Here is a 52,957-nt window from a genome sequence, read left to right as displayed (position 1 = left end):
TTTTTTAAGGACAGCTGTGCCAGAGCTTGTGACTGACCCAAGGTCACATCAGCAGGTGCAAGTGGAGGAGTGAGGAATCAAACCCGGTTCTCCCAGATTAGAGTCTGCGCACTTAACCACTACACCAAACTGGCTCTTAAGGAAACAATAAGAAAAGGCAGAGGATGAGGAACAGGATATCAGCAGGAGACTATCCTACTCATTTCATCCTCTTCCAGTCTATGTCATAAGGCCACACTATGCACAGTCAGGTGCTCATGCAAGTCTCACAACTGCTCCAAAATACTTCATCTTTTTCTCTTGGCACAAGTCTTGTTATTTCTTGGCTCTGAAACAGGGCGATGCAGAAGACCAACACAAACTCTTTGAACAGGAAACAAGAACTTTCTGCAAGCTGGTTGCCACAGTCCTCAACAGCAGGAACTGTATAGCTTCCCAGGCAGCAGAAAAATGAGAGCATGACCTGCAAATATGTCCTGTTGTGATACCCCCCTTATGCAATAACTTTATTACTCCAGTATGGCCACCTGAGACCTTTTCTAATAATCAGTAAAGCAGCAAGGAGAGAGTCCAAACAATAAATGTAAGATTACAGAGGGAAATTATGTTTCCAGAGCTTTCAAAAAGGCCAGAAGTAATTTACACTGGAGAGAAAACTTCCTAATTAGTTTCAGCTACTTGCCAGGGTATTTTGTTTATCACTCGTATAATCCAGAGACATTAGCAACTAGGATAATTTGTAACTTGGCTCCCTGATGATAGAACTTAATTTGAAGTAGGAGTCTAAATGTTTTCCAAGTTTACAATGGGCATCTTAACATCTCATGGGACTTGCAACAGCAGAGTGCCTTTGAGGACAACAGCCTAAATTAAAAGCATCCTTTTCCACAATAATGTTAGCCACTATGATGATACTGTTATACAGCACCTCACAAGTCTGGAGGGAAATCCTACACAATCACAGCGTTATAAATATCAACACTAACACAGCTTTTAAAAAGATAAAACATGGATTTATTTTCCTGTATCATCTGCAGACGTGGATACTGCATTTGTTTATACTGTAATACCCATATTGGGCCATACAATTTTTCCATTCTTCTTCCCTGATATGATCCTTGCAGAACAAACTATACAGAGTCATTCACAGCAAAATCCAGATAAGAAACAGAAAGTCAGCTATCATCAACTAGGATTTCAGGATACTGGTCCCAGAATTGATCTCCAATGATGTCACAATGCAAAGGTACTGGTGTATTCTTTACCCGGGTCACTTCAATTTCCTTCTCTTCTGTTTCTTTGGGAATTTTAATTTTTTTCCTAATAACTTGATTTACCTATAAATTCAAATGACAAAGAATCACTGAATTGAAGTACTTCAAGACTAGAAAGCTATTCAAGATTATCTTATACGGCAATATTTAACCAATCAACTGGTTAGCTCAATCAATTTAAAATAATTCTTCCAAAAAAACCCCACCTGCCCAATGTATTATGAGCATTCTATTTTACAAAGAGAGTTTTTATGCAAGTACTTACAAGAACTACAGATGGCAGATGCTATCTGCAAGTGGGTCTTCGGAGACCCAAGACAGCCTCTGCCAGTAACAATTCTTAGCTACATGGACCAGTGGTGTGACTGGATACAAGTCAGTTTCATGTTTGTACATGAGGTCCTCCCCCGCTTTTAAGACAGTGTCTGCTGCAGCATGTGTGGGTTAAGCTTTGTTGTTTAGAATTATTGTCTAGTTGCCTATTTGTACAGATTTAAAAGACTGTCTTAACTCCTCATGCATCCCCTCCCAAGCATCCCAGAACGGTATTTTCCAAGGGCAATCCTAAATAGGCTCAGAACAGTGTACTCTGTTTAAGACTGCACCATCAGTATCATAAACATTCATGAGACAGAATAAGCTGTGAGAAGTCATTCAGTGAACTTCATTCATGGATCTGGATTTCTCATTCCAAACAAAGGGTGTAAATTGCCTAAAGAATTATTTTAAAATATATAACCAATGTTTCCACTTTATGTATTCAAGGCAGCTTAGATAAAAAAAAAATCTTAATCTTCTGTCTCATAAATTTGCATACTATTAAATTGTAACAGCAGTACCTTTTTGAGATAATGAAGGAGTAATCAAAATTTGAGTAAACAAAAGTTATTCATTGCTACAGACTTAAAAAATAAACCAGCTTGCAGTCTCACTGGTTAAAAAGAGATCTCACTGATTAATCAACTAACGTTCCATTAAAGTTTAATGGAATTACAGCTTGTGGCCCCACTCCAACCTCAATACTTCATCTTTTTCAGCACAGCCCATGCTTCCAAAACACTGGAAGAAGCATCCACTTTCAGGAAACTGGAGAAGCCTTCATTAATCATTTGAGTTGCTTAATGCCCCAAAGTTATTGCCCCTGTAACCCTAAAATACAAGATGATCTAATTTCTGTTGCACCACAGGCAAATATGTATGTGCCTCAGCCCAGTTTATCAAACGTGTTCAGAGCCTTTCTGCACACTGAATACAATGATGCTCATATGGAGAATATTTGCAAAAATATAAGTAGGCCACTAAAATTAAGTTACAATATAAGTGAAAACATTACACTACAATTGATACTATGGAATGGATACAAACGCCACCCACAGAACAGCTATTTCTGACCTTCCCCTTAGCCACCACAAACTACTGGATTCCTCAAAATACTGTTCTCAGTTGCTGGGGACTCTCACAATGGCATGGGGTACACTGTAGAAGTTTGTAGTGCAAGAGAAAAATCAGTGGCAATTTCTCTCCCTCCTTTGTGTAAGTAAAGGTCTTCTGCTCACAGAAAAAGTACTGGATCCAACACAGTAGTGTTTTTCCGGGGGGGGGGGGGGCATTTGTTTTGGTTGCTTCCTTGCCAGAATTACCACTTTCTTTTTTTACCTAAGAGCAGACATTGTTTTAAACCTGTTTTAATATAGACACATAAGGTTAAAAGTCAAACAATTTCAGGTTGCTGTTACAGCACACCCTCTCCTTTTGCACAGGATCCATTCCCAGGATCATCACAAATGGTAAAATCCATGAATGTTGACGGGGTGGACTGGGAGACAAAACTCTGGGAAAGGACACTCCTCCTCTTCCACAATCTTCCCTACCAAGCAGCCAACAGGCACCTTATCTGGGCCCAATGGCCATGGTGGTCCTGCAAGTCATCCAAGCTGGACTCATTGACAGGACTGGGCCACACAAGCCAATTTGCCATGGCTGCTTGAGTCAAAGTGATCATGAGGAGACAGGGGGGTGGAGGCAGAATGCTCATGCCTGCATTCCCTCAATGCATTAACTGATGGGGGGGGGGGGGGGCTTCATGTGTTCAGAACTAGCTGAATCACATGGTTGATACCCAGCCCATGCATAAGTGAAAATACAAGTGGCAAATCATGAAAGATGAGGCTCTATTACATAGCACAAAAAACACTTAAGACAGGGCTATGCCCAACAATATTAGCATGATGTCACAAAATGTGATGCACTAACATCACAGATTAATTAAACCAATACAAATGTTTGCAACTATTACATTATAAATACAAATTGAATTTTTGTGACTTAACCGAATAATCTTTTTACTTAAAGAACAAAACATTCCATGATATTTAGTGCATAATGCAGACAGCCTAGATTAAAAGAAAAAAATAAGTGCAATGTCCAGGGACAGGGAAAGATTCTTGAAGATATAAAAAGGTATAGCCATCCAAGCTCAACACAGACAACTCTGTACAGCTGTCCTTTTCCAACTTCGTGAGGAGGAGTAATAATTACTGGGTTTCTAGAATTAGCTATACTTGAAACTAGAAGTAGCCACCGCTAAAGAAGTTCCAGCATTTCAATGACAGGCACAGTTCTAGTGGTAAACACCACTTAAAATGGTAGTTAAGTCCATGTTCTGAACCAGTGCCTGAAGTCAGTAATGGGCTGAGGGTGAACAAGCTGAAACTTAATCCTGACAAGATAGAGATTCTCTGGGTTAGTAGAAAGGCAGACCAGGGACTCAAGATTTCTCCTGTCTTGGATGGGGTTATACTTCCATTGAAAAGCCAGGTTTGTAGCCTGGGAGTGCTGCTTGACACAGCAGTCACCTGTGTCAAGCAGTACTCACTCTGGTTTTGCCCAGTTTTGGCTGGTGAGCCAGCTGCTCCAGTTCCTAGGTCGATCAGATCTAGACACAGTGATCAATGCCTCTGTTACATCTAGACTGGAATACTGCCATGAACTCTACCAGGGGCTACCCTTGAAAAGTGTTCGGAAGCTGCACCTAGTGCAGAACTGGACTGCTGGTTGGAGCCAGCTACTGGGAGCATATGACCCTAATCCTACAGTGGTTACACCAGCTATGACCTGCTCATGAGCATAATTCAAGGTGTTGGTTTTGTTCTTTAAATCCCTACATGTCTTGGGATTGGGGTACCTGAAGGACCATCTTCTCCCATACATTTCTACCTGGGAATTAAGATCACATGGAAAGGCCCTCCTGACTATCCCACCAATCAAAGAAGCTCATCTGATGGGCACATGAGACAGGGTCTTTTCAGTGGCAGCGTCACAATTATGGAACAATCTCCCCATGGAGGTGTGCCTGGCCCCCTCACTTTTGATCTTCTGGAGGCAGAAGACAATTTTATTTAGCACTGCACTGTAATTAATTTAGCTTTTTTATTGGCAGTCCTAACTGGAAGTTTTAAATTGCAACCTTCTATGTGTTTTTATAGTTGCCATTTTATTTATTTTGTTTTTACTGTGGCTTTTTAAATAATTGTTTTATTTATATTGTAAGCCACCCTGAGTTCTGCAAGGGAGAAAACATAGCTAATAAATGTTTCTAAATTGATAAATAAAAATACAGCCGTGAGCTCAGTACATGGGAAATTGGAGAAAGCCTATTCACTTTTCACAAAGTCCCAAAATATGTTGGATAATATTTTTAATAAACCCCATGCTACCGTTTTATATCCACATATGTGCACATATAAATGATTTTACCTTTTGCCACACTAGAACCGTTCCCTTTCTGTACATCAGTGGTTCATTGTTGTAGTTAATGCTGAATTCAGAAAATAAAATTTCATTCTTATCACCTGCAAGTGTTCCCTGAAGAAGGAAAGGAAAATCATACCACACTCATGATGAAAAGCCACACTATCACATAGGAACATGAGAACATTACATTATCCAGTAATTTTCCACTCAAGAGTCTATATGAACCCTGCATTTTGTAAAATATTTCCCCAAGTCCTGCTAGTCAAATGAAGATTATACTTCTACAAATGCATGTTTACAGACCTCAGTGGTACTTAGTTCTGCGTAATCATATTTACAACTGGACAACAAAGGATTTTTCTCCTTTCTTAAGTAGCTCACTTGTTGAACTGCATTCTACAGGCATACTGAAACCCAGTATCTGATTTCCTAATCAGACTTGCATATATATCCCCCTCACACCAATTTCAGCCAATATTACTGCTTCCCCTATGTATAGAAAAAGGCTTTTCTAAAATCCTCCCTGCTTGGGCCAAATGGCCCTAGCTGGTAACACTGCCGCGTTATTCCTGTCACCTGTGCAAATGGCTTGCCAGATGGCCAGGCCACATCTCCATATACAAGACACTTTGACACCTCTGCCAAGAGAGAGTGACTTGCCGGCGCCTTCCCAAGCATGGGACGAGCTATGTCCAGTACATTAGCACATCAAAAGCATTCCCTGACATGACACATGGTCAATGGAAGAGGCTGGAGTGGGATGCCCAACTCCTAGCCAATCAAAACATACCTTGCCTGACAACGCATGGTAACCAGAGATTGGAACGCCTTCCCACTCTCTCACTATTGGGTAAATGGCCATGCCTGGTGGTGACGGGTGTGTGTGTATGTATATCTGCAATGATCCATATGGGAAACAGGGGAGTAAGGAGAGTTAAGTGAGTTTCTCTCTGGAAAACAGAGTTATTTTGGACTGCCTGCGTGCTTGTCAACTGTTTGCTGTTGACATGGAGTGAGACTACTAGGCAGCCCAGCTGGACTTAGCTGCCCACAGCACCATGGGGTTCCTTTTCAAGATCCCCTGGTGAGACCTTGGACTATTTCACCTGATACCTCTAAACGCCTGGTTACTATGACATACCTCTATTGTATAGCTAGAGCTGAACAAGCTATAGATACCTTTTGTTTCTTATCTTTTGCTAGTCTCATGTTATATGCATGCTTGTGCACTGAATAAAGATAATATATAATCAATATTATCTGGACTTGTTTTCTTTGTTGCAACCTGATCTCTAAGACTGAATCTTGTGTCTAAAGCCATTTGCCTAAGGAGGCTACCACTGTGGTACTTAATTGTTTGCAGCCCTGGTGCAGAGCTGGTAAAGTGGGTCAGTCCAATAAAGCAAGAAGGAGTTTGGGATCTCTGCTCCGGAGCTGTGGCGTGCGTGGGACTGGTTAACGAGAGATCCTGGTGGCAGACTTCCGATAAAGCCTGGAGAGTGTACAGACATTCTCCTGGAGTTTGTTTAATTGTTCCTGAACGCTTGGTTTCTCTCCCCATCCCTGGACTGGGGTGAGGGGGAGAAACCTTGACACCCTATTTGCACCCAAGTAAATCCAGGTGCATACAAAGAGCATTGCCACATGTTCCATTCTCAAGGTTGGTTTTGCTCTCAAACCTTTTTCCATCATTAAGTAAAAGGTAAAGGTTCCCTTGCTCGAAAGCCAGTCAAATCCGACTCTAGGGTTGTGGTGCTCATCTCCGTTTCAAAGCCGAAGAGCCAGCGCTGTCCGAAGACGTTTCCGTGGTCATGTGGCGCACCAAGAAACACGGAACGCTGTTACCTTCCCACTGAAGTGGTACCTATTTATCTACTTGCAATTTCTTCCTTTCGAACTGCTAGGTTCCATCATTGCTAACACTGAAATCCCCAGGCCTCCTTGTCAAAACAGGCACAGTATGCTTTTTATCTTTCTAGTTATGCTTCTCTTCCCGAAAAGACCCTCAGCATTTAACTATTTACTTTCCCTTCTTTTAGCTTCTCCCTTTCCCAATCTCCATCAGCAAGTCTTCCAGCCAACCAGTCCTCCCCATCCTCATCTGTCTATAGACTCCTTCGCACCTATTTATCCCACTGTACTTTTTAGTCTTCTTTTAGGCAACCCTTCAACCTTACATTTGACACAAAAGTATAGCATATATTTAAATTGTTCTTCAACATTTTTTCCAGGAAGTCCCCCACAATAGCTTCAAGGCTTCTGGAAATTTTACATCTTTAATCTGTTGAAAAGCATCTTTGTTCCAAAAAAATTTCAAAGGATCACTCACCCATAACAGCTGAACAAAGTTTGAGTTCAGTGGCACCTTTAAGTGAGATACTGAGATCGTGTTGTTATACTCCATTCATCTCCTCCCAAGCATGGAGGTAACTAACAGTATGGATGGTTTACTCTTAGCACTCCACAATTAAGGAGGATACATTTACACATTAGTCTCCTATTTTGACATCTTTATTTGCTTCACTGTGTTTCTCCCCATAAATAAATCCAAACAAATGGTGACCATATCAACTTAGCTTGTTATTCCCGTTTGGTCTTTGCATCTGTTAAAACAGCTTCATTATGGTGTATGCTAATTTGCTGTTCACCCTCTGCCTATATGTATGGACTGCTAACTTCCATTTCAATGTATCTGAGAAAGTGTGCATGCACACAAAAGTTCATACCTTGAATAACGCTTTGTTGGTCTTAAAGGTGCCACTGGACTCAAACTTTGTTCTGCTGCTTAAGACCAACACAGCTGCCCACCTGGATCCATTACAGTTGAAACACCCTCACCAATTGCTGTTTCTAGAACGTTTCATACCTTTGTCACAGAATTAGCTAACCCACTTCACCACAGTACCAATAAATTGCAGAACAATACATCATATACATTGTGGCAGCGGTGGGATGAAAATTGCAGAACAATACATCATATACATTGTAACAATGTTCTCCCTGACACCTGAATTAACTGAAAAAAGTTGACCCTTTTGATAGTATATATTTCCAAATATTAAGATCCACAACATATCTTAAAGCTTTTCTCCATTTCACAACGAAGCTTTTCTCTTGATTACTAACAATTTCAAAAGCCAATATATAGATTAGAAAAAATTCTGATTCCTAGAAATTAGTATTTTTACAAATTCTGTTACATTTTTCAGTACATATACTCTTCTTATTTGTTTTGTTTAGAAACATTTTATTTGGTTTAAATACAACCTGTGATCTAGTTATTCTAGTTGTTTCATGATATGACTACACCATTACTAGTGAGAGCATACAATCTAGCCTTAATGTCCAATCTAAATGTTTTGCTTCTGAAATTTCCTAATGGAGAAACATTTTAAATTTTAATAATTCTAAGAATTAAAGTTTAGCTTACAAACTTATTTATAACTCTTATTGACCATGATTTGTTCACTAGCTGATTACCCTCACTACCTGAAATCAAGGACAAAACTAAAGAAATAAGTACTCGAACAAGAGCAGCAGATCTTAGGAGAGATGGCATACTACATCACCACATTAAAAAACTCAGTTTACTTGAACCCTTTTGTGTGAAATAGTTTGAACTGCAGACACTGCTGGTGTTAAACACAAGCCACTAACAACTTTGTACCAAATAAAGACTCTTACAGCTACATACCTGTAATCTCTTTTGTGCCTGCACAGGTGTCAAGCCACTCGTCTGTACAAGACTCCAAAATACTGTATTGTATAGATTATTAATGTGGCCTGCAAGAATACCAAATAGAACAATGATGATTAGAGTATTTCAGAGTCTGGGTTGGGAAATATATTGAACAAGTAAAAATATTACAAATAGCACTATGAGCCTTTTAAAGAAACACATTAATTTTATTTCTGCAACATATTGTCCAGCATGGGATCCAACTATAAATTCACAGGACATATTTTTAAACCAGGTACATTTTAAACTGTCAATTTACTTTTCTTGCCTTGGTTAATAAATGCATGTTTAATATGCTTAAATTATATATTAAGTTTACAGCCAAAGTTAACTGGTGGGATAACGGTTGTACTTGACAAAAGATGTACAGAAATCATGCCTCCTTCTCCTTCATATTGTTCTTGTACTCACTGCAGAAACACTAAGGGTGATTTCCCACTAGCGCTGCTCCGGGCTCAGCGGCCGCATTTTGCCTCGCAGCTTCGTGCGATTTTCCCAGCCTCTACTCAATCCTGTTTTTTGAGGATTGACTAGAGGCGGGGAAAATCTCAAGAAGCTGCAAGGCAAAATGCGGCCACGCAGCAGCTTGTGTGAGATTGACACCTACCATCGAGGCAAAAGTGAAGAGTGAGCCCGGAGCAGCGCTAGTGGGAAATCACCCTAAGACAGAACAGGTTCACATCCTCCTGTACAATTGAATACAATACTATTTGCATATGCTTTATTATATCTCTGTAACTGTGTAAGCTGAAGACATTTTAAAATAAACATTGTTTTAATATAGGGACAGGACCTACACGAAGTTGTAGGGTTGCAGCCCCCCACCCTTTGTGGTTGTGGCCATGATGAACCAATAACCCAACAAAAAAGAGACTTTGGGGATTTCCCTAGTTTGCAAAAAAAAAAAAAGCTTACAATCAGCCTGTCTCCAACTGAGATAGTCCTTTAGATTCTGGTCACTAGGATAGAGTACGACACGTCCATCAAATCCTGGTGGATACAAAAGAGGCTGGTCCTCAAAGTAATTTTTCCAATAGAAAACATAGCTGGCAGCAAACTGAGAAACCACATGAGTCATGAACTTGCTTGCAAACAAAATAAAAGGAGAAAGGATACATTAAAAAGGATACATTAGTATCACCAACACTACAGATTATCTGCCATATAATGTAATACACTTCTAGTTTAAAAATAGTTTCTTCCTCAGAGGAAGCGTACAGTATTTTAAAAGTTAATCCCCCATTTTTCAATTAGCCAACTGACTTCCAAGGCAGCTTTATACCAATGCAAGAAATATGACTTCTGACAGAACTCAGCAGTTGTTATGTAGGGAGCTAGTGATTTTAAAGCCTCTGCTGAGCTCTCTGGTGCTCCTACTGCCATTGTCCTTACTGGAGGCACAGTAAGCCTTGGGAGAACAGCCAATCCAAAAACTGTTCCTGTCAAGTAACATCAGTTGGAACTGTCTCCAGCGAACAGAGTTTCTCATCTAAGCCCAAACAAATGTGACTCCCAAGTCATTTCCTGGCGGTGCAGAAAGCTGCTAGGACACAGAATGTCACAAGCCTCTCCTAGCCCTGGAATAATAGCTTCTGCAGGAAATGCACAGCACCAGTTGTAAATACGTCTGGCTGCAGTCAGTACCTTACCCAAGGATACTGCCTGCATGCGACTAAAATGGATGCAAATATAAGTGCTAAGATTTACCTTCTGCTCTCCCCTTTACATGAATACATTTACTAGCTTCCCTAAACTACCGCTACTCTAATGTGATAGCACCTGACCCACCCCAAGATTAGAAAACAGTGTAAGACTTATAGGAGCAAATTTGCTAATATCTATACAACAAGGTATATATTGTGGAAAGCCAGTTACCTAGATCGCCTCTTAAACCAATTACTTCTTTTTTTGAAAACGAAGCTGTATTCATCACTTTGTCCATAAGAAATAACAATATCTTCTAGCTCCTGCATTACTGTTTGTGCACATTTGTTCATTAAGTGAAGGGCACGGTCATCATTGGGCTTCCTGAAACCATGCTGCTCAGCAAAACTTCAGAGAGGGGGAAAAATACATGTATTAGGGAAACTTAATGTCAAAACTATTCAAAATGACACAGCTGGACTCATCTTCATCACATTTGTACCTGCTGAAGCCTGTAAGACAACCCATGGGTACTTTAAAAATAGTTAAAAAATAGTCTGAGACAATTTTAAGACCTTCAGTAGTAAACTCACAAATCATCCAGTATCTTCCACAACAAGGGGAAACAACTGTCTTGCTATTGCAGACATCCTTTCATTTTTTTCATTAATATGGAAGCAGAAATGGAAATACTTTTCAGAATTAGCTAACCCATACAAATGTACAGATTTGTAGATTCTGGTCAACCTGTCTCAACAGGGGCCACTTCTGCACTGTCATTTTGGTCACTCATTTGTCCCTATTCCTTTGGGTCCCGTCCCCCCCCCCTTTCCACATGTGTTTTCCTCCCTCTGGGACTACTAGAGAGAGCAAAACACATGGGGAGGGGGGAGAACCCTGAAGCAATAGGGACAAGCGAGTGACAAAAATGACAGTGTGGAAGTGGACAGGGTCAAGGTGGTAGTAGACACATTGGTACAAGACGTTGTGTTCACAAGCATAGACGTATGAAGGGAAATAGGTATCTTAATGCAATGTATGGGAACAACTACACGTTCTGGACACTTAATTCAAACACTCCCAGCTTTTTCAAAAATCAGCACTACCTTATGTACTTCGGGCAAACGCGCACTGCATAGTTTCACAGCTAATCAGAAAGCAAAGACCGTAATCTTTAGAATACAATAATGTATCGGGTTGTACTGGTGATCTCATACAACTTTTCCTTTTAGAAAACTAAACGAATACAATAATGTATCGGGTTGTACTGGTTAGAAAACTAAAAGTGGGAAAGGATCAAAGTTCAACCCCAAGGTACTGCCATCCAATCTAACTGCACCCTACATCGGTCACTGGTCTGGCACGGAAGGGGGCTTACTAGCTTCGGCGTCTTAAAATCATAACCACCTGCCCCCGCCCTGGAATACTGAGCGCAGATGTCCCCCGCCTCACGCCGCCTCACTCCCACAGGAGTCGTCGTTGCCTATGGCAACCGTTAAGAAGCGCGGAAGCCGCCAATGGCAGAAGCGGGCCCTACCGGTGGAAGCTGCGGCCGTCCAACCGGACCACGACCCAGCAGTTGGGCAAACAGGTATCGTCCGTTTCGAAGTCCCGCACGTATTCGAACTTGCTCTTTGCCATGGCGACGCGGCCGCAAACGAACCCCGCGCGGCTCCCGAGAGCAACGGCGGAGGCGGCTGCAGTAAGCGCACCAACAAGCCTAGGCCGCGCGAACATCAGCGGAAATAGCCTTAAGCGGCAACCGGAAGGGAGCGAGTCTAGCGCCCGTCTCTATGGTGATGCAGAGTCTTCGACGCTAACCGTTTAGCTGCCAATAAGGGTGGGCGGGATTTTTATGTAATAGATTAACTCGGCTACCCCAGTGGAATTATCCGGGGGGAGGGAAGCCGGCCCGGCTGTAGCGTCCCAAAACTGAAGGGACAGAGGCTGAGAGCCTCTCCTCCGCGCATGTATGTTGGTTGTGACTCCCAGGCTTCGAATGTCGGCGCCTTGGCTCACATTAAAGCTCTCTCCGTCCGCAAGGGGCTATACAAGAGCATCCTCCCCTTATACCGCTGGGAGGCGACCTCTTCAAACTGCTTGAACATCCTTGCGCCGAAAATAAGTCAAAGTAGCTCTTCTGCGGGGCGGGGCACGTACCGGTGCAAATAGTCGCGCAGGGCTAGAAATCCTCCTGCCACTTACGTTTCTTGTTTGTTTTTACCTGCTTCGTTAAAGTTGAGAGCCCGCCCAGTTCACATGGGATGGAAACCCGCCCAGCGCCAAATAACATGATGGGGGAAAGGAGGGCCACTTGGGGGGGGGGAGCATACTTTCAATGGGTCTCCCTGGCGACCTTATTGTGACGCGACTCTCGAGGTAACCATGGCGACCTCCAGGAAACAGGCCGAAGGAGGGAAAACTAGGAGACACGTGGAGCCCCACGGGTGTCATTTCTTGCCGCGGCTCGAGCGGCGCGAGGCTCCCGCGAGCCTGAAGGCGGAGTCTAAGCGCTGGGCGTGCCTCTTAGAGTGGGGGAGGGCGAGCTGAGAACGTTTGCAAACCAACCGCAGGAAACAAACGGGCGGTAACAGAGGGAGGCGGCTGAGCTCATAATCCCACAACAATCCCACTCCCGGGGGCGGGCTCCAGCATGGAAAAAGGGGTGCAGGAAGAAAGCCTCCGAGAGCAGCATCGCCTCCTGCATCCCACAGCTTTGCAGGGCACTCCCTGCATGGACCACCTGATCTTGCACCCTCTATCCGGTCAGGGGACCAAGGACTCTCCCCTGTTGCTCTTCCCCCCTAAGCAAGGCATCCAGCATCACCTTTTGCAACCCCTGTCCCCCAAGCCCAGTGCCTTCCACAGGGAGGGGAAACCTCCACAGCCAGGAGAAGACTCCTGCAAAGAGCAGCAGCAGCAGCACCTTTGGGGGGAACAGGCTTGCCTCAGCAGGCAGCTTTTCCAGCCCATCGTTGGTCTGGAGCCTGTGGATTTTGAGGAGCAGGGTGAGGTCCAGGAGAAGGAGGGGCAAGCAAGAGGTGAGGAGCAAGAGCAAGACAGCCAGGCGCTCTTGACCAGCAACAGCAACAACAAGAGGAGAGGGGACCACAAAGCTGCTGCAGCCTGTCGTGGAGGGAAGGATGAGGGCCAGACCCTGGATAGTGGCAAAACAAAGAGGGCCGCGGAAATCAAAGTGGGGGATGCAGAAGAGACAGAGGAGAACAAAGAAGAGGCAAACAGTACAGAAAATTGTGATGCTGAAACCTTGACGTCTGGAAAAGAAGAGCCCATCAAAGCTGAACTGGTGGAGCCTCCTGATGAGGACTATCAGGGGAGAGAAGAGGTGGCATCCAAGCCTCAAGCATCCTCCAATGGCCCAGCTCATGTGAGCAAAGATGCTGCCTCATCTCAGCCTTTTGGAGTGCAGCATCCTCAAGAACTGAAAATTCCAATGACGCTCCATCCAGTCCCTCCTGGGGCCAGGATCCAGTTCCAAGGCCCATCTCCATCAGAGCTCATAAGAGTGACTAAAGTGCCTGTGACACAAGTGCCCCTTAAAATGCAGTCTTTGCTGGAGCCTTCAGTGAAAATTGAAACGAAAGACGTGCCTCTCACAGTGCTGCCTTCAGATGCAGGTATTAGATAGGAGCAGAGTTAGAATGGGTGACAATTTGTGTGTAAGTGTATACTGGAATAGAGGTATTCTTACAGAGAGAGCCAGATATGCAGTTTAAACAGTTAACTTTACATATGACTTTAGCAGATGTAGCAGGCATCAGGCAAAGGCAGGTGAGCTTGGCACTATACCACATCTATCACTTTTTTCACCTTTTCTGGAGTATAGATATGTAGAGAAGGTACAGTTTTCTATCAATTTAAAATTAAGATACAGTGATAAAGTGCTACACAGAAACAAAATAATGTTTGTGTCATAGCATCAGAAACAACAGAACTGTGGCATCTTAAAAGATTTATAAGTGGGGATCCACAAGAAACTTGCAGGAGTGGCTATCCTATCCCCCCCACCTCTGCTTCTCCCCCTCTCCCCCTACTTCTCTCACATTCTTTCTCCTTCCTGTTACCCATTTTCTCTCTCTCCTCCATGCCTGTCACTTCCTTTCTGCCCTCACCCCATCACTCTTTCTGCCCCTGCCTCCCACCTACTCCCCCCCCACAGCAGCAGTGGCAGCAGCCGCTCTCCAGGAATCACAACGGATTGCTCAAATACAGAGATCAGTTTCTCTTAGGGTTACCAGCTCAATTTTGGGAAATTCCTGGAAACTTGGGGCTGGAGCCTTGAGCAGATGAGGTTTGAGCTTGGAAGTGACCTCAGCAGGATATAATACCATAAACAGTACCCTTCAAAGCAGCCATTTTCTCCAAGGGAACTGATCTCTGTCATCTGGACATCAGTTGTAATTCCAGGGGAACTCCAGCCCTCACCTGGAGGTTGGCAACATTAGTTCATCTGGAGGAAATGACTGCTTTGGAGGGTGGAGTCTGACATTGTATCTGTATGAAGTCCCTCCCTGCCACAATCCCCACCATCCCCAGGCTCCATCCCTCGAATATCTAGGAATTTCCGAACATGGAGTTGACATCCCTTTCTCCACAGTGGGGATTAAAGTAGTTTACATTATTCTCTCCTTTTTATCCACGCAACAACCCTATGAGGTAGTTTAGGCTGAAAGTATGTGGCTGGTCCAAAATCACCCAGTGAGTTTCCACAGCAAGATGGGGATTCAAACCTCAGTTTCACAAAACGTACTCTGAAGCTCTAACCATTATACTACACTGACTTTCATAGGGTAGCTGCTGTTGAACAGTAGCAAGCAGCCAGGTGTAACTGAATCATGCAAATCAGGTGGTATCAACTCACCCAGAGGGTGCTGCTAGGCCTAGGTTTGCCAGCTTCCAGGTAGGGCCTGGAGATCCCCCAGAATTACAACTGTACTCCAGATAACAGAGATCTGCCCCCCTGGAGAATATGGGTGGACTCTTTGGCATTCTGTCCAGCTGAGGCCGCTCCCCTCCCCAAACTCTGCACTCCTTAGACTTCACCACAGAATCTCCAGGAATTTCAAAACCTGGAGTGGGCAATCCTAGTCCCAGGACTGGCTCCAAATCCCCTGCTATGTAGCCATTCATACTACAGGAGGAATCCTTCCCAATACAAGTGCTCCAGTCCTGCCTTTGCTTACCCTCCCCCCCTCTCTGGTGGGAGATTCAGCCCTCCCTGAGGTTTTTAGAACAGTTTTTGGATTTTTATGCAGACCAAGGGAGTCTCTTGAGTCTGTAGAAAAACCTGTTGGGGGAGAGTATGCCCCCTATCTGCAGAAATGTATCTACATGCAGAGGGGACTTGGCTATTAGTATATAGATTGTGACATACGTTTTTGTGGGCTAGACCCACTTTATCAGAAAATGAATGCTTGTTGCCACAATATATATTTTTACATACAAAAATATATTTCACTGTGTAGAGTGTATGCTTATGGTAAAACAATTTTATGCTTTATTCTTTTTCTTTTTATATTTTTCAATACTATTGCCTAAATATTGGTATCAAATATTATCAAAATGTATTTCACCCAAACAATACATAGAGAAAAATGTTTCACCCAAACAATACATGGAGTGCAGGTTTACATTCACACAGCACCTTGTCAGTAACACTGTCACTAGTCCCATGGGACTCTAGTAATTTACCTGTTTCGAATGAATCTTTTTCAAGGACCGTGATGTTTATATAAAGGACATAAGGCGCAATATTTTTTCTTTGTGAGCACAAAAGTTCTTAAGATACCAGCATTGTCTGGGGTCCGGTCAGAACTGAAATGAACAAAAATATTAATACAGCAATACAGTTTCATTCCACCTTATTTATAATTATTAAAATTGTGAAAAGAGCTCACTTACCCCTTGTGGCAAACATAATAACCTATCTAAGACAGCATATCTTTCAAGTTCTATCAGGTAGCCACAAATTTGGGGGTTTGCTCTGTCTATTTCTTTCATTTCAAGCCTCATAATCAGGAGCAGCTGTGTCAAGAACACCTTTCCTTAAAGTGCCCATGTGTTTTATCATCCTTGTTCCAAAACACCATTCATAAAATAAACATTCTCTTGGGGCTGTATTCGTATTGAAATCCTACAGTTTAGAGCAGCCATAACCCTTAAGTGCCCATGCTTATTTATCAACACTACAGATAGTCATAAGACTGGTGTGGTTTAACCAAAAAACCAAACAAACATTCCTTTGGGGCTTCTGCTCATCAAAATCCTGCAATTAGGAGCAATCATAACCAGCACTCTCTGGATGATTTACACTTTTTTGTTATTTATAAATATCAAGCTGTTAAATACCAATGTGTGGATATTGACAGACTATTGGCACAGAGAGAATGCTACTGGATACATAGATTAGATATGATGGTCCCAAATGGATTGAATTAAGAAATGGACCTCTCATGTTTCATTGGATAGTTCTATACCAGTATTATGACGGTCTGCATTAGGATATTATCGTGAGATGTACATGAAGTCTTTTAAAACAAATGCTATGGCTGCTCCAAATCATAGGATCTTAATGAGGATGAGGCCCCAAGGAAAAAACAAATTATTTAACCATATTGGTACTTTGTATTGGGATATTGTTGTAAAATAAGTATGGATACTTTAAAACTTTGTTAGAACGGTTATGATTGCTGTCTTAGATAGGTTATTATGTTTGCCACAAGGGGTAAGTGAGCTCTTTTCACAATTTTAATAATTATAAATAAGGTGGAATGAAACTGTATTGCTGTATTAATATTTTTGTTCATTTCAGTTCTGACCGGACCCCAGACAATGCTTAAGAGCTTTTGTGCTCACAAAGAAAAAATATTGCACCTTATGTCCTTTATATAAACATCACAGTCCTTGAAAAAGATTCATTCGAAACAAGTAAATTACTAGAATCCTGTGGGACTAGTGACAGTGTTACTGACAAGGTGCTGTCTGAATGTAAACCTGCACTCGATGTATTGTTTGGGTGAAACATTTTTCTCTATGTATTGTTTGGGTGAAATACATTTTTGATAATATTTGATACCAATATTTAGACAATAGTATTGAAAAATATAAAAAGAATAAAGAATAAAATTGTTTTACCATAAGCATATATTTATTGTACACAGTGATATATATTTTTGTATGTCTTCCTAACACTGTGACCCTCAGTTTTTGTATTTGACAATATTTTTTTTTGCCTGATTTCTTGATTTGCATCCTATTCTCCCGTCAAAGAACTCAGGAGCAATAAGATTATTTGTTCCCCCATAGCACTTTTACTGTGACCAAGGGAGTATTTTTATTCAGGAAACTGCACTAGAAGGACAGTTAAGAACATAAGAGCCTTGCTGGATCAGACAAGTGGTCCATGTAGTCCAGCATTCTAGCCCACACAGTGGCCAGCCAGTTGTTCAGAGGGCTGACAACAGGATACAAAGGTTGAAGCCTTAAACCCAGTACTGCCTCCCAGCACTCGCATTCAGAGGTTTACTGTTTCAGATCATGGAGGCTTTCCTTAGCTATAATAGCTAGTAGCCACCAATGGATCAATTCTCCATGAATTTAACTAGTCTCCTTCAACCTTTTACCTGTGTTTTGGCTTCAATCCAAATCTCCCCTTCTCTAATCGACTGTTTAATGTTCAAGAAAATGTTGGACCTTACAATATACAGTTACAAATCTCCAACTCTAAGTTCTAAGAATAAAGTGCCCGTGCATGACATACTATGTAGTTTAACACCTAAATCTCACCATTTGTAACCTGTGTAACAGACTCATTCTTTAAGGTGGACATGGAATTATTTTCATATAAATTAGTAGGAGCTGTTGCTTTTAAGAGCAGTAATAAACATAGTAGAGGTCAATTAAGAGCAGTAATAAACATAGTAGAGGTCCAACATTGGGTCAGTGAGGTGTGTTAGCTGCCAAGGTCCTTGGCTCACTGCAGGGCACCCTTAAGAATATAAGAAGAGCTCTACTGGATCAGACCAGTGGTCCATCTAGTCCAGGGATGTCGAGGGCCATATCTGACATAAATGAGACTGTGTTGGGCCGGGCCATGTGTGTCATAAAATGTAATGCCAGGTAGCGGAGATATAACCTTTATAAAGGACACAAACACAAAGATTTTTTAAAACTTTAAATAAAACATGCTTAAAACACTAGCATTCTTGCAATATTTTGTTTAACAGTCTCTGATAACTGACACCTCTTGCCCTAAATTATTACATCAAAATCTGTGCTGTAGCAATATTGAGTATGCTGTTCAGGTGTGGATCTGTAAGCTGCAAACCTACTTTTGATTTATTGACATTCTGAGCTTAGGACCCAGGGTAAAACATTAAAAGGCTGGGCGTTGCAAGCTTTTTGTACATAAATTGCTTTGTGTGCTGGTCAAGAACATGAGAAAGCATCCTGACACACACTGAGGACTATGTGTTTGACTACAAAACTAGAGTTTTCCCCAGAGAAATAACTACAACTCCTATAAGGCAGTGCAAGAATAGAGAGAGAGCAATGTATAGTGGTCAGTAACAGCCTATTATCTGGGAGTCTAAGTTCAGAATCCCCAGTCTACAAAGGCAATGTGTTGGGTGAACTTCTTCTGGACACATACTCTAAGCCTAATCCACCTTACTGGCTTGTTTTTTATTCCTCATCTAAATAGTTCCCATTGCCTTTCTACTGAGAAAGACTGGATCATGAGGGCATGAATCCAGTGAAAAGGGGGAGGTAACCCACTTGCACCTAGGAGAGCCCTGGCATAATGAGCCCAACAAAACAGACACTGTAGCAAGGCACACAGAAGCTTGCCTACCTATCTTTCCTGTGTGATTGAGAGAGTCTGGTAACGCAAGCTGCAACACAGCAGCAGCAGAACTGGAGAAAGAAGCACTAAACAGCCAGTTCCTTGCAGGCCAGATAGGAGCCCTCCAAGGGCCTAATCCAGCCCACGGGCTGCCTGTTTGACACCCGAGATCTAGTCCAACATCCTTTCTCACAGTGGCCAACGGGTTCCTCTTGGAGGGCCAACAACAGGGCATAGAGGCCAAGGCCTTCCCCAGCTATTGCCTCCTAGCTCTGGGATTCAGAGGTTGAGTGCCTCTGAATATGGACATCCCCCTTAGTCACCATGGCTAGTAGCCATTTATAGACTTATCCTCCATGAATCTATCCAGTCTCCTTTTAAAGCTGTTTATTCCTGTGACCATTACTACATCCTCTGGCAGCAAATTTCACATTTTAATCACTCTGTGTAAAGTAGTATTTCCTCTTGTCCATCCTGAACCTAGTGCCCATCAGCTTCATCAGATGCCCTCAAATTCTAGTATTTGGGGGAGGGGTGAAATTTCTTTTTATAAACTCTCTCCTCCCCATGCATAATTTATGCCCCCCCCCAGTCATCTCTTTTCTAAACTGAAAAGTTCCAGATTCTTCAGCCTTTCCTTATAGGGAAGGTGCCCCAACCCCCTAATCATTTTGGTTGTCCTCCTCTGTACTTTTTCCAGCTCTGCAATGGCCTTTCGGAGATATGGTAACAAGAATTGTACACAGTATTCCAAATGAGGCTGCACCATAGATCTATACAGGAGCATTACAATATCAGTCATTTTATTCTTAATCCCTTTCCTAATAATCCCTAACACAGAGTTTGCCTTTTTCACCACTGCAGCATACAGTCAGCCTTGGTTTTCACCATCCTGAATAATTCTGTGTCATTTGCAAACTTGACCACAACAGTACTCACCCCTTGTTCCAGATCATTTATGAATAAATTAAATATTACTGCCCCCAAAACCAATTCTTGTGGGACCCCACTGCTTACTTCTCTCCATTGTGAGAATTGTCCATTGATTCCTACTCGTTGCTTCCTGTCATTTAACCAGTTTTTAATCCATGAGAGAACTTGTCCTCTTATTCCATGATTGCTAAGTGTACTCAGGATTCTTTGGTGAGGTACCCTGTCAAAAGCTTTTTGAAAGTCAAGGTATCTAATATCTACTGGGTCACTGTTGTCTACATGCTTGTTCACTTTCTCAAAGAACTTCAAAAGGTTGGTAAGGCAGGACTTCCCTTTGCAGAAGTCATGCTGATTTTCCCTCAGCAGGCACTGTCCCTCTATATGCCTAACAATTCTGTCTTTGATTACAGTTTCTACTAATTTGCCTGAGACAGACATTAGGCTGACCTGGTTCCCCTATGGATCACTTTTTAAAAATGGGTATAACACTTACTCCTCTCCAGTCTTCTGGTACAGCAGCTGAATTTAGTGATAGTATATTTATGGGTTAGTAGATCAACTATCTCACATCTGAATTCTTTAAGAACTCTCAGGTGTATGCCATCAAGACCTGGAGATTATAGTTTTTAATTTCCCCATTAGGTCTAGAACTTCATCTCTGATAATCTCAATTTTGCTCAGTTCTTCAGACTCCCTTCCTGAAAATAGGGGTTCTTTACTTTTTATAGCTTCCTTGACTTGTGTTGTTAACCACACAGGCCTTTTTTTTAGACTTGGCAGTGTTTTTCCTAACCTGTGGAATGCATTTTATTTGGAGGATGCTAATATCCTGGACCCCCTCCAGTCCAGTTTTCACCCTGCACATGGGATCGAGACAGTGCTTGGTCACCTTAGTGTGTGACCTCTGGATACATCTGGATTGAGGTGGTTCAGCACTGCTGATTCTTCTTGATCTGTCAGCAGCGTTCGATATGGTTGACCATAAACTGTTGACCTACCGCCTCACCAATGTGGGGATACAGGGATTAGCCTTACAGTGGCTGACCACCTTTCTCCAAGATTGCGGACAGAGGGTTGTGTTTGGGGAGGAGTTGTCTCAGCAGCACCCACTTGAATGTGGTGTGCCACAGGGAGCGATTCTCTCCCCCAATGTTATTCAGCATCTATATGCACCCCCTGGCTCAAATTATTTGGAGGCATGGGCTGGAGTGTCACCAATATGCAGATGACACCCAGTTCTATCTGTTTATTGATGACCACCTAGACTCTGCCCCTGAACATCTTAACAGGGCATTACAAGCCGTGGCTGGATAGTTACAACAGAGCAGACTGAAATTGAATTCATCAAAGATGGAGGGCCTGCATCTGGGTCGTGGGGGACTGGGTTTGGGTATTAGGCTCTCAGCCTGTTGGTGCCAACGACGAAGTTAAAGAGCATAGGTATGTTCCTGGATGCTTCATTGACTATGGAGGCCTAGGTCCCCGCCACCGCCAGGTCTGCCTTTTTTCATCTGAGGCAGATCAGGCAGTGGGCCCCATACCTCAGCCCCCCCCCCAATCTGGCTGCAGTGACTCATGCAATAGTCACTTCCAGACTGGATTACTGTAATTCTGTGTGGGGCTTCCCTTGGCTCTGCTATGGAAGTTACAGCTAGTGCAGAATGCAGCAGCGTGGGTGTTGATGTCAAACACATGTTTACCCAGTCAGTGTGAGGCTCTTCCAGTATAATAACATCTGCTTTAGTCACTTCCCTTATTTCCTTCTCCATCTCAAGATCAGCCTCAGGTGGGCAATAGTACACCCCACTTTTAAGTAACCCTTAGGGCCCAGTATTTCCACCCATATCACTTGTTTTGGGGAGTTAATTATTTTATGCCCTCTTTGATGTACAATGCATCACCTCTCCCAACCTGACCCTCCCAATCCTACCTATAGAGTTTATACCCAGGAATTACTGTATCCCATAGATTTTCCCATTCCATCATGTTTCTGAGATACCAACTATATTTAAATTGTCACTGGACACCAGACACTCCAGCTCCCCCATCTTGGCTCTTGCATCTTGACTTCAAGCATCGGCATACAGACACCCATAATGTGTTTTCTTCTCCAGCAACCCTCACTTCCCTTGGCCCCTTAGTCACCACACATGGCCCTCAGTCGCCATCACGCCCTCACTTCCTATTTCTATTATGCTCCTGTCAATATTACCCTGTTTATGCAGTCATCCCTTTGGACTGACTTGTCCTGAACTGGCGGCTCCCCAGCTCCTGTCTGCACCCCCCGCCCCCCATTTCCCGATTAGTTAAAAAGCTGCTTTGCCACCTTTTTGATATTAATCCCCAGCAGCCTGGTTCCCTTTTGGTTCAAGTGAAGCCTGTCTCTTTTGTACAGGTTTGGCTTGTCCCAGAAAGTTCCCCAGTGCCTAACAAATCTAAACCCTTCCTCCTGGCACCACTTTCTCATCCATTTCTCCAAGCTTAGTCCAGATTTCCCTGTGAACTACCAGACCTAAATGTTTAATACAACGGGAAACATTGCCAGTTTCAGAGAGTAGCTATGTTGGCCTTCAGTAGAACAGCTAGATGCAAATCCAGTAGCACACAGGTTTCAAACATGTGGACCGTGGGCCAGATCAGGCCCTCGGAGGGCTCCAATCTGACTCACAAGGACCTGGCTGTTTTCTGCTTCATTTTCCAGTTCTTCTGCTGCTGCCATGTTGCAGCTTGCTTTACCAAACTCTCTCAATCGCACAAGAGAGATAGATAGGCAAGCCTCTACTGTGCAGTTGAGAGAGTCTGGTATAGCACTGGCTGAGGCTCCTTCCCCTCCTCCTCCCAGGGGGAGGGAACTGGCCAGGCTGCCTCAATCCTACAGGAGACAAAGGGAAGCCTTTCTTTCCTTCCACTGGCTGAGGTTCCTCCCTGAACCTGAGGGAGGGAGGGAACGAGGGAGAGCTTGCTTTGCTGGGTTGCCTCAAACACATGGGAGAAATACTAAGCACCTTTAAGACCAGCAAAGTTTTCTTCAAGGTATGAGCTTTTGTGTGCCTTGCTACAGTGTGTGTGTGTGTTTTGTTGGGTTCCTTATGCCAGGGCTCTCCTGGGTGCAACTGGGTTCCCTCTCCCTTTTCACTGCATTCATGCCCTCATGACCCAGTCTTTCTCAGTAAGAAAGCAATGTGAACTATTTTAGAGGAGGAATAACAACAAGCCAGTGAGATGGATTAGGCTGAGAGGGCATGTCCAGACCAAGTTCACTCAGCACATTTCCTTTGTATGAAATCGTAGTTATTTCTCTGGGGAAGACTATAGTTTTGTAGACAAACACATGGCCTTCAGTCTGTGTCTGGATGCCTTCTCATGTTCTTCACCAGCACATGAAGCAACTTATGTACAAAAGGGTTGCAATGCCCAGTCGCTTCATGTTTTCCCTTGGGTCCTAGGCTCAGAACACTGAGCATGAGATTCCTGTAATGAATGTCAATAAATCAAAAGTAGGCTTGCAGCTTACAGATACACACCTGAACAGCATACTCAGGATTGCTACAGCACAGACATTTTGATGCAATAATTCAGAGCAAGAGGTGTCAGTTATCAGATACTGTTAAATAGACAAAATATTGCAAGAGTGCTAGTGTCTTAATCATGTTTTATTTAAAGTTTAAAAATCTTTAATTGTGTTTGACTGTGTCCTTTATAAAGGTTATATCTCCACTACCTGCCATTACATTTTATGACACACATGGCCCAGCCCAACAAGGTCTCATTTATGTCAGATACGGCCCTCATAATAAATGAGTTCGACACCCCTACAGTAGCACCTTATATTCCAATAAGATTTTCTGAGTATAAGCTTTGACTGTCGAAAGCTTATATCCCCAAAATCCTGGTTTCTAAGGTGGTATTGGACCCAAATCTAGATATTTATATTGCCAATCATCTTACATTTTAAAGAATCCTTTTCTAACTGTGGTACCTTTTTATTGTTGTTCCAGTTTATTTTATATCTAGAAATGGCTCCAAAATTTTCAATTTGTTGCATTAAAATTGGAACTGAAGTCTCTGGATCTTAGTTCAATGCTTTATTTGGAATCTATGATGCTTAAGAGTTTGGCTCTATATAGACCTTTGTGAAAGAGTCCAGTAAATTCAAAGAACCAAACTTTATCTGGAAATAATTCAGATTTATGACACACATAAACATTCCAAGCCCTTGACAGAACTTTGATGTTGATCTTGAGGTGCAAAAAGAAGCATAGAGGCAACTAAATGGATGGCTTCAAATACTCTCAGATTGGTTGGCTAAATGTAAAGTTGAACCATGACAAAGACGACAACATTTGTTATATAATGCATTGTTCTTGTTAGTCATGGAACCAAAAAGAGGCAAAAAACCTCTAGGTCTAATCCTAAACTCTGATCAGTGGACTATGGACTACTCAGGAGCAAGAGATCTTTACTGTTAGGTGGAGGCTCAGTCTGGCCTTCAGAGCAGCACCGATGGCAAGGTCACAGTCTGGGTTTAGCTGGACCTACCTTCATCAAAAGCATATTGGCCATGAAAATGGTTTGAATCAGCAAGAGTCTCTGTTCATGGGCTTCATCCAGCCATGGGTTGATTGAATCATAATTCTGCAAAGCACTATAGATACTTGGGCAGTGAGTTGGTTGGAACACTGGCTTCCAGCCTGGTACTTTGTTGTCATTGAGCGGCCTTCTCATGGGCCTACCATTTCTGCTGCTCTTACTACTTTGGGAGAGAACCTGGAGGAACTGGTGTTTCAGTATCTGGCCCTATGAGGCAAGGGTGTGGTTTCTGTGGTATCTTTTGGCAGCATTGCCTGTAGCTGAGGCTTTAGGGATAGGCCCTTTAACTGAGGCCTAGGGATCTGGGGCCTCTGGGTCTGGGAGGAGCCTAGTAGTACGAGGTATCCCCTGATCTTATTCCAGGGTGGTCATCCTTGGATGCGGTATCTGTTCTTGGGTTCAGGTCTGGCTCAGGAAAGGTCCCCTGACGTTACCACTGAACCACATATTCCCTCCCCTAATGATTTCTTGACATTTAGCAAGACATTATATCGCTGACAAAAGTCATCATTCTTCATCAAAAGAACTTCAAATTGAGAACCTGGCAAGAAATTGCTAAATTACAATATATCAGGATTTTTAATTATATTAACCATTGTTGAAACATAGTGCTCTCTTCTAGATAAATGCCTCTTCTCAGGCCTTCTTGGTAATTGCACCAATTTATGGAATGGTCTTCCAGAGGTGAAGAAAGTACCATATTTACCAATTTTCAGAAAGCAATGTAAGGCCTCTGTGTTTTAGAGAGTGCATTGTAAAGGCTGATTGTTGATATTTGGCATACAGTTTGGGAATTGTGAGGACTTTTTCCCCGTTGTGTCCAATGCTCTTTCTAAGCTGTGGAGTCTTGTGAGCAAAAATTCTACTTTGTGAGCTACTGGCATTACAGTTGTGAGCGAGCAATTTTGCTACTGCGTAAATTACCGTAGTTTGATCTGGAGCCATCCTTCCAGAGCTAAGACAAAAATGTGTGAGCCGGAGGCTAAAGAACTGTGCGCTAACTCACACTAACTCAGCTTAGACGGAACACTGGTTGTGTCTTGTATTAATGATAAACCTTGACATTCTCATATTTTTTGCATGCTGATTGTTGCCTTGAATCTGTGGGAAAAGGTCAATTGTGCATGATTTAATTAATAAATTGGAAACAAAACAACTGTCTTTTTTGTGAGCCTTTACAGGTATTATAGTGTGTAACTTGAAATCAAGTTTTTAATCTACTCATATTCCTCTCAGTCGCACAGCAGTTACTGGGAACTAATTTCCCAAGTGCCACAGGAGCCTAGTTCAGATCAGGACCACAACACACGGGGAAGGGTCTACTGCTTTCCTGAATTGAAACATCTAGGAGGCAGTTAGCCCCATTGGGGGGTTGTGCTAAAAGGAATGAGAGTTGGGTCAGGGTAGCTCCAACCCCAAATCTTTAAAAATGTGACATCTAGTTTGGCCTGAGTTATCACCAATTAGAGATATTGTAAATGGTCCTTGTCTTGTATACCTTTATCTACTTTTGAGTTTTGTATAGAAATGTGACAAACTAGACATCTTGCCTTTCATAGTAATCTCATGCTCACAATTTTTCCCTCTGTATACTGTATGTTTTTAGTGCTGACTTCAGATACATTTGATGAAGTAGGCTCTAGCCCATGAAAACTTGTGCTTCAATAAATCTTTTAGACTTCACGTATCATGGCATTATGTTAGCATCCATCCATTTTGAAAAAAGATAATCTAACTTTCAGCAAAATATTTTACTACTTTCCCCCTATATTTTCACAGCCTCATCAAAAACATAAATAAATGCAAATTCTGAAGAACAAACTATTTTTATTGCCTATTTAACCAAGTGATTATTAGATGTGGACCAGCTGGACCTATTGGGGGGGCAGTTTAGAAATCACATCCCATCACCTTAAATTTCCCAATCCAGAATTCTGTACACTCTTGGATAGCTTTCCTTCCTCTCCTTTCTTCCTTTGTCCCAGCATCACTTTTCATGAGATGAAGTTCACATTAAGACCCAACCCATGACCCAACGTATGAACACAGTCACAGTTGTATGTTACTTGTATGTTCTGCTGTCTTCCTAGATGTATACTTCCTGGTTTTTCGCAGGGAGCCAAACAATCCCTTCCCCAGACAATTTCTGTTCAGGGTAACAGTGTGGGGAGGGAGTCTGGAGCTCCTTTTGTATGTGGCATAATCTGGAGTGGGAACAGTGCTCATGGGAAGAGAGAACAGGCATATAACGTATGACTGTGACAGAGTTCCCAGATAGGCAATGATAGATGGAGCCAGACAGATCTCCCCGGGGAGGGAGTTCCAAAATTTTGGCACCATGACTGAAAAGGCATGTTCTTGGGTTGCCAGATGATACAGACACCCAAAGCAGGGCCTCCAAAGATGGCTGGAGTAGTCTAGGAGGTTCGTATGGGAGTAGATGGTCTTTAAAGTATGCTGGCCTCAAGCCTTATAGGGGTTTAAAGGTCAGTACCAGCACCTTAAATTGGGCCTGGAAGCAAATTGAGAGCCAGCGTGGATAGAAAAAGATTGGAGAGAAAATGTTCCCCATGACCCACTCTGCTTAACATTCTGGCCACAGCATTAAGATAAGAACATAAGAGAAGCCATGTTGGATCAAGCCAATGGCCCATCCAGTCCAACACTGTGTCACACAGTGGCCAAAACCCAGGTGTCATCAGGAGGTCCACTAGTGGATCCAGAAGCCCTCCCACTGTGGCCCCCCAAACACCAAGAATACAGAGCATCTCTGCCCCAGACATAGTGTTTCCATCCAGTGTTCCCTCTAAGTGCCACAGCGTTGTGAGCAAAAAATCCACCTTGTGCACAAAAAAGCTAGTAGCATTAAAGTTGTGAGCGAGTCTACATTTGACTATCGCATAAATTTCCATAACCTTGTAAAAATGTCAGAATGAATTCTTGTAAACCATATTGAAACTGTATTTTAAGAATAATTTAAACATTATAACAGAACACAGAATCAAGTCAAATTTCAGTACAAAAAATGTTGCCCTCTATGGGGGTACATCAGGCCTCTGGAGAACAGGTCTACCTGCCCCTTTCCACTATATTGGTAGACCTGACGTCTGGAGGACAGGTCTGGCCCACCCCTTTCCACTATATTTGTAGACCTGGCCTCCGGAGAACAAGTTACCCACCCTTTCCACTATATTGGTAGACCTGGCCTTGGACTGCCGCCGTGCTGAGCCTTAGAAAACATACCAACACTTGTGTATGTGTGTGTGTGTGTCGGGGGAACTCTTGCAGTCTACTTTGGGTTTTTTTTAGTGAAATATGACAAATTTCCAGGTCAAGTATAACAGAGGTGGAGCAATCACTGTCAGAACCCTGCCTAACCTAACAAACAGGAAGTTGCTTAAATGTTATCAATCTGCCCAAACTGCTTCTTTATTCAAATATTTATATCCCACTTTTCCTGTGACTTAAGGCAGGTTTTAGATCATACTGAAAAGAATAATAGGGGAGTGCAAAAAAAATCTGATCTTTTTCCTGCTCCATTAGAGCTGATGGGAACCATTATAGGCAATGGGACCCATAGGCTATAATGGAGAATTTATCTGGGGCTATCTGGGGCTCTGGAAGGGTTTTCAGGTAGAGGCATCAAATTTTCAGCATAGCTGCTGGGGGCCCAATTCTCTGGTCCCCAAAAGGAGGTCCCTCATCTCCCATTATTTCCAATGGAGGGCGAAAAGGCTTGTGGACAGAAAGCTGAAACCTGTGAGCAGCCAGCTAAAACTTTGTGCGCCAGCATCCCCTAGTACAGCTTAGAGGGAACACTAGTTCCATCTATACCTTGTGGCCAATAGCCACCGATGGACCTCTGCTCCATATGTTTATCCAATCCCCTCTTTAAGCTGTCTGCTTTTAGCTGCCACCACTTCCTGTGGCAGCTAATTCCACATGTTAATTACTCTTTGGGTGAATAAATACTCCATTTTATCTGTTCTAAACCTACTGCTCATCAATTTCATTGAGTGCCCACGAGTTCTTGTATTATGAGAAAGGGAGAAAAATACTTCTTTCTCTAACTTCTGTATCCCATGCATGATTTTGTAAACCTCTATCATATCACCTCCTCAGTCATCATTCCTTCAAGCTAAAGAGCCCTAATCTCTTTAACCTTTTTTCATAGGGAAAGTGTTCCATCCCCGTAATCATTTTAGCTGCCCTTTTTGCACCTGTTCCAATGCTATAATTATTATAGTATAATATCTTTTTTGAGGTGTGGTGACCAGAACTGTACACAGTATTTCAAATGAGGCTGCCCATCAGTTTATACAGGGGCATTATGATACTGGCTGATTTATTTTTAGTTCCCTTCCTAAAAATCCCCAGCATAGCATTTTATTGCAGTCGCACACTGAATCGACATTTCAGTATGTTATCTACCATGACTCCAAGATCTTTCTCCTGGTCAGTTACAGCCAGTTCGGACCTGTTTAATGGGTATTTATAGTTGGGACTTTTGGTTCCAATGTGCTTTGCTTTGCACTTGCCCATGTTGAAACTCATTTGCCACGCTGATGCCCACTCATCCAGCTTCGACAGAACCCTCTGGAGTGCCTCACACTCCTCCCTGTACCAACAGTACTTTCCAGAGAGTCTTCAAGGGCAGCCCCATATACAAAGTATTTCAGTAATCTAATCTAGATGTTACCAGGGCATGCACCACAGTGGCAAGATCTTTCCTGCCAAGGAAGTAGCCACCGCTACTACCTGTTTATGTAACAGAAGACCAAGGTCCAGCAGCACCCCCAAATTGTGAACTTTCTCTTTTAGGGGGATTTCAACCACATCCAGAACAGGAGACCTCCCTATTCCTGAGTCAAACCTGCCTCATCAGTAGCACCTATGTTTTGTTGGGATTAAGTTTTAGCTTGTTAGCTCTTATCCATCCCAAAACTATTTCCAGGCCCCTGTACACAGTTTCCTTAGCCTCCATGGGATCTGTTGTAAGAGTGAAAAGGAGCTGAACATCATCCACATGTTGACAACTCAGCCCAAATCCCTGAATGACCTCTCCCAGCAGCTTCATGTTTTTAAAAAACTTTTATTTTACTTTTCATTAAACATTACATCTTAACAGATTACATACATTTTTAGAGTTTTTCAGTTCTCCAGCTTATTTATCCAATTATAAACCCTTGTCCATCTATTGCTATGTACTGTGTTGTTTTTCCCCTGTCGTTTTAAGCTCAAATCATCCATTAGAGCAACTTCTAACAACTTTTTAATTAGATCTGTATTAGAGGGTAATTCCTCTAATTTCCAGTCCTTTGACAACAACATTCTGGCAGCCGTTATTAGATATATTATTAAATATGCATCTTTACGGTTATATCCATCTGGTACAATATTTAACAGATATTTCTGGTCTCAAGTCAAGATTCAGTTCTAAGATTTCTTGTATAAGCTTGCGTATCATTATCCAATATTTTTTAACTTTCTTACACTTCCACCACATGTGGTAGAAGGTCCCCACATTCGATTTACATTTCCAACATATGTTGGATACATTACTATAACATTTGGCTAATTTATCGGGCGACCAATACCATCTGTGGAACATTTTATAAACATTCTCTTTATACACTACTGCTTTCATATATTTTATGGATGTCCATATTTTCGACCATTGTTCCACCTCTAAAATTTTCCCCACATCTTTTGTCCATGATATCATAACTTCTTTAGTATTCTCATCTATTTCGAAATCATCCAGCAAGAAACCATAAAGCTTCTGAATTAATTTGTCATTTGAAGGCAACCCAATTTTATCAAGTTCATTTTTCCCATAGTCAAACCCTCTTACCAGGTCTTTACTATATCTATCTCATATTAGTACAAGCTCCCACCAGGATAGGTTATTTTCGTGTATCAGTTTGTCTTCCGCTTTTAATTTATTGTCTTTTTCCAATAAAGCCTCATAATTTCCTCTTATATTCTGAGAGATAACAGTTGGTTTTATAAATGCCTCTAGTGGGGATACCCACCTCGGGGTTTTCCTGTAAAATCTCAACTTAATTCATTCCAAATTTTGTTTAATGGACCTCTTATCGCATGCCTATTAAAGTTAGAATGTATTTTATCTTTACCGTACCATACGTAAGCGTGCCAACCCATAACCAAATCATGCCCTTCTAGTGTTAGTATTCTCTTATTTTCTAGCAAAAGCCAGTCTTTTATCCATACTAGGGTGGCCGCTTTATAATACAAAAACCAATTTGGTACGCTCATCCCCCCTTTTTCTTTTCTCTCCTGTAGAATTTTCCATCTTATTCTGGCTTTTTTTGGATGCCAAACAAATTTTTGGGTAATTTTATCTAACTCCTTAAAAAAAATTCTGGTTCCTTAAAATAGGAACATTTTGTGCCAAGAATAGAAATCTCTGTAAAATATTCATTTTAATTGCTGCGATTCTACCCATGATCGATAAGGGTATATCCTTCCATTTTACCAAATCTTTTCTAATTTCTTCTAACAATTTGTAATAGTTATCCTCTATTAAAGAGCTGCTTTTGTTGGTCAAATTTACCCCTAAATATTTAATTTTTTTGACAAATTCCATCGACGTAATGTCTCGGATTGCTTGCAGAGTATCTGGTTGACAGTTTTTCGAAATAAGCTTCGTTTTCTTATAATTTAAGACCTGCTACATTGCCATAAGTTTTTATCACCTCCAACAATAAAGATATGGATATTCTAGGATTCTCTAATATAAATAGTAGGTCGTCAGCAAAGGCCAGAAGTTTAAATTCTTCTCCCTTTATTTTTAAACTTCTTATTTGATCATTTTTTCTCATAAAGTTATTCAATGATTCTAATACGAAAATAAACAATAAAGGTGACAACGGACAGCCTTGTCTCGCTCCTTTACATATTTCTATATTATTGGTGGCATCTCCATTTACAAGTACTTTGGCATATTGTTTTTTATAGATGGCTTTAATCATAGTTATAAAATACTGGCCACATTCAGCTAAATCTAACTTCTGCAGTAGGAATTCCCATGACAAGTTATCAAAGGCTTTTTCCACGTCTAAGAACATCAGAACCAGCTTTTTCTCAGGATGTACTTCATAGTATTCTAAGATATCGATAATTGTACGTAGATTGTTCTTCATTTGCCTTTTGGGTAAGAACCCCATCTGATCTTCGTGTATCGTTTGGGACAATACCTTTTAAAATCTTTTAGCTAAAATATTAGCAAATATTTTATAATCAACATTTAATAAGGAAATTGGTCTATGATTTTAATCTCATTTGCACTTGAATTGGGTTTATGTAATTGCAGCATGGTTCCAGGTTCCAGCATGGTTCGGCTGGCAATCCGTTTTCTTTTGCCTCTTTATAGCTTCTACCATCTCGCACATTGTAATAGGCTCATTTAATATCTTCTTCTGTTGCTCATTAAATACTGTGTAATTCCCTTTTTCTAAGTAAGTTTTAATCTGATGGGCATCTTGACTTTCTTGATGGTAAAGGTTTTGGTAGAACCTTTCCACTATCTTCTTAATTTCTTTTTGGCAGTTCTTTTCTTCATTGTTCTCATCTTTTAGTTTGCAGATAAAACGTTTTTCTCTTTCTTTCCTAATTTCCACCTACTAGGTTTGTTTATGTTTTTGAAATAATATTGTTTTGTATATTCAATTTTCTTTTGTATTTCATGGTTCAACATTAAGTTCATTTCATGGTGGAGGAGGTTTAATTTTACTTTATAATCCCTATTTTCGTTATCATTTTTCATTTTATTTTCCAATAACTTAATTTGATCCGCTATTACCTCATATTTCTTCTTAGCTTGTTTAACTTTCCATGCATTTTTGCTAATGAAACACCCTTTCATAAACGCTTTAAAAGTGTCCCAAACTATCTCGATTGGCATTTCTGGTTGAATATTTCTCTTAAAGAAGTCTACTATTTCTTCTTTTGTTTTTTGCATTAGCTCCTTGTCTCTAAGGAGTCCTGTATTCAGCGACCATCTACTTTTTTTCTTTTCTTCTTCTAATGTTACTAGTAGAGGATTATGATCCGCAAATGTTCCAGGCAAAATATCACAGTCTAATAAGTCCTTAATCAACTTGGAAGATATCCAAACCATATCTATCCGTGACCAGGCGTTGTGCCTTGGAGAGTAATTTGTATAGTCCCGCTTCCTCAAATTTTTGGTTCTCCACGCATCAATCATACTATATTCTTCCGCTACTTGCCAAAAGCTTTTGGGCAATACTTTGACTTTTTTATTTCTTTTCCTATGACTTTTTCTATCCATTGCCGAGTTTAAAACTGCATTATAATCCCCTTCTAATTTGTCCACTTCTAATTTGTTTAGCATTCCTTGTAACACTTTGAAAAAACTTTCTTGACTTTGGTTGGGGGCATATATGTTCACTATTAAAATTTCGTTTCCATTTTTTGTTATTGTTATAACTACTGCCCTACCGTCCTCTGCAGCATACATTTAAATGGTCTTAAATGGTCTTTCACATATATTACTACTACTCTTTTTTTCCTGTCATCTGAGGCTATAAACGCTGTGCCTAATTTTTTACATTGCAAGTATTTAATATCTTTCTTCTTTATATGCGTCTCTTGCAGAAACGTGTTATCCAGCTGAAGTTTATTTAATTGGTGAAAAGTTTTTTTCCTGGCTATTCACCTCGTTAAGAGTTTAAGGGGTTTTTGCCCCATATTTATTTTTTATTGTTTTTCCCTCTGCTCCTGTACTTGAACCTGGTTAACATGTGGTGATTTGTCTTGGCTGGTTTACTCTTTTCCTTTCTTTTTGAGGGTTCTTTTCTTTTAGCCTCCTCCTGTTCAAACAAACCCTCCTCAGTATCAACATCTTCCTCTTTATCTTTTTCTTCTACATCCTCTCTTTGCATTCCTAGGTCTTCACCATATTTTTCCAGGAAATGCGTAACTTTAAATATAGAGTCCAATCTGTGCCTTTTGCTGTCAAAAGTAAATAACACCCCCTCTGGAATCAGCCACCTAAACATGATACTATTGTTCTTCAGTAGGTTAGTCAGAGTTAAGTAAGACGCTCTTCTCTCCCTGACTCTCCATGGAATTTCTTTTAGGAACAAAATTTCCTCACCTTGGAGCAAGACCTTATTTTCATAGGAGGCTTTTAATATTTTCTCTTTCATTTCTTATAGAATTTTATGTGAACCTCCCGGGGTTTTTTGTGCCTCCTTGCAAATGCGGAGTTCTTTCTATAGAGCACCAATTTCATTTGCAATTTCTTCTTGCTCTGCTCTACTTAGGGTCAATTCTTCCTTAAGATTTTTCTCTATATTTTCCAGTATATTTTGGCACCTTAAAATTAGGGAGGCTTTATCCATCTCTAGACTGATGGGTGTTTCCTCCATTCTTTCACTTTTGGTTTTTATCTCTTGTACATCCAAGTCTAAATCTCTTAATTTTTCCTTAAATCTTACATGTGTGGAGGTCATTTTTTGTATTTCTTGATTATTCTCTACTATCTGCTTCTTAATTACTTCCGTCTCTGTTATTTCCTCCATTTTTACCCTTATAGGTTCTATTTCCTTCTTTATCAGCGTTGGTAGGGTGTTTTCCACCATTATCTTTACGGCTTGGGAAACTGCTTGTGATACACTCTCCTGTAACATTTTATTCAAGTCCGCCATTGTCACCTGGGATAGGTTCATCTTGCTAAACTTAGATTGGCTTATTCCTCCTAGTTGACCTGGTGAGGGCAAAGATGATTTTCTGCTACCGCTGTATCCAGAGGCCATATGAAAAGAGGCCCTCTAAGCTTGCTTATTGTTACTTTGTTTTGTTATAGTTGTTATTATTTTTATTTATTTTTAATCTTAATATTACTATTTTTTATTATCTGGGCTTGGAAAATCCCCCCCCCTTTTTTTCTGCTACCGCTGTATCCAGAGGCCATATGAAAAGAGGCCCTCTAAGCTTGCTTATTGTTACTTTGTTTTGTTATAGTTGTTATTATTTTTATTTATTTTTAATCTTAATATTACTATTTCTTATGATCTGGGCTTGGAAAATCCCCCCCCCTTTTTGGTTTTTTTCCTTCCTTCCTTCCTTCCTTCCTTCCTTCCTTCCTTCCTTCCTTCCTTCCTTTTTGGTTGTATTACTCTAAATTGACCTTTAATTATAATATTACTATTTTAACGTGCATTTATTGTTCAGTGTATTTCACCTTGTTTGTCCATAACTGGTTTCTCTTCTTAATTCCCTGCTTAATCTCCCTTTCCTAATCTATCTCTTCTTCGATCCCTTTCTTTGTCTTTATATTGTCTTTACATTAATTTTCTATTTGTTCCCAACTTTTCTACCACTATAATGCTCGGATGTAACCTCTATTATCTAATCTGTGTTTTCTTTACAGTTCTTTACAATTGCTGCTTGCTTCTCTGCTTGCTTCTCTACTGTTGTTTCCTCTCTGGCGTCTCAGCTCTCTCTGTCACCACTCTGCTCCGCTGGCCTCTGCGTCCTCTGCTTCATCTTCTGCCACACCTCTGCTCCGCTGGCCCCTACGTTGGCTCCTACGCCGGCCCTGCTTCTACCACGCCTCCACTCCGCTCTCCTCCGACCCCTCCTTTCTCTTTTCGTCGTTGCCACGTCACTCCTCTGCACCTCGGCTGCCGATTCCCAATGCCTCGTCACTCGGTCGCTTTGTTTAAAGCTGTAGACGCCTCGTACATAAAGAAAGAAAGACAAAAAGCAAGTGAAGCCAAGATATTCTTTTTATAACTTAAAGCTTAACTATCAGAATCTGCCTTTAGCACTCCCTTTACCCTTTGAATTTTGTAGAGACTCTTCCCCTCCTTTTTTCCTTGTTCCTTTAATTAGCCGCTTCAGAGTTCCGTCTCTCTTCCTCCTACTTTCTCGTTCACCTAAACCAGACTGGCTTTCCTTCCACCCTCTCTCCCAGACCTATACTTCTTAAATCTAGTTATTAATTAACGTTACTTAGCTTCGATTTTCCAGCTGTTTCTTGGGTTGATAATCCTTCAGACTCTGTGGATTCAACGCTGCTCCTCTTGTGCTCAGCTCGGCTTCTCAGTCTTGCCAGGGTTCCTGGGTAAACTTTCCTGCTTCAGGACAACTGTGTTTGCCAGGGGGTCGCCACCCGTCAGGAACAACCAGTACAACGTCCCTTGCCAAACCTCTCTATGCGGGAGACGGTTTGAGGTGATAGAATAACCTCAGAAAGTTTCAGGAACAGAGGAGTGAGCTCAAAACGCTCCCTCTGTCATTGAGCCTGGATCTGGAAGTCCCAGCAGCTTTATGTTGATGTTAAAAAAACATGGGGGACAAGGTAGAACCTCGCAGGCCTCCAGAGGCTGTGGGGCTAAACAGCAATTCTGTCTTCATTAACATGAAAGATCTAACTCTGTGGCTTCACCTGACAGAGTAACAGGAGTCAGACCATAACAAAAGAGCCTTCCTTAATGAGTAAATGTTTTCCTTAATTGCCTGGAAAGCTCTCCCCTCTGTCTACAACACACAGCAATGCTGATGGGTGCACCAAAAGTTTGTAGCATGTCTGAATCTAGAGACAGAGCATGTTCAACAAATAGCTGGGTGTTTGGGGCTCAATTTAGCTTAATAGGAAATGGCCTGAGGAAGTATTTGCTTGTTTTGATAATCTAATCCAGGGGACCATGAATTTGGTACCTACTGTAGGAGTCTGTTGCTTCCAATATGATCTGTTTATTCATTTGTAAATAAAATATTACAAAAGCAAGAGAAGTCTACAGTACTCTTGCATCCAAAAGAAATTAAGGAGGCAGCCCTGTACGTACTAACCTAGAAGTAAGCGCCATTAAATATAGTGAGACTTACTTTGGAATCGTTGTGCACAGGACTGTACTATAAATCTTACAGTGTTACTGTTAAATATCTCTCCATTTCAGGAAGTGCAGATCACCAGAGAGGTGACTCTCCTTTTAGCCTTGCTGACACCAGTGACAATTACAGGAACATGAAGGAGTTTACTCTGTCCTCTAGAGGTATATGCAAAAATCATGAGGAGGGGCAGCATGCCTAGTCTTTGCTGCCACTAGAGGGCATCTTGCCACAATTTTCCCCAAACCTGGAAACAGTTTCTGAACACTGTGGTTGGTAAATTGTGCCAATAATAGCATCCAGATATTAAATACAATATCAGGATATTCTGCAAAATGTTTAGCAAAACATTTAGCAAAACATCGTTGCCCCCTCATTTCCTGAAACAAAGATAAATATCTGTTTCCCTTTCCCCACCTACCTTTCCCCCTCCATTTGTTGTCTTTCTTGCCTCAAATTTGGAATTGTGAGCTCCTTAGGGCACAGGCCTATCTTCTTGGCTCCATAAAGCCCCATGTACATTAATAGCACTATATAGATAAGAAACAGAAGAAGATATATTGCCATCAGACACCTTTCCTTCACCACCACCATTTTCCAGCAGCTGTACTCAAATCCTTCAGTGAGTTTGTCTGTGTATGAAACCAAAAGCATATTGACTGGAATCCAAAGAGGTTCATACAAGAGGATTGCAATAGTCTTGTGCGTATTAAAAACGTATTTAACAACTGACACTCCCTCCCCTGCCCAGAACACATCACAAACTGCTTTAAAATCTTCCCTAAGTTACAAAAGTAATTTTTGCCAAGCATCATGTGGAAGCTGCTGCTCAAGTTCATGATTGTTTGAATTCTGGTCATGATCGTTTAATAGTCTGTGTTAGTATGCTTATTGGATTAAACTGTGTGTGAACCAAGGTAATATTACTTTTGCTTCCTTATTTCCAGGGATACCAGATACTCCATTTAGCAAAGATAGAGATGGCCATGTCAAGCGACCCATGAATGCATTTATGGTGTGGGCAAGAATTCATCGGCCAGCCTTGGCCAAAGCTAACCCTGCTGCCAATAATGCAGAAATAAGTGTCCAACTTGGACTGGAGTGGAACAAACTCACTGAAGAGCAAAAGAAACCTTATTATGATGAAGCTCAAAAGATTAAAGAAAAACATAGAGAAGAATTTCCAGGTACAGAATATTTATCTACACGTGTGTCAGAATCTGATTGTTTCAGTGTTCCTTCTTGTAAAATCCTGAAATAGAGTAGAACAGGGGTCCCCAGCATTTTTGAACCTGTGGGCACCTTTGGAGTTCTGAGACAGGGTGGTGGGCACAACTACAAAATGGCTGCTGCAGGGCACAGAGCCAACCACATGTCATGGAGTGAGGTCACACATAATTCTAATGGTAGCTGCAACACTTCAGGCAGAAGCTCTGTTTAACATGATTACATAAAACCTCTGGATAAGGTTGTCTGGAGATGAGGGCTGCGTTGTCACCAATATGTGGATGACACAGCTCTATCTCACACTTTGGGCCAGTTCTGGGTGTTGGAAAATTTGGTGAAAATAGTTAGATATTTAGAGTTTGCAATGGATCTTTATTCACTGGAGAGGAGGCATTTTCTTTCTACGTAAAAATCTTTATTTCTAAAGTAAAGAGTACACAGGAAAATCTACAAAACAACAAACACTTAAGACTACATGTTTGCAACAACAGACAGACACAGATAGTAATGGAGATTCTTCCTTTCTTCTTGACCCCTAGAAGGAAATCACCTGAATGCATTAACCAATGATTGTTAGTAAATAGGCTTCAGTTTCCTGGGTTTTCTTTCCATTGGCTTTCTGCCAGGTTCCCTTCCAGGTCAGTCTAAACAATAGCACACAAGGTAAGCACATTAACCCTATAATGATTGACTTTAGACCTTGCAACGCACATATTTCCAACACCAGGAGGCTGTAGAAACCCTGAACAACCTGGAGGCTATTTTGGAGTGGATGTGGTCTAATAAATTGAAGCTTAATCTGCACAGGATAAAAGTGCTACTGCTGAGCTGAAAATCTGACCTGGGATTTAAGGTGTCTCTCATTCTGAATGGAGTTGCACTTGCCTTGAATAGTTTGAGGTGCTCTTGGACCCAGGCCTACTGCTGGATAAGTAGGGGACAGCTGGGGCCAGATGTGCCTTTTACCAGCTTTGACTGGTTAGCCCACTGTGGCCTTTTCCTGGGCTGAAAAGATCTGGCCACTGTGTTGCATGCCCTGGTTAGATTAGATTACTGCAGTGCACTCTGACTGTTCTAGTAGTTCCCTGGTAGGTCTAACCCTGACTTATGTACCTCCAAGCCTAAAGGTTCTCACAAAAAAGAAATTAACAGTTTCACACCACCATCACTGGAATCTACATTGGATTCTGCATTTCCTCTCTTCTTAAACCAAGCCCCTAGTTTTGGGAAATGTATCAGAAACTCAGTTTTGGGAAATGTATCAGAAACTCACTGCCCCTTGTTCACAATTTACCGAACTCCTATCTTCAGAAGGGGCAAGAGGAGAATGGTATTCACAAATGCATCTTCACACACACACCCCATCTCTCTCTCAGCTTCTCCAGGCTGGCAACATTAGTCTCAAGGGAATGAACCACGTACAGAGTACACAACCACAGTTTCTGCCCCATGGGTAGATAATCATCCATGTAGTACTTCCTGCTAAACACTTGATAAGCCCCACTCCTTTGTTGGCTTTCTACCTTCATAACTGTTCATCCATGTAGTACTTCCTGCTAAACACTTTATAAGCTTTCTACCTTCATAACTGTTTGGGTTGTTTAAAGATGTTTTAGGGTTGAAATAGGGTGCTTAGCTCCGTCTGTGTAGATTTCTGTAGAAGGAAGGATGATGCAATACACCATCCTCTCTTCCAGTGTGGAACTTGTATGTCCTTTTTCAGGAAACTCAGACTACAGGGGCTTTTCTCTGGCTCCCCCTCAACTGCCTATGCCGAACTCCCAAGCTTAATTCTCCTGTTCTTGTTTGAAAGCACTGGATGCAAGCCATGGGATGCAGACCCCCAGAAAACATGTGTGCCTTCTTACAGAGCCTGACCTCTAATGAACTCTGATTTACAGCTGTGAAACTGTGGTTCCACTCCCAGTAATTAGACAATAGCAAAGAAAGAAGCTGTTCCAATAGGAAGAGTCTTCAAGCTTGGGCAACCTGTAGACCCTCCTAGACACACTCAGAGACTTTTCCACATAGTCTCTATATTTATAAGCTTCTTATTATACTTTATCCTGACTCCCTAAATCTACAGACAGCGATGGTTTACCTTCCTTTGTATTACAATTAAATTTTTAGCCTCAGTTTTTATCTCTGAGTATATATTGATGAATAATAGAAAATGGCCTATTTTTCTCACTGAGCCTACGTTTTTATATTCACACAGGTTGGGTTTACCAACCAAGACCTGGTAAGCGGAAGCGGTTCCCGTTGACAGTCTCCACTGTATTCTCTGGCACTACTCAGAATATCATTGCTACGAGTCCAATGTCAGCATCCACTGTCTTTACCGGGACCTCTCAGAATATCATTACTACAAATCCAACAACCATATACCCTTTCCGGTCACCCACCTATTCTGTAGTCATACCCAACGTACAGAACAGTATTGGACACCCAGTCTGTGAGTTCATTCCAATAGTTTATGTGAGTTCTTTAAATGATAGAAACTAAAAGAATCCCAATGTCTCCATGCATACTAAGAGAATACTTATATAAGAATATTTAAAGAAGCAACCAAATACCAACAACTAAAACATGCCAGCAGATAGATGAGATGATAAGATATGGTCATAGTTTGTGATGGCTTAGTTATTTCATGTAAGAATTTGATTCTTTGATATAATGTGCAAAATGGCTTCTAAACCTTAACCTCTCTCAGTGCAACATTTGGACATTATTGTTACTAGCAAAGGTTCCAGAGCATGGTCTGAAGGCACAAAATGCCACCATGTTGTTGCATCTACACCGGTCTAAATTTGTTCAAGTATCTGTCTAGCCTTATGCTGCTGCCTTGAGTTCCAAGGAAAAAAGGTGGGATGTAACTGTTAAAAATAAATGAAAGTGCTGTTGAGTTTCACAAGGAGAGAAATTGAGAGTTCTGTTCTTTCCCTCTTCCCATCCATCATGGAGTCCATTGCCTTAGGTAGTTCAAGAGAGCAGGGCTGGGTCTGCTTTTCCAGATCTAACCCTGGACCAATCTGCATTTGCTATGTAAAGCTGTTCCATGCTGCTGTGGCACTGGCTTCCCATTTAGCTTAATATAAAGCTCTCCTCTGTCTGCATCAGGACTCAAGGTGTTAGGAAGGGCGTGCAAGAGAGATGGAAGGAACGGCCTCCCAGGGGCGCTGGCAGGGCACTGCGCTGCGCTGCAGGGAGGAAACGGCACCTGCGACTCCCCCCACAGAAAGTAAAAGGGGGTGACCTGGCAGAGGGGGAGGCAGAGGGGAGGCAGGAAAGATGGAACAAGCTGAGTCAAAAACACAAAACACCCAGCAGTTGCCAGGCAGGGTGTTCTGGAGACTGCCCCAGAAAATAACAAATGATTCAGGGGTGGGTGTTCGAACTTGATTCCTTCCGTACAATTTGCGGATCTCCTTAGAAAAGATTGGGGGGGGGGGGATTCAGCTCCAGTTGTCTGCTTTTTGCTCACAAAAAGACCGGGAACACAGCCAAATCAGTAGAAGGGAGTATAAACGCTGTGTAGCCCTAAACTGCTCTAAAATAGAAACTTTATTAACAATGTTACCAAATGTCTAAAGGACAATAAATATAACAATCAATGTACAACATATACAGCAAAAATCATAAATGAAACCCAGCTCATAACATTGAAGGAGCCATATAGTACAAATCAATGTATAAACAATTATAGAGGCATTGTAAACATCTTCATCAACAATGTGGCTCCAGACTCTGTATACAGCCATGGAATCAATAATACACATTAGTCATGAAACAAAGATTCCGGATGTGACCTTGTTTCAAAATCTTTTTCAATCCTAATAAACAGAAACATAAATGAAAGTGTCTGTTGTGTCAGTCAATGTATCATGTCACAAAAAGGACAATTTCACATGTTTATCATGGACCCAAAGGGTTCACAGTCTGGTGTATAATGATCCAAATAAACGGGCTCCCAACTAGATAATATTAACAAATGCATTCTCCAACTACAGCAGTTACATTTGAGTTATCACCTTTTAGACATTTGGTAACATTGTTAATAAAGTTTCTATTTTAGAGCAGTTTAGGGCTAACCAGGTTTTATCCTCCCTTCTACTGCTTTTGCTCACAGCAGCTCGACGGTGGGGAGGAGCACGTTCAGATAAGGCATTGAGACGCCGTAGTGATCTTGGAGTCACCACTAAATGGCAATAAAATGATGCAGACAGCCAGTGCTGAGATGAAACAATAGGAGAGTGGCTACAGCATGAAATGCAGACAGAAATTTGTGAGATGATGTGAGATCATGGGACCCTTGATTCATGTAACTCCCTAGCCTAAAGGCTTTCACAGAAATTAAGGAACAGTTTCACACCACTGTCACTGGAATCTACATTGGATTCTGCATTTCCTCTCTTCTTAAACCGAGCCCCTAGTTTGGGGGAAAGTATCAGAAACTCACTGCTCCTTGTCCACAATTTCCAGAGCTCCTTTCAGAAAGGGTAAGAGTGGAATTGCATTCACACATGCATCACAGACACCTGACTCAGAGTCATCCCATCACCTTGTAGTGAGAAGCAGATTTTCCCTCCTCTCAAGACTGAACTGTTTACACTGTTCCTCCACTGTTCCACAGAATTCATGTCGGTTCTGCTTCTTGGTCATACTATGATGTGACCGAGGATTGGGAATTTGGTTTTATATATAATACATTCTTGTTATGAGGATGGAGAACTGAGAGACCTGCAAAGGATGCCAGAGGGAGCTTACTACATGGCCAATAGCAACACTTTGTGTAGTGGATTTCAGTGAGTGGAATCTTGGAGGATGTTTATATTGAGAATACATTAGAAAGGATAGATTAAAGGTCACAGCATTTGCTCTATTTTGTTAATATCATTGATTCATGGAAAAGAATGTTCTAATGGTTATGGCTATTGGGCTGGATTAAGCGGGAACAAGAAAGCAAGGAACAGCTTTTAAGGGGTTGAGGTTTACAAAAACAGGATAAACTTAAGCTCTCTTAGTTTCTAATATAATTGTGGAATGGTGCTATTATAGGTTCACCGATTTTCCTTTATCTTTTGGTCACAGTATAGTTTGCATAATATGAGACTTAAAAATAAAGCAGACTGACCTTATATTTGTTCCACAGGTGAAGCACCTTCTACTCTCCAGCTGCCAGCTCCTTCTGCTCAGCATCCAGGCCCCATTACACTGTTCCAGCCCAATGTAGGAAGCACACCACAACTGGCTGCCCCAGCTGCAAATGTGCCAATCCACCCAGTGCTTCAACCTCAACGTTTCGCTGCACCTTCACCCACAGAAACTCACCGTGTATCTTCAGGAACAAATTGCTCTGTAAAGAGACCTACCCAAATTTCAATTGAGAGTGCAAGCAGGAACCCAAATAATACCAGCACTGCACACTCAAGATATGGTGTCTCTAATAATCAAGTCCCTAAGGAGTACTCAGGTGTTTCTTCCTGTCCTAGAAATGGACCCATTCCCCAAGCTCCTCCCATTCCCCATCCACACGTCTATCAGCCTCCTCCCATTGGTCATCCAGCCACTCTATTTGGAGCTCCTCCTCGATTTTCATTTCACCATCCATACTTCTTACCTGGGCCACATTATTTCCCATCAAGGTAATGCAGCTATTTACATATCTCCAGAATGAAGAATTGGATAGTGACTGGGCAACTACTGAAGGATTTGGAGTAACAAGATCTAGTGTGAATTTCTGTATCCCCCCCCCCGCCTGTAGGGTTGCCAGCTCTAGGAAAAGGTACCATTTTTATAGAGCAGGATGTAAAGACCAGGTATGTTGAAAAATGCAAGATGAAGCAGCCGTGCTAAAACTCAATAGTCTGGGCCTGGGCAGGGCTTAGTATTGCCAGCTCCAGGTTGGGAAATACCTGTTGATTTTGGGGGTGGAGCCTGGGGAGGGTGGGGTTTGGGGAGGGGAGGGGCCTCAGTGGGGTATAATGCCATAGAGTCCACTCTTCAAAGCAGCCATTTTCTCCTGAGGAACTAATCTTTTATCAGCTGGAGATCAATTGTAATAGCAGGAGACCTCCAGGTGCCACCTGGAAGTTCACAACCCTACCTGCCCATCTTCTCACTTCCCTCTTTTTTCTTCTCTGTGTTTCATCCACTGCAATTGTTCTCATCAGTAGTCCAGTGTCCAAAACTAGACCAATTTAACACTATTGTTTATTTTCTCCCCCCATCTTCTCTCTCTGGTTTGTTGGGTCAGTGTCCTCTTCTGGATTTCCGGTCCATCTGACCATATCCGTCTCCTGGGTTATTACTCCTCTTCTTCTCTGTAACTCCTCTGAAGGATCCCAATGTTGTCTGTGAACAGCATGAACTAGTTTAAGCACAGATTCAGGAAAGAGTTCAGCAGTAGTTTGGCTTATCCGGCCAGCTGCACCCTTTCTTGAGAAGAAATGGCCCAGCCACTGTCAAACATGTATTAGGGGGGCTATAACATGCACTATATGAGACCACTTAAGACCACTCAGAAGGTGCAGCTGACCTAAATTATGGTAACTTAGTTGTTAGCTGGAACTAGCCAGAGGGAACACAGGGTTCATATGTTAAAAGAGTTTAATTGGTTGCCACAGCTTCTGGGCACAATTATAGGTACAAGTTGTTTCTTTTCAAGCCCTAAATGGCCTAGGACCAGAATGCCACATAAAATAAAGCACCTTTTCCTTACAACTCTCCCTATTCGTAGAGAGGCCTGTCCATATGCAATAACTTTCAGAGCTTTGGTTGGTAGCTATAAGGAGTAGAATCCTCTTGGTGGTTTCAGGCTGTGGAATTTTCTCCTTAGGAGGTTTTCCAAGCATCTTCACTACTAATGGGAAGGCCCAGAGGTGGGGGGGGGGAGTAAAAATTCAGGAAAAAACACTTTTTCTCCCCCCCCCCCGATTTTCCAAAAAGAAAAATTGGGAGATTTTGGGGACCACTAAAAAAAACCCCTATGAAACATTTTCTCATTTTGAGTGAAAACAACATTTCTTAAAAAGCATTTCACTAATTCCAAATGTATAGCAAGAAAAATTCTGAGGACTTACTTAGTTTTTCCAATGGAAAAAAGTGCAACATTATGGGGAACACGTAGAAAAAAACCTCCTATGAAATAGTTTCTCTTTTGGCAGGCCTAAAACATTTTTTAAGACAAGGTTTTTCTCACTCAAAATGTACAGCATAGAAAAGTCTAAGGACTTTTTAAATTTTTCTGTTGGAAAAATTGTGAAATTTGGGGGTGAATGAAGTGAAAGACAAGGTTTTATTCAAAATGTGTAGTATGAAAAAATATAATTTTATGGGGGAAAAGTAAGACAATCTACTACTGCATTAGATATGAAGTGAAAGACAAGGTTTTATTCAAAATGTGTAGTATGAAAAAAATTAATTTTATGGGGGGAAATCTACTACTGCATTAGATAATGGCAAGTAAGGGACCCACAAGGACTTGCAGGGAGCATGTTCCCCCACAATTCCTCTGTTCCTTCTGTGAAAGCCTACACAGCCTCTCCCCTTTTCCTGCTTTCTTTTGACCTTCCTACCCAGCATCCAACCTATGTTTATCTGCTCCCAGTGTTTAGTTTCCCTCCCTCTCCCCACCATCCCCTACCCAGAAAAACTGTAGCCCAGATGTGCAGTGCTGGCTATTAAGTCACACAGTGGAGAACTGCCAAGAACTTGTGGGGCGCCTCATTTCCCCCATCCTCTTTCCTTGCTTCCTTCTCACCCACTAATAATGGGTATGAGAATGTGTAACTGGCTCAAGGTCACCCAGTGAGCTTCCATGGCAGAGTGGGGATTTGAACCTGGGTCTTCCAGATCCAATCTGGAACTCTAAACGCTACACTGGCTTTCATGGGGTGGTCATGCTTAGATGTTAGGAAACTGCTGGGCCTGGATGAGTCATGCAAGCGATGTGGTATCATATTACCTGGTGGTTGCTGACAGGCCTGGCCCTGATGAGTTCTCCCTCAGAGGCTAAAACAGCCCCATAAAGAGCCCTGCCTTTTACTGACAGAAATCAAGACTTGAAGGCTGGCAATAATGTGTGGTTGCCTAGCAATGGTCACTGAGGACATTCATTTCTTAAAGTTATAGGTGTTGCTTCTATTTTTAAGATTTTAGATCTTTCTGCACACCTGGGATATTTTTCAGGCTGTAGAAAAATCTTTCTTGGCTCTTCATGGCTCCAGGATTTAGGTATCCATAGATTTAGCCACATTGGGAATTAGATATATTGGTTGTTCCTATGTACATTGTATATGTATGCAACATTTTCATGTGCTTTTTGTTTGTTTGTTTAACTAATTTTGGCAAAAATTAATATTCTTTAATAGATCAAGATGGGTAGCCATGTTTGTTTGTAGCAGTAGAAAAGAGAAAGAGTCCAGTAGTACCTTAAAGACTAACAAAATTTGTGGTAGGGTATGAGTGTTCATGAGTCACTGCTCACTTCTTCAGATACTATAATGTGTTTAATGATAAAACATTAAATAGTTCATTGTTTTCAGTCTTGTAAAGGGTAACAATATCTAGATATGCTAATAATCCTACCTTTTGTGACTAAGAGTTTCTATCCAAATGAGACCCTTTCTTTTGTTCACTACACAATTCATTTTCTACCTTCAAATTCACAGTCACTAGTCAATTTGACTATGTTAAAATAGACCTTCAATTGGTATAAGATTTGTTATAATTTTTCTTTCTTTCTGCAGCACGTGTCCATACAGCCGTCCTCCTTTTGGCTATGGGAACTTCCCCAGCTCCATGCCTGAATGCCTTGGGTTTTACGAAGACCAGTATCAAAAACATGAGGCTATGTTTTCTGCTCTGAACAGAGACTATCCTTTTAGAGAATACCCTGATGAGCACATGCATAGTGAAGACTCCCACAGTTGTGAGAGCTTGGAAGGGACATCCTATTACAGCAGCCACAGTCAAACAGAAGAGGAATACTTAAACCCTATTCCTCAGCTGGACATTGGGGCCCTTGAGAATGTTTTTACAGCAACCCCGTCCACTCCCTCAAGTATACAGCAAGTCAATGTCACTGATAGTGATGATGATGAAGAAGGAAAGGTGTTGAGAGATCTGTAATTTTAATAACCAAATGGTAGTATCCAGCATACTTTTTCTTTTTTAAAAAAAGATGAAATAAAACATGTTGGTCATAGAAAAGTGTTTTAGTGAGTGTGGTTAAGAAGCCATAATAAATTCAGATCAAAACTTTTAATGCCATATGGGAGATTTTCCTTGGCAGTGTAAGATATTGTACTCACTGGAATTGTGTCTGCTTACTTCTGCTTTCAGAGACTGTACCTGCCAGTTCTTAAAACTGTATTTTTTATTGCATGTGTCTGGTTCCTCGCTTGTGCTGGCAAGTGACACTTCTAATACTGCACTGTTCAATGAATTGTACCAAAATATACGTGTATAGATTCCCCAGCCTTCTGTAGATCTGCCCTTACAAGAGCAGTCATAGCTGGCACCACTTATAAGGGATAGACTTTACTCTTCTAAATAGAATCTTTGTTATTTGTGCTTCTAGGTAACACAGTGGGATTTTCATCTTGTTTCTTCTGGGTCCCTGTTTAGCAAATGAAATTATTCTATTTTTGCATTTCCTATTTGTGTCCAGAATGCATATTCTGTTGTCCTTCAAGAGAAAATGTCCCAGATTTTAAAATCTGGCCTCCTTCTCCTGCAAGAGGATAGGTATTTTAAAACTCCTACAGTATTAAGCGTTTCTAACCATAAATAAGAGTGAATCTATCTCATATTTTATGTACAGATGAGCTATGATTCTATGCCAGAGTCTAAATAACTCCAATGCATTTTTTAAAAGCAGGATGTTTAAGAAACAGGTGTAAGGGAAGATAAAATGTTGCTAAACTATTTGTTCATGTTACAAAACATTTTGTTCTCATCATTTTATTTGTTTTAGGGGGGGTTGTAGTACATTTGTTCAATTTTTTTACATTAAAATAAAATCACATGAACTATATGTTGTTAGTTTTATATATTGTGACAGAAATGAATTATGGTATCATCATCCTCTTTGTATATTCACAAGAAGAGAAAATAAGTGAAAATATTTAGCATTTTCTGTTTAAACATCTCTTTGGAAAGATGTAAAGAAAGCTTGGCCATATCATAGATAGTCTGTTCAAAGGTTATGACATTACACATGCTTTCTAACATATGCACATTTACTCATAATTCCAACTGCATTTACTAGGGCTTACTGCCAAATCAGTGTGCAAACAGGCTTGCAACTAGAAGCAGGAATATTCTGGAAACCGCATCTTGTCACCTCTATGACATTACACATGCTTTCTAACATATGCAAATTTACTCATAATTCCAACTGCATTCACTGGGGCTTACTGCCAAATCAGTGTGCAAAACAGGCTTGCAACTAGAAGCAGGAACATTCTGGAAACCGCATCTTGTCACCTCTGGCAAGAATATAGACACTGGCCATTTTTGTTTTAGAAATCCTGCCAAATGTGAACATAAGCATATTATGGACTTGGATCCTGGAAACGGATGCTGGCTCAGCTCTTAAACACATGTTGCCAGAGACTGACATTTTTTCAACCACACCAGGTCAGGCAAGTAGCCACTGTATTCCATGCAATGGTTACCTCCAGGCTGGATTACTGTAATTCGCTATATGTGAGCCTACCCTTGAGGCTGACCCGGAAACGCCAACTGGTACAGAATGCAGCAGCACAGGTCCTTACAGGGACACAGCACACAACACATATCCATCCTGTGCTATGTGAGCTGCACTGGCTTCCAGTGGAGTACCAGATCAGGTTCAGGGTTCTGGTATTGACCTTTAAAGCTCTAAATGGTCAGGGACCTATATACCTTCAGGACCACCTCTCCTTGTACACCCCCAGAAGAGCATCGCACTCTGCAAACCAAAATCTATTGGTGGTCCCCGTCCCAAGACACATCTGGCTGTCTTCAGCCCAAGCCAGGGCTTTCTCTGCCCTGCTCCAAGCTGGTGGAACTCTCTGCCAAACAACATTCGTGCCCTCTGAGACTTGTTACAGTTCCGCAGGGCCTGCAAGGCAGAGATGTTTCACCAGGCATTCAGTTGAGGACAGTGACAGTTCCATCCTGGCACTTCCACCCACCCCTGTGAGATAGAGGTGTTTCTGGTTTCTTTGCGCCATCTCCAGTTGCATTCTGTTTGTTACTGGCTTTAACCTGTTCTTAATTGATGTTCTATGACTATGTTGTACACCACTCTGAGACCGGTTTGCCAGGGGAAGGTGGCTGAAAAATCAAATAAATAAATAAATGGAGCTGCTTCACACTGAATTAGACCATTGGTCTATCAAGGTCAGTATTGTCTACTCAGAGTGGCAGCAGCTCCCCAAGCTCTTAGGTAGAAATGTCTCATACCACTTGTACCTGAAATTTTTAATTGGAGATGCCTGTACTAGAACCTGGGACCTTCTGCATGCAAGGCAAATGCTCTACCCCTGAGCCATGGCCCCTCCTAACAGTTGCCTCCTAGGCCCTTTGGTACAATTATTAGATTTCCTTGCATTATGTTGTTAAACATACCATTATTTGTAATGTTTTAAAATCCTTTCCTAAAGTGTTAGCACTGTAGTTGGCATATAGTTGTATGATATGTTAAATGATCAGTCATTATTGGAGGATAAAACCCTGAAAATAATAAAGACAGGAAAATGATATGGTTAAGATAGATTTCACAATCTATAGTTGTGTTTTAGTATCAACAGTTCATGTTTTTTCAAGAGCCTTTCGTTTTCTGTTTGATAACATACCTGCTGCTTAACATTTCCAAGACGTTGTACACTGAAGACTACAACCAGACCCTCTGCTTCCATTTTACCTCCTTTGCCAATGGTGCTTTTAAATGAAGGTCTTATTAATAGCCAGAAGCATGCCTTAGCTCCTAAACAGACTTCTGGGTGAAAGCTGATCTTTAAGAATTCTTGTGGGCAAATGTGCTATTTCCCACATAACTATGTCTCTAAAGTTTAAAACAGCTGTTAGCTTATTCCCTCCATCTGACTTTTTCCATCACTCCTGCTCCACTCTCTTTTTATAACTGCAGTGGTGGTAAGCAGAAAGAGTACATTGGTTTATTGCTGTTTTACTAAATCCATATTTATTCCAAACTATTAGTGTGTGTTCCCCCCCCCAAAAAAAAAGTTTCATCTCTTGCTCCACTCTCTTTTTATAACTGCAGTGGTGGTAAGCAAAAACAGTACATTGGTTTACTGCTGTTTTACTAAATCCATATTTATTCCGAACTATTAGTGTGTGTTCCCCCTCCAAAAAAAGTTTCACTGCCTAGCATAACATTAAATACTGTGTGAAGTTGCTATTGACCATTTTATGAACCTGGATCTCAATCCCAAATAATATTGGATACTCATTGTCAGTGTTCACTCCAAGCTGAGTTAGTGTGAGCTAGCTCACATTTTTTTAGCCTCCAGCTCACACATTTTGGTCTTAGCTTAGGAAGAATGGCTCCAGAGCAAACTAATTTATGCAGTAACCAAATTGCTCAGGAAGGAGGGCTCCCGAGCAAACTAATTTATGTAGCAGCCAAATCGCTCACTCAAAACTTTAATGCTAGTAGCTCACAAAGTAGAATTTTTGCTCACAAGACTCCACAGCTTAGAGGGAGCATTGTTCCTTGTACTTTACAGTGCAATCATTTACAATTACTTCAGTCTAAGCCCATTGAAATCGCCGTAAGGAATCAATTATTTGTCTTCATGAGCCAAATTCTGCTCGGTCTTCCTCTTGAGCAGGAGTCTCAGTGTGGTGCCCATGAGTGCCAAGCCAATCAGAACTCCAGTGGCGAATTCCAAAGCCCTGCTGGGCAAAAGCCTCACCTGGCTTTGCCCACTCTCTACGAACACTTGACAAGCGTCAGGAAGGTTATCACTGGGCACCTTGGCACCAGTGTTCCCTCTAAGCTGAGTTAGTGTGGTATTTCTGACAAAATGAATATATGACCATTTGAACATGCATGATCAGGTTGGTGTGACCACACTGTAGAAATATGAGAAACAAGTAAAAACAAAAATTACAGCGGGCACTCTGTATAATTGGGGTGTGTGTGTGTAGTTTCTTACCATTATGATTATTCATTGCATTTATGTGCTCAAATCAAGATCTGCTAGCTCAAAAAGTCAGTTTGTGTACAACGAAGCCTATAATTCCTCACAAGCCCATATAGAGTTCAAGTCTCAGCACCCAATGAAAGGTCCACTGCTGCTTGATTATCCATGCATATAACTGCAGTGAATTTTATTCCATAGCATTGGGAACTGTTATAACAACACATCTGCAATGTAATTCGTCATCTGTCTTTTCAATGGCACATTTTGTATAGAAGAACAGTGGTTTTATGCATTTTGTTTTTATAAAATGGAATCATATGGAATATCATCTTTCCACATGTTCCCTTGCTTTAGAAAGGGACAGCTGCTTCAAGGGCTTGCAAATACTTCTTGCCAAAGCAGTTCCCTGTGGTTTAGCAGCGCCTTCCTAGGTTGCCCCAACCCAAATGAAATGAGCAAGTGCCAACTTTCAGCAACAAATTCCAGTCCCACCCCTCCCAACATTTTACTAGCTCTGCAGAATGAAACCATAGAATAAATTCCACTGTGTATGGAAGACTTCACGACTCTATTGAGAATGCCCCCTTAGTGATCATTGTTAAGAATTGCTAACCCTGCCTCTGCACTAGAGCTTCTTGGCACAAGAGCTCTCCCACAAATCAGAGTCTAACTACTAAGAGCGGCAGCGCTGCAGGCCCAATCAGAATTGGGTCCTTGTGGCATGTTTAAATCCATTTAAAATGGCAGCAGCATCCATGGCTTAGACGTGCAAAACTGTGGCTCCCTGGATCTCAGCATGTTGTGATCATATAAATGGCTGCCAGGCACTCTGGACTGCAGCAACAGTTGACACAGTGCACAATGGCAGCGCACATGGTAGATCTATGGGTGGGAAGGCTGCTTTGGATTATTCATTAGGTAAAGGTAAGGATTTTGTAAATGCTCAAAGACACTCTCTTTTTCATTATTTCGTCATGTACCCCAGGGTGGAGTCATAGTGTTCCAAACAGGTTCTGGAAGTACAGCTGCCAACCTCCAGGTAGCACCTGGAGATTTCCTCCTATTACAATAGATCTCCAGCCAACCAATATCAGCTCCCCTGGAGAAAATGGCTGCTTTGGACTCTCTGGCATTATGCCCTGCTAAGGTCCCTCCCCTCCCCAAACCCCACCCTCCCTAGGCTCCACCCCCAAAATCTCCAGGTATTTCCCAAGCCAGTGCTGGAAAGATCTGGGAGTAAGTCCCAGCATGCTTAGTCTAAAATTACAGCCCCCCCCCCACCTGAGTACTCCAGCGTCATGAATTTATCTTGTGGATGTGGCAGTTGATTCTCTCTGACCTGAGAGTAACAGAAACAAACATTCTGTATAAAAACAATCTGTCCTCCAGAGGTGGAAAGGATTTTTTTTAATGTCATTTTTCCTGAACAAACACCAACAACTGAGTTAGATATACATCCAAGTAATTCTCTGAATCATTGTATTACTTTAACAGCCATTCTTCTCTGTCATCCTGCTTTTTTATTAGACCAAAATGAATAGAGGAGATTCTTCTTTTTCATTTGCGAGGGAAGTTTGCAGATGCAGACCCTCTGTCTGGGTTTGTTGGGGTTCTGCTGCACAATCTGATCCTCTGCTAAGTGCCACGTGAGCAGGATTGGATTGCCCTTCAGCCTCCTGCCAGCATGATGCAGTGAGTTATTGCATTCTGCTAGCACAGCAGAGCCAAACAAAGCTGCATTGTGACCGATAAAGACATTCATGCTCCCCAGCTGTGCCAGCCCAGCTGTTCTGTGGCCACTGCACAGTAGGAGGTAAAATGGGGTGGAGAAGTAGGCATACATCATAGAAAGAAAAGCAGGGTGTGGCTAGGGTTGCCAACCTCCAGGTGG

The 52,957-nt window shown here is 41.6% G+C and overlaps 2 protein-coding genes across 3 annotated transcripts; one reads left to right on the top strand and one right to left on the bottom strand.

The window, feature by feature from the left end:
* Positions 1-1,040: 1,040 nt before the first annotated feature.
* On the bottom strand, positions 1,041-10,708 carry THG1L (tRNA-histidine guanylyltransferase 1-like). 2 transcript variants are annotated; one of them, XM_015417442.1, is made up of 5 exons: positions 10,642-10,708; positions 9,682-9,756; positions 8,722-8,810; positions 5,031-5,138; positions 1,041-1,337 (listed from the first exon to the last, which is right to left on the bottom strand). In XM_015417442.1, exons 1-5 carry the CDS (start codon positions 10,706-10,708, stop codon positions 1,176-1,178), a joined length of 501 nt encoding a protein of 166 aa, XP_015272928.1. In that variant the 3' UTR covers positions 1,041-1,175. The 2 variants fall into 2 exon arrangements, with proteins under 2 accessions (XP_015272928.1, XP_015272923.1); XM_015417437.1 differs by having other exon boundaries at positions 9,682-9,847; positions 10,642-10,700.
* A 2,355-nt stretch (positions 10,709-13,063) lies between these two features.
* On the top strand, positions 13,064-47,038 carry SOX30 (SRY-box 30). Its single transcript, XM_015417426.1, has 5 exons — positions 13,064-14,048; positions 37,627-37,866; positions 40,125-40,361; positions 43,059-43,551; positions 46,657-47,038. Exons 1-5 carry the CDS (start codon positions 13,064-13,066, stop codon positions 47,036-47,038), a joined length of 2,337 nt encoding a protein of 778 aa, XP_015272912.1.
* The last annotated feature ends 5,919 nt before the right edge of the window (positions 47,039-52,957 follow it).

This window comes from Gekko japonicus, unplaced genomic scaffold, assembly GCF_001447785.1.
Source record: "Gekko japonicus isolate JY-2015 unplaced genomic scaffold, Gekko_japonicus_V1.1 scaffold4234, whole genome shotgun sequence".
In the NCBI taxonomy this organism is placed as follows: domain Eukaryota; kingdom Metazoa; phylum Chordata; class Lepidosauria; order Squamata; family Gekkonidae; genus Gekko; species Gekko japonicus.
This window is presented reverse-complemented; position numbering and strand designations above follow the sequence as displayed.

Bases quoted from the DNA above. Each gene is read 5' to 3' on its own strand.
- THG1L (XM_015417437.1), bottom strand. From the start codon at position 9,844: ATGACTCATGTGGTTTCTCAGTTTGCTGCCAGCTATGTTTTCTATTGG. The intron at 5,139-8,721 runs GTATGTAGCTGT...TTCCTTCTTCAG, and splicing joins AGGCACAAAAGAGATTACAG to GGAACACTTGCAGGTGATAA. The intron at 1,338-5,030 runs GTAAAATCATTT...TTGAATTTATAG, and splicing joins CGGTTCTAGTGTGGCAAAAG to GTAAATCAAGTTATTAGGAA.
- SOX30 (XM_015417426.1), top strand. From the start codon at position 13,064: ATGGAAAAAGGGGTGCAGGAAGAAAGCCTCCGAGAGCAGCATCGCCTC. The intron at 14,049-37,626 runs GTATTAGATAGG...CCTTATTTCCAG, and splicing joins AGTGCTGCCTTCAGATGCAG to GGATACCAGATACTCCATTT. The intron at 40,362-43,058 runs GTGAGTTCATTC...TTTGTTCCACAG, and splicing joins CAGTATTGGACACCCAGTCT to GTGAAGCACCTTCTACTCTC.